Below are 60948 nucleotides of genomic sequence, written 5' to 3'. Positions count from 1 at the left end.
CAAGGTTTCTGCTTATCTATGGTACATTCACAGATTGTCCTGGCCCCCAGTTTTCTCTTTACAATAGCTCATTAAGAAGGAATGTATTCTTGCAATTATTTGCTGACCACAAGACCAGCCCTTCCTGACTGGGCGGTGGTCTACGGTCTTTATAATCCAGTGTATTTCCTTCAATAAACTAGAAGCCATTTTGATCACACTGTCTGGTCAGCATGTCTTCTCCGAGCGCTCGTTGATTGCTTATACCAATTTGGACCTAGGCAACATTAGCATCTGGTCCCCCCTGGAAGGACCCCCGACACTATGTAATCCAGGGCTGACTCCTGGTTTACATGGGCCTTTGGGCAACAGAGTCACAGAGCCCCCCTCCTAATTTATAGACTCCACTGTGCCCCCTCAGTAATGTATAGACCCTACTCTGCCCTCTCACTAATTTATAGGCCCTGTTGTGCCCTTTTTAGTAACAGGGCCGACTGTGCCCCCTAAGTCACTTATAGGCTCTATGAATAATGTGAGTGTGAGGAGGGACATGGAGGCTGGGGAGAGCGTGAGGGGAGACACGGAGGCCGGGGAGTGTGAGGAGAGACATGGAGGCTGGGGAGTGTGAGGAGAGACACGGAGGCCCGGGAGAGCGTGAGGGGAGACACGGAGGCTGGGGAGAGACGGAGGCTGGGGAGAGCGTGAGGGGAGACACGGAGGCCGGGGAGAGCGTGAGGAGAGACACGGAGGCCCGGGAGAGCGTGAGGGGAGACACGGAGGCTGGGGAGAGCGTGAGGGGAGACACGGAGGCCGGGGAGAGGGGAGACACGGAGGCCGGGGAGAGCGTGAGGAGAGACACGGAGGCTGGGGGAGCCTGAGCAGAGACACGGAGGCCGGGGGGAGCGTGAGCAGAGACACGGAGGCCGGGGGGAGCGTGAGCAGAGACACGGAGGCCGGGGGGAGCGTGAGCAGAGACACGGAGGCCGGGGGAGCGTGAGCAGAGACACGGAGGCCGGGGGAGCGTGAGCAGAGACACGGAGGCCGGGGGGAGCGTGAGCAGAGACACGGAGGCCGGGGAGAGCGTGAGGAGAGACACGGAGGCTGGGGAGAGCGTGAGGAGAGACACGGAGGCCGGGGAGAGCGTGAGGAGAGACACGGAGGCCGGGGGGAGCGTGAGCAGAGACACGGAGGCCGGGGGGAGCGTGAGCAGAGACACGGAGGCCGGGGGGAGCGTGAGCAGAGACACGGAGGCCGGGGGGAGCGTGAGCAGAGACACGGAGGCCGGGGGGAGCGTGAGCAGAGACACGGAGGCCGGGGGGAGCGTGAGCAGAGACACGGAGGCCGGGGGGGAGCGTGAGCAGAGACACGGAGGCCGGGGGGGAGCGTGAGCAGAGACACGGAGGCCGGGGGGAGCGTGAGCAGAGACACGGAGGCCGGGGAGTGTGAGGAGAGACATGGAGGCCGGGGAGAGCGTGAGCAGAGACACGGAGGCCGCCGAGTGGGTGAGGAGACACGGAGGCCGAGAAGACATGGAGGCCGGGGAGTGTGAGGAGACATGGAGGCCAAGGAGTGTGAAAAGAGACACGGAGGCCGGGGGGGAGCGTGAGCAGAGACACGGAGGCCGGGGGGGAGCGTGAGCAGAGACACGGAGGCCGGGGGGGAGCGTGAGCAGAGACACGGAGGCCGGGGGGAGCGTGAGCAGAGACACGGAGGCCGGGGAGTGTGAGGAGAGACATGGAGGCCGGGGAGAGCGTGAGCAGAGACACGGAGGCCGCCGAGTGGGTGAGGAGACACGGAGGCCGAGAAGACATGGAGGCCGGGGAGTGTGAGGAGACATGGAGGCCAAGGAGTGTGAAAAGAGACACGGAGGCCGGGGAGTGTGTGAGAGGAGACATAGATGCCGGGGAGTGTGTAAGAGGAGACACGGAGGCTGGGGAGTGTGTGAGGAGACAGGGAGGCCGAGGAGTGTGAGAAGAGACATGGAGGCCGAGGAGTGTGAGAAGAGACATGGAGGCCGGGGAGTGTGAGGAGAGACATGGAGGCCGGGGAGTGTGTGTCAGGAGACATGGAGGCCGGGGAGTGAGGAGGGAGGCGGGAAGGATAAGAAAGGAAGTGACTGTTCGCTGAGTATGGCCGGCGCGGAGGGAGGAGGGATGTGGAGCCGCTGCCTCCTCCGTGAGCTCCCTGCCAGTGTAGCTCCAGGCTGCCAGGGACAAGCTTGCTGACTGCTGCCCACACAAAGGACAGAGGAGATGGCTTCTATGGCGGCGGCTATCGCCGCAGCCCGCATCTCGGTGTCGGGGAACCGACCTCTGGACGAGAAGGAGAGGAACCGCTTCGCTTATTTCTCGTCCCTGAACTCCATGGCCAAGAAGATCATGCAGGACAAGGAGCGGGTGCGGGAGCGCTACGGCGCGCAGTGGGAGAAGATGCCGCCCAAGGAGCAGGACGAAGCCATAGACAAGAGCATGGTGGACCCGGAGCTGCAGAAGAGATATGTCCTGCACAGAGGAGCCGGCCAAGCCGAGCCCGAGCCCTGCTACCCGGTGCTCAAGACCCAGAGCGGCCAGAAGGTGGTGCACTTCGGGGAGGAGGTAAGTGCTGTGCCAGGGAGGTGAGCACCTCGTACCAGGGCTAGAAGTGGGTAGACTTCTGCTGGCTGCAGGGGACTTGTCACAATTACCTGTAGCTTCTTCATCAGCGAAGGTTGCGTTCACACAGGGAGCGCGATATCGCTACGGGAAAAACTTGTAAAGTTGGGATTCTGACTGCGAGCAAGATGCGGCTTTGCTTAAGAAAAAAGTATAGCATCTATAGACTCGTGGTTTTCACGCTTGTGACAAACTCTCAGGCGCCTTCAGTGGTAAATATCGCCTGGCACTTTTCCGCAACTAATTCCACAGCATTTTTGCATCCAAAGCGAAGTCAAAACCTGCGCCATTTCTACAGATTTTGACTTGACATCAGCTGCGCTTCCACACCCGACTTCAGATTATCCCGTGCTCCCCCCTCCCAAGTCATTGCACTCTCGTCGCTTCCTTCACCGGCCACCAGGTGGCTTCTGTTGAGTGCCGAACCGCTGGTCACCTCTGTATCACCTGACCATCTGGCGCTCTCTGTTGGCTAAAGCCAGTACTGTAAGGCTGGGTTCACACTGGGCGGATTTGCCGTGGAAATTCCGTCGGGAATTTCGCTGCGGCAAATCCACTTACGGACGCTAATCCCTGGAATAGCCAGCCATGTGGACGAGATTTCAGAAATCTTGTCCACACGGGACGGCGAATCTGCCGGGGCATAGTCGGCAGAAGCCGGCGTAGATTCGCCAGCCGCAGCATGTTCATTTTTTTTTCTTTTTTTTTTTTGCTGTGGCCGCGCTCTCCTCGCGCGGCCGCAGTGGAAGAGCGTGCGGTCAGGCCGCTTCAAAACACGCGGCTAAGTGCCGCGGGTTTTGAAGCAGCGGATTCCCAGTAGAAATCTCGCGTTTTTTTGCTGCGGCCAAACCGAGAGATCTCCGCCTAATAGGTACCCGTCAGACAGGCTCTGACAGCGGGGCAGTGGAGCAAATGCTGTTAAAAAAAACAAAAACCTGCCTGGCATCTTCTGGCATGAGAGCTATAAAGGCTGAATCATAATGTCGGAAGACGTCCAATGTTGGGTTGGAAAGAGTTCCGCTCGTATCGCTATCAGACGGAATTCACACATGAAACTCACCCAGGTGAATACACCCTAAAATGTATTGTTCTCTGTTACCAGCCAATGGGACTAGGGAGAGCATGACAGTAAAATTCTTCATTGGGGCTGGAAGCCTGGAATAAAGTCTTTTCCGTGTAACTAGCTTGATGCCACAGATTTGGGGCAGGACTGAAGGTGACAATGTCTACCGCTTCTGTTCATAATACAAATATCATGAGTCAAACAACATAATGTTTACATGGAAATATCGGGCTTTGTATTCGTGTGCCATCATTGGTTGAGGCCTGCGAAATTCTACAGTGGTGGGTTCCATACCGCTATAGGACTGGTGGGCATCAGGTGCCCTATAGAAATGAGCGACTGATGCATCCTGGTATACGTCAGTCTCATCTGAACTCAAGCAGAAACTCTCCTGTTGGTGTGAACGGAGCCTTATCTTCTCCTCCACCTCCACACTGACCGTGGTCCGTACACTTGCCATGCCGAGAATGAACAGGTCTGGGCAGCTGCCTAGCAACGCTAGGAACTGCATGTTCTAGTTCAGATCAGCGTGGTCACCTTTTCTAATACCCCTGATTAACACCAGTATAGTTAGTACGTTAATATCCAACATATTTGCTTTGTTTTCCAACTTATTTTCAATTCATTTTTGCCTTTGCACGGCAGGAGTAATCTGTTGCTACATGGAAACTACCAAGAAGCAGGATGCCCGCAGCTCTTATTATGCCTTGCGGAAATGCTCAGAAATAAACAAGACATTCAGACACAGACATGGTCCGTCCACAACATTACTCTTGTAATCATGTACTCAAAGCACTAAACAGAGCAGCGGTGGTCAATCTGCCACAACGGGAGGGCGGTATAATGCAAGAAGACTGTAAATCATAGTAACATAGTGTGTTAGGCTGAAAATAGACCTATGTCCATCCAGTTCAGCCTATTACCCACCAATGTTGATCCAGAGGAAGGCAAAAAAACTCAATAAGGTAGAAACCAATTTTCCTCATTTTAAGGGTAAAAAAAAAATCCTTCCTGACTCCAATCTGGCAATCAGAGTAATCCTTGGATCACCGACCCTTCTGAAGTAATCTGTGACTATAACGTAATATTGTGAAGCTCAAGAAAGACCTCCAGGCCCCCCTTAAACTATTAGTGAGTTCACCATCACCACATCCTCAGGCAGAGAGTTCCACAGTCTCACTGCTCTTACAGTAAAGACCCCCTCCCTCCTTCTATGTCTGTGTAGAAACATGCTTTCTTCCAGACGTAAAGGGCCACTCCTTGTTACAGTGCTGCGTATAAATAGATGATGGGAGAGAGCTCTGTATTGCCCCCTGCTATATCAATAGTTATAAGGTCGCCCCTCAGCCATCTGTTTTAGAAAATAAATAACCACAGTTTGATAATCTCTCTGGGTATTGTAGTCCATTCATCCCATTTATTAATTTAGTTTCCCCGTTTTTGAACCTGCTCAAGCTCTGATATGTCCCCCTTGAGTACACAAAACTGTACACCATATTGCACATATTCCAACTTGCTGTGGTTCGGCTCCTTCCTTGAAGCCAAACAGCAAAAACCGAAGAAGTGCCGTATCTGACATATACATGCGTAAGTACACATGTATCCTGTTGACTTTGATGGGCAATTTTAGTCTATAATACAGACCAAAATAGAATATGCTGCAATTGTTTTCGCACGCATTAAAAAAAGCATGTCTCAATACCCCTAATGCAAATAATAGGGGTTCAAGCTCTTCGTATTACATGCATAATACGGACTGCAAATATGCCCATGTGAATGAGCTCAGCCATCCCAGGAAGCTCTGTTATTGGGAGAGTAACTTGGTATGAAAACATCTGTTATAAGCGGTCGTGCGCCGCCCCCCCCCCCCCGACAAACTGTCAATTTATTCTCAAATACCTTTAACCCTTTCCAATCCAATTTCCCTGCCACCCGCACACTCCCCAACTCTTATTTATTTGGGGTGGGAAAGCACGTTATGGATTCCTTGGAATTGCACAAGAGAAACGCATAAAAATGACGCGTCAAGATTATTTAAGTAGCAATTTTTTAAAATATTAAATGTGATTTATGAGTTTCACATTGGAAAGATCATTTGTAATAATCTTGTAACTATATATATATATATATATATGTATTACATACATTTATATAATAAGCCATTATTCATTATTAATTCTCTAAAGATAGATGGATATCATTGGGTTTAGGGTCGCCTAAACAACGGCCAACAACAACATTGTGTCAGTTAGAAATAGAGTATGCAGAACAGAGCTCCGATGTCTGAGAGCTGTCCTGCATGTGACTGCACAATCTTAGGCTGCCTGCACACGAGCAGAAACACAATCCTATGCAGACGGCCTCGTGAAATCTCGCGCGGCAAACAAACCGCGGCATGTCCTATTTCTGTGCGGGGCTCTGCGAGCCCCGCACAGAAACGTCACTCACTCACCCGCCGGCTCCGGTCTGTGCTCATGGTAATTGTAAAATGTCACTGAATGACCAACGATACTTTAAATGTAAGCCTAGATCTTGAGAGTGAGTATCAGTTAAGTAACCTAGAAAGGAACTTAGGGTGGTGTCACACCTGCGTTGGGGATTCCGATTTCCTTCTTTGGGAAGCAGAAAAAGGGGAATCGCTGCAGACAAATGCTCAGTCTCTGGGCGGAACCGAACACGCCGGGTGGACCCTATTGACTATAATGGAGTCCATCTGCTTTTTGCCTGGCTGTTGGATGGAAGAAAAAGTGCTGCATGCATGTATTTTGAGCTGGATTAGTGACGGATCCTCTGGCCGGAGGCTCCAACGCAGATGGGAAACCATCCTTGCCTTGCCATGCTACAGTCATTATAGTAAAGTCATTTGTAATCGTACGATATGAAGTCGAGTACTTTCCTAGAACTGTGACAAGAAAATCAGAATTGTCTGAAGTCGACACAGTGACTGTGAATATCCCAAAACACTGGATGTAGTCACAAAAAGACAAAATATGGTACACATATGAGTCAAAGAAGTAATCTTGTCTCCAGCTGTCATTAATGATCATGGACACTATAGTCTGCCAGACTCTGAAAAGTATTGTAACTGCACTACAGGAGAGATTATATGGCTAGCCCGCATTTTCTTTGTAGACAAAGACTTGTGATTTAATTTTTTTTTCATTCATATGTGGGACCAAAACGGACCTGGTGTTTTACTGGGGCAGCTGTTGTATATTCACTGCCATCACCTCGTCATTCACTGGTGTTCTGGAACTTTTACCTTTATGCACGTACTGTTTTGTGTATGTGATGTTTTACCTCAAGGGTCCCATTGTAGTACTTTGTTTGTCTTTGTAGCAAAAACAAACAGAACAATCAAAATTGGAATTCAGTAGATGTCTTAAATGGTCATTCACTGGTCACTTCACCCAAGGACGTCAGTAAATTGTAATCTTGAGTCAAACGGTTGTCTACTTTGGACAACTGTTGTTTTTTTAGTCCCTTGCAGATAATTGGGGTGTGCTAATGCTGGAATTGCTAGCAGCCTGCTGAAATATGTAAGGAAACCCTACAGTAAGTATTTAATATCCCTGCAGTGCCGCTGTAGAGGAAATTAATGCATATTTCCAATTAGAATGAATGGGCTGCATGTGATATGCTGGGGCCTCTAGTGTGAGAGATGTTCCTTTTAGGCCGATTTCACATCCAAGTTGGAACCTTTAGCCGGAGGTTCCATCACGGATGCAGCTGAAGATACCGAAGAAGAAGCGCTGCATGCAGCACTTTTTTTCTATCCCAAAACCGGTAAGCTGAACGGAAAGCGTACGGACTCCATTACGGAGCAGGAAAGCGGATTCCCCAGTGCAGATGTGAAAGCGCCCTCAGCTGGTCTCTGATAAGAGAATGATACTGAACAGGACTCCTCATTCAGCTCAGAATGATAGTATGTAACCATTGGCTTTGTAAGCATTCAGCTCCTTTTTTGAGTTCTCTTTTATCACAATGACGTATTATTCATTCACCTACTCCTACAATGTCCTCTGTGTGCTGGAGCTTAAAATACTCTTGTCACCTTGAATCTACTTTCTAAGTATATTAACAGGGTTGGACAATGTGATGTAGAGGAGGATGTTGAAATGCCAAAGTCTTGTACTTTAATAGATTTATCCAGGATGAAGAATAGAAGCATTAGGACAATTGTATTTTTCTATCTTTCATCAGTCGGGTCAGAACCAAAGCCAGAATGATTTAAAGGGAACCGATCATCAATTCTATGGTAATTTCACCGACTACACCTGTACAACATGGCAGTATTGCTCACTCTCAAATGCATTAATACCTGTAAAGATTAATTCTAAACTTTCCCCGCGCGTGTCATGCTAACTCTGAAGGAGTAGCCCAGTAAGTGGGCCAGACCGTCCATAAGGCACCCCTCATTTGCAGCATGCCATGGATGATGTAGTTCACAGGGATATTTAATACGCATGCGCCTGAAGATCACGGTGCAGCGTTCATTTGGCCTTTTCGGGGAAGATTCTATTATTGATCTTTTAGCACATGCGTTCAATGAACTGACAGCGGGACGGACAATCAGCTGACCGATGGGGATCCTGAGCGCAGACACCACTGATCAACTATTGATGACTGTCCTGAGTATACATTATCAATAGTAAATGGCCGGAAAACCTAAGCAGATCAGTGTGTTGCTGAGAACATCAATTTGTCACATACGGTTCTCTTTAAATATCTGAGCGATTTGAAGATTATGCAGAGAGATCCTAAATGACTGCCTATTATCTTCTGTTATCTGGCAATCGTTGGACTAATTTGAATAAATGGGATGCCGTACTGAAGATTTGGAATTCCCTGAAATCTAGTAAACTTCTCAGGATGCATCGTGTATTTCAAGGCTGGATTATTGCCCGAGAGCTATCTGCTTGGGTAATTTGAAAGGCGTTACAGAACATCCAGCAATTATACAGCAGAGCTGATACATAATTTAACATCCGTTCTGCCTTTTTTTATTTTTTAACTTCTCTTTTTAGAAGACTTGTTACTGCTGATCTATTACATTGTTGTCTCGCCTAAGAGTGGAATACAGAAACGAGTTACACTCCGCGAATAAATACCGTTCATTCCTGCCAGTAGCGAGTACCTGAGGGTACTGCAGAGAGTAGTAGTCATTGCTGATGTCCTTTATGAGTGTGGAATGATGTCATTATAGGGTTGTTTTTTGTTAATAATGACAACTTTTAATACATAGAAGATTTGGGGGTTAAACGGATTTTCTCGTCAACACGATCTCTGTGGTTATGCCTTATTGAGATATATTGACCTCATAATGGTAGGTCTCTTGCTCAAGACCGTCCTCTGTCTAAAGTGGAGCGCGATTGCAAAAAGCTCATGCTCTGGCGCCAATTCGCCTGCCCATGTTATACTTAGTCCACTTTATTATATGTAAGCTAATAGAAGAATAGGTTGATGGTATGGGAGTTGTGTCAAAAAATAAATAAAATCATCGTTCTTACCTGCACACCTCCATGTGAACAGAGGATGTGCTGCCCACGCTGATGATGCTGTTTTGGAGATGAATGATCGTATTAGGAATTGTTTGCTGACATCGGACTGTGTAAAGAGACATTTAATAAGTGCTGATCTCATTGATTGGCAATTGTTTTGAATGTTGGTCTATGTGAATAAACCCTAAGATCAGGAAAACTGGCCAAACGGAAATCTTAAAGACCAAGCGTGGTAAATATACAGTGCTTGGCCCTCGGCTTTAATCCCCGCCAAGGCAAATATATGGCGCAGGAATAAAGCCTCCGCTGCTGCAATCAAGCAAGAGCAGGTCGGGGTCTCAGTTGTTAGTCACAGCTCAACAAGTGCTATATACTAAGAAGTAAAAGTGGAAGTGTTTCTTCCACTACGAGACCCAGCGATCATGTGACTGCCGGGTGTCCTTGTTGCAGCAGAGCTGCAGGGTCCTACCAGGCCCAGATAAGCTCTGCCAGTGACTAGTGTCACTTCAGGGGGATGTTTTCCCTGTAACCGGGACTCCTATGGATGCCACAGCGGTACTGGTGTATCTTGTCTCCACCATAAAGAATGGGTGGAAGCATGGGTTGTGCAGGTGGAGGGTTAGGTGACGCCCACAGCAGCGGATTGTCTGATGCTGGGCTGCCATCTCCTGTCCTGTGTCCTGGCATACTTGGCTCATGTCCCCTCCTGTCAGTAACTGTGCTGCTAACCCGTCTCCCCTCCTGCCTCCAGCGCTAAGTGTCCCCCGCACCCTCTGTCGCAATATGTCCTCCAGTCCCCCTCCTGCTCCTCAGAAGCCGGCCCCGCTGTTAGCATTAAAGCAGCGCCACTGTCAAATGCACGGCAATCTGGTCGGTCACTGTCGCTCCTGGCCCGTTCTCATGATGGCAGCGGCACGGTGATCTGCAGAAATGTCCGATCGGCCGCTGTCACTCTCTGCCAGTGGAGAAAAAAAAATAGTTAAATTGATTTTATCTTTGTGTTAAACTGACTGCCTGAGCAAACTGTGTCATGGTTTGCTCTCTAGCGATAATGGTTCGCCTGAGCTATGTGTAAAAGTACCCCAATGCCCGTGTTTGACCATTATGGGAAGTGCACTACAGCACATTGGTATCCTCTGTGGAGGTCACTGTGGTGCGCTTGGCATTACAATACAAACAACCTTCACGAACTTACTTTTGTGGTTGTCCTTGTGCTCCGTTTAAAAGTATTGTAGGGTAAGCCTATAATTATGTGTTTCCGTGTGTATGTATTTATATCTGCCATCACCAACTCTGTAATTTTACATAGAGTAAAACTTGAATATAAATTAAAGACACACGAACACAACCTATTTACACTGCATCCTTTCACTGTGTAACATTTAGAGTAATGATCGTCAGTAATGCTTAAGAAGCCATCAGTACATTAAACAGCGTAGAAATGGGGATTACAGAGAGACCAATCATAACTTGTGAAGGAGGCCAGCTCTATGTAACGTACATAGTATGTTAGGCCGAAAGGAGACAATGTCCATCTAGTTCAGCCTGTTTCCACCCCCCTGCCCCGTGTATTTATATTTCCCCAGTCCTGTGACGCTAAGCCTGATTCTGCGGATGTTTACTAGTAGGGTATCACCGGTACTAGTGGGGCACCACAGGGGGCAGTATTGGAGGGGTTACCGTTACTAGTGGGGTACCACACAAAAAAAGTGTGTGTGTGTGTGTGTGTCTTTTTTTTTTTTTTTATGACCTGGTAGAAGAATTGCACAGTAAAATATCAATATTTGCAGATAATACAAAATTGTGAGGGGCGTGGACGCCTTTCTTCAATGATACAATATTATGTTCATAATTAGAGATGTGCGAGCACGCTCGGTAAGGTGAGTTACTCGAGCGAGCCTCACTCATCTCGAGTAACTGCCTTCTCCTCCGAGCGTGCTCGAAGGGGCAGCGGCGGCGCTCTCCCTCCGCTGCCCCCCCCCCCCCCAGCACGCTCAAAGGAGAAGGCAGTTACTCGAGATGAGCGAGGCTCGCTCAAGTAACTCACCTTACCGAGCGTGCTCGCTCATCTCTAGTTATAATCATTAATAACTTCAGGACTGTTTTCAGTCAAGAATTATTTCGATTGCAAGATTGGAATTAGGAAGGAATTTTTTTTCCCCCCTGAAACGGGGAAAATTGGCTTCTACGTAAAAAAAACAAACATTTAATTTATTTTTTTCCCCCCCAACCTTGTTCTGGATCAGCAATAAGGTGGGGGGTGGGGGTAATGGGCTGAACTGGATGGAGATATGTCTTTTTTCAGCCTTGCATATGTTACTATGTATAGATGTTGCTATTGGGTCCTGTGATTTGTAACCCCCCCCCCCTCCCTCTTCTAGGGTTTTCCATTGTTTATGAAGGACATCAAGAATACTTCCTTGTGCAGCACGATTCTTGCTGCCAGGAATGGTGGCCAACTCAACCAAATCCATTGACTTGTACATTTGCTAATATGTGTTGAATTGGATCCAACATAACTGTAATGAATCAATAACTGTAAGAATAAACTTAAGCCATTAGACTAATGTGAACAGAGCCTCAAACGTAGTGAACATGTATTATTCACAGACTGTTTACATACCATGCTTTATTTATGTTTTTGCTTTGCAGGATATTACTTGGCAAGATGAACACTCTGCACCATTTTCCTGGGAAACTAGGGTAAGCTTATGTTTAGATAGATTTGATAAGTATGAGATATGTGCCCATATACAATAATCTACTTACTTTCTGCTTACACACAACTCTAACACAACAACTGTTAGGTGGATTCACAAGTGATGGTACGCAAAGAGTGGTCATAAATGGCTACACAAGCAGTTGGAAGAATGTCTCAAGTGGGGTACCACAAGGCTCTAACCTAGGCCCAGTGTTCAACATTTTTATAAATGATCTAGATGAGGGAATTGAGGGGAAACTGATAAAATTTGTCGACGACACAAGGCCAAGAGGGATAGCTATCCTGAGAGAATAGGGCCAAGAGGGATAGCTATCCTGAGAGAATAGTGGGCTGTGACTAATAGAGTGGTATTTAACAAGAAGAAATGCAAAGTCCTACATCTGGAAAAAAAGCACATACGGAATGGGAGGAATTTGGATAAGCAACCACACATGTGAAAGAGATTTGGGTATACTAATAGATCACAGATTGAACATGAGTCAACATTGTGATGCAGCAGCAAAAAAAAAAAGAAAGGCAAACAATTCTGAGCTATATTAAGATAAGCGTAGCCTTTAGATCACATTATGTAACTTACTTGTTTTTGGTCAGAGTTGATCTGGAATACTGTGCCCAGTTCTGGGCACCTCAATTTAAGAAAAAAAAAATCGACAAACTAGAATAAGTTCAGAGAAGAGCTACCAGGATGGTGAGCGGTCTGCAAATCATGTCCTATGAAGGACAGATAAAGGATCTCGGGAATGTTATTATAAGATGTACTGCCTGAGTCATAAGTACATGCTGAATTTTGCAGCAGTCTGACTTTTTAGTTACGTTTTTACATATGTAGTAATTTATATATCTTTTTTTTTTGTCAATGAGTGTAGTAGATATATATTGGGGCGCTGCTGGCTAGCTTCCATTAAGTATAATTTGGTATTCTATCTTTGCTTAGCCTGGAGCTACATAGGCCAGGATCTTTTCCATTTCTGCTGGTCTCTCCGGTTCTCGTCTCCGTTAAAGGGGTTGTCTCGCGGCAGCAAGTGGGGGTATACACTTCTGTATGGCCATATTAATGCACTTTGTAATGTACATTGTGCATTAAATATGAGCCATACAGAAGTTATTCACTTACCTGCTCCGTTGCTAGCGTCCCCGTCGCCATGGTTCCGTCTAATTTCGGTGTCTTCTTGCCTTTTTAGACGCGCTTGCGCAGATCCGTCTTCTCCCTTCTTCTCCCTTCGGCTCCGCTCGGCAGCATCGGCATTTTGGCTCCGCCCCCTTGTACGCATCATCGCGTAGCTCCGCCCCATGACGTGTGCCGGTTCCAGCCTCCTGATTGGCTGGAATCGGCACATGACGGGGGCGGAGCTACGCGATGACGCGAAAAGGGGGCGGAGCCAAAACGCCGATGCTTCCAAGACCAGCCGAAGGGAGAAGATGCATCTGCGCAAGCGCGTCTAAAAAAGCAAGAAGACACCGAAGTTAGACGGAACCATGGCAACGGGGACGCTAGCAACGGAGCAGGTAAGTGAATAACTTCTGTATGGCTCATATTTAATGCACGATGTATATTACAAAGTGCATTAATATGGCCATACAGAAGTGTATAGACCCACTTGCTTTCGTGAGACAACCCCTTTAATGTTCAGGTACAGAGTCGGAATCGGATTCGTTTCTCTCTGTTATTTAGGATCCTCCTGGCTGCCAAACTAAACAGCTTCCTCTGGTCACTAGAGGCCTTGCATGCTTGTGAAATAGTATACATTCCTACTAACTGAATAACATGTAAAAATAGATTTCTGAGCTCTCTGGCTTCCAACTGGGAAAAACTGATTTTTTTTTTTTTCCAGTCTTAGCTTTTCCTTCTTGTCACTTTTTAGGTACTTGTAGACAGAGCAATTATCATTCCAACAAGTGAAAGTGAACGATAATCGTTTGGTCTAAACGCGTGCCAATGACTAACGAGAATGGTTTGCCTTTCATTCACCGCTCATTTTATGCAGGCATAAAATCCATCGTTGACTCATTCGCTTATCATTGTTTACATACCGATCACTCGGTCCCTCTCATTCGCTTATACCGTGAATGTGAAAGACTGAACGATAATCGATGCATTTGCCTTCAATCAGAATGTTGGAAGACGTCAGACAGTGGATTGGAAAGGGTTAAAAGTGCAAATCTATACTATGAAAATGTGTAGGTAATGCTATTATATATCCCTGCTCCTCATATCACATACCTAAAGTATTAGGCTTCTTTCCCACAAGCGCATATCGGCTGGCCATTTTCGCGGCCGCCCAATATACGCTACATTGGGGGCGAAAAAACTGGTGAACGGGCGCACAAATCAAACGTTTGTCCGCCCGTTCATATGGCCTGGTGAGGCCGGCGCAAATACGCCGACCTCACCAGGCCATCGCCCATTTTTCCTTCCTCCCCATCGCAGGCTTACCTATCTTCCTCCCCGCTCGGTCTGTGCAATGGGAGGGGACAGGGGCAGAGCTAAGCACCGGTCACCCCCGCCTCCTCCCATTGATGGCTATGAACAAGGGGTGGGGACAAGGCGGGCACTTAGCTCCGCCCCTTGTCCGTAGCCATGAATGCGAGGAGCGCGGGGTGGAACGGCTTAGCTCCGCCCCCTCCTATTGCAGAGACTGAGCGGGGAGGAGAGGTAAGCCTGCACAGGGAAGGGGAGGAGAACAGTGGAAGGTAGTTTAGCAGCCACGCTGCTGAACTCCCTCCCACCTACGGCCATTGCCATGGGCTCTCATAAGAGCCCTTGCAGCTGCAACGGAACAGGTAAGTGAATAACTTCTGTATGGCTCATAATTAATGCACGATGTATATTACAAAGTGCATTAATATGGCCATACAGAAGTGCTTACCCCCACTTTGTTTCGCGGGACAACCCCTTTAATATGTATTTTACACTATACAAAAGAGAGGTCCGAACTCGGAGCTCTCCTCTGCATAGTGTTATAATAATAATAATAATCTTTATTTGTATAGCGCCAACATATTAGAAACTTGTGTCAGACCTCGCCCAACATAGGAGCTATGCAGGAAAATCTCACTGTTGGACGGGATTGGAAAAGGTTAAAGGAAATCTATCACTAGTTTCATGCTGCTCGAACCCATTTGTATATTGGGAAAGACCTATGAAGCTGGAAGCTAGCCACCCGGTTACTTTTTGCCATCTGTAATGTGGGTGCTTGTCCAAACTTCATACCGCCCATAGTTGGGGTAACAGGAAGCTTACCGGTTTCCTTTAAGAGGACATTGTCTGCAGCTTCTGAATATACCCTTGCAGTGGTGGTCCCCAACATGTGGTTCTCCAGCTGTGATAAACCTACAACCCATAGCATGCCTTGAAAATTTGAAGTCCGCAGGCTTACAACATACTAACGTTTTCTCCATCTTCATCTAAGTTCTGTCAGCCAGATGCTTAAGTTTCTGCTTTACGCGCAACTTTTATGTAATTATGTGTAAAAAGATCAGAGAAGTCCTTTATTAGAGCGCCTGCATTCCCTGCCTCCCTCTTATGGTCTGAAGACAACAAAAATAACAACCATTACAGACTGAAAGAGATCAGCCCAGCAAGCACTTCATGAGGTCTCATAACTATCACGACAACAGGTTTTACCCTCCTAAGGCGGGGGTGTCCAACTCATTTTCACCAAGGGCCACATCAGCCTTATGCCTCCTTCACATGGGTGACACGGCATCACCACGAGAAAATTGCAACATGGTCCGTGCGATATGGCTGCTTCTTCTCGCAGCAATACTGCAATTTTGTAGCGCTGCAAAATCACATGTGGCACTACAAAGTTGCGCGACTTTGTAGCACCACATGCAAGGATTTTTGCGGGCGGCCTTGAAATATAAGCCCTAACTGCAGAAGTTTAAAAGAAAAAGAAAAAAAGTATACTTCACCAGAAGCGCTGCCCGGCGTTCTGCTGCAGCTTCTTCCTGGTCCCCGACACTGCTCTTCTGGCCGGGGATTAAAAAATCCCTGCCTCCTGGAAGAGCTGGCTGTGATTGGCTGACGCCTAGCTAATCAGAACCAGTACTTGATGAATGGCTGACGCTAAGCCAATCACAGCCAATCAGAGGCAGTGCTTCCAGGAGGCGGGAATTTTTCAATTCTCGGCCAGAAGAGATGAAGGAGAATAGTGCCCAGGGACCCAGGGAGAATATGCGGCCTTTTAAGGTGATGCATACTGTTTTTGTTTTTTCCTGCAGCCAGGATTTAGATTATAGCTTTAGACGGTAGGATTTCCTACAAAGTTGCATCGCAGGAAAAAACTTAACGAGTCGCAGGCATATCGCGGGACCCACAAGGTTTCTGTGTCAGGATGTTGCATGCTACAAAACATCGCATGTGTGAATTAACCTATAGGAAAGCATGGGCTTCACATACATGCGATTTGTAGCAACGCTGCTTTGTCGTCCGTGTGATGGAGGCCTTATGGTTGCCTTCAGAGGGCCGATTGTCAAAATACTAATGACCACCTGTCTGTGAGTGACCGTGTGATTTACATGTGGTGATGTCACTGTCCTGTGATCAGACATTGGGGCTCTGAGCTCCACCCCTGATCAAAAGATGGTGACGTCATCACAGGTCCTAAAACATGCAGAGACGTGCTACACTATTGTACATGTAATTTTTACGTGAGTAACACATATTGAATAGAACCCATTCATTTTCTGAGTTCGTTCACATGAGCATATTTTTTCATGAGATCTGCGATTGTGTGAAAAAATGTGGCATGACTTATTTTGGTGCATATCACTCACCACAATAGGCCGATGAATTGAATTAGCATTGCAAATATGCACTGGAAATGCAGGAAACCTGCGTATTAGAGCACCATTTCAATGGGATTGTCTCCGTTTTTTTTGTGGTGCGCAAACATGCAATGTATTTGCGCACCTAATGCTGGAGTGACCGAAAACCGTAGCCGTCAGCGGGGTTTTTTTTGTGTGTGTATTTGCACAACACGCCTGTGTGAATAAGCCATAACAGTGACGATAGTGGCCCCAGTAATAATTGTGTTGTTTCTACTGGCCCCAAGAAGTAATAGTGACCCCTCACCCCCTTGTTGGCCTCTGGCTGGGCAGAAAGTCATACAAGCTTTCCACTTGCCCAGCCTATAGCCCCAGTTTGGTGGCAGTTGCTGTGGAGTCTCACTGTTGACCTCTCACCTCAGCGTCTGCGCCTCGTACAGGATAGGTCAGCGGTCACCAACTCTGGTATGGTCATTGCTGGACAGGAGCTGAGGGCAGGGTGAGTAGACTTGGGTTTGATGCACAGCCGGCGGGCCTTGTGTTTGACTAGTGCTCTTAAGTATCTTACTGAAGCCTTGTGTTCTCAGTGAATGGGCAATGATTATTGGGATGGAGGTGGCAGTGTTAAAATGCTGAGGGTCACTGGCCTTGAAAAATTATTTTTTCAGAATGTTCATTAACTATTGGACTCTGCAAATGTTGGTATGCGGAAGTTTATATCTCCACATTCCAATCTAGTGTCTGTCGTGGGTTTGGAAAATTCTTGCTCTTCAGCAGATAATTCTATTAATAAACTTTAAAGGGGTTGTCCTCTTTCAGTAGGACCCCATGTGTGAAAATATTAAATACAGCTATGCTTGTGCCTCAGCAGCGCTGCAGCCTTTTATTTGCAGTGACACTGCAACATCTCATCGGCTCCAATGGTCACCTGATTTCCTGTGACCGTATCTGTCACAGGAATCACCGGGACTGCAACAAGCGGCAGCGCTAGATCCTGGTGACCATGGAGGGGTAATTATATCGGTTATTTTCACATAGGGGGTCCTATTGAAAAGGGCTTGACCAGTAACCGGACAGCGACTTTAATATGTTTGGCTTTTGGCAATGCGGCTGAGCTCCGTGTGTGTGAGCCAGCCGTGCTAGCTCCAGTATGGGAGCACCGGTATACAGGGACGAGTGTCGGGCATTGTTTGCCCGACATTTGTCCAGTGTAAATGGACCTTTAATCCCGGTACCAAGTGCTAGGCCGGACAACGGTCAAGGCAGAGCGACCCAAAGCAATGCAAAAAATGTAATCTGTGTGTCCGGGTCTAGAAACTTCCTGACCGTGTGCCGTGTGTTTAGTCTGGCTACTTTCTGTTGTTTAGATATAAAGTTTCTAGACTTTTGTGTGGTGTATGTGGTGCTAGTTGAGTGTATTTATGGCTTTCTCAGTGTATGTATCGTGCATGATGTGGTTGTGGTATGTCTGTCCATGAGTGTGATGTCCGGTCTGTTGTGCTGGATTGTGTTGTCTGTGCTTATGGCTCTGGCCTAGTACAATCTGTGTGTTGCCTGTAGAGTGTATTAGTAGTACAGTATGGAACATGAGTGTCTGATACTTTGTTCTGGTCTGCGGGTTCTTGGTGGATTATATTTGCTATTTGATTATGTCTGTGTAAATATCAGGCTGTGCCAAGATCAGCCGGAGGTGATGATGTCTTGTATGGTTCCTGCCACCATGTGGCATTTTCTGCACGTGTCATCAGTATGTGTGGTGTTTTTTAGGATGTGTTTTATGTAGGGTTTTTGTGTTTTAGGACTTGATCCTGTATGGCAATCTTGAACCGCTCTTTCTTCAAAGAGACTACCCCCAACCAGCCAGCAGTTTGACGCAGTTTGTTACCATGTCCCCTACCGTGGAGTTCCTTCTTGGCCTGTGATCGCTTAAAGGGGTTATCCAGGCACTGGTTGCTGGGATATACCGGCGTCAGAGTGGAAGCTCTGCTCCAACCCCTGTGTAGCGGCCGGCACTGGTAATTGCAGGCGCAGCTCTCACTGAAATCAATGGGAGCTGCGCTTGTAACTGCAGGCTGGGGTCCCATTGATTTCATTGAGATCTGTTTGTGTGTGCAGAGAATAACTCCAAAGCAGTAAGTGGGCACCGTATAAGATGGCATCTGTAGTTGTAGCTTTGGTTGTGCGTTTGGCATTTAGAATAGTTTAATCTGTCATATGCCTCAGGTTGTTTTATTTGTGCTTGTTCTGTAAGTTTGGCCTGCTGGAATCCTAAATACTTGTAGATCTCCCCATCTTCCACGGATTCATTACTTTCTCCATTTGGAAGCGTAAAGTCTTCCGTCTTCAGAAATCCTTTTTCTATGTGTAGTGTTTTACGTTTGTCCCGGTCACACGCCATGTGTATGTAAAATGTGTGTAATATGTAAAAGGTGACTTAGTTGAGCTTGTGTGGAAGTGTAGAGTTTTATGTGGTCCATGTACATGAGGTGTGATCATGTAAATTGTGATGTTTTGTTGTGCTTGATATTGTATCCATAATTTTTCTATTGTTTAATCTGTTGGATAATGGGGTTAAGCGCATAGTGGTAAAACGCTACATGTATAAAGTGCGAATGGATCAATGAGAAACAATGAACTTTCATTGCCTCTATTCACAACGTATTGGTGCACGCCTAATGCGCCATTAAATGACGCTAGTGTGAGCCTGCCCTATGTGTGACTAGTTCATGTCTGAGCAGTGTGCACCCTATATGTAAGTCTATGGTAATGCAGAAGTAGAAGCTTGTTTGTCCTAAAAGATGAGGAACACAGGGTAACAAGAACAGATAGAGAATATTGCCTAGTAGGTCGCTGTTCAAAGTGATTCTTCTTGCATTATGTGCTTTTGCTATTTGGCATCTCTTGCATTTAGTTGTTGCTGGCAATAAGGATCTATATTGATCTGAGATGCATGAGAGAGGACTTCTTATATGGAGACGCACCTTTTATGCTTATAAAGGGGTTGTCTCGCGGCAAGCATCAAAATTTTACTTTACCCCATTCCCCCTGTCACCCCCCTGGCATAAAATAGCAAATTAAAACGGTTTTTAAACCGCTTGCTACTCACCGATCCGACGAAATAAGGAGTTTAAAAAATCTTCTCCCAAGATGGCCGCCGGTCCTTTCCCAGGGATGCACTGCGGTTTTCTCCCATGGTGCACCGCGGGTCTTCTCCCATGGTGCACCATGGGCTCTGTGCGTTCCATTGCCGATTCCAGCCTCCTGATTGGCTGGAATCGGCACATGTGACGGGGTGGAGCTACGATGACGCAGTGACAAGCTCTCCGGCACGAGCGGCCCCATTCACCAGGCAGAAGACCGCACAGCGCAAGCGCGTCTAAAAAAAGCAAGAAGCCAGCGAAATTAGACAGCACCATGGCGACGGGGACGCTAGCAACGGAGCAGGTAAGTGAATAACTTCTGTATGGCTCATATTTAATGCACGATGTATATTACAAAGTGCATTAATATGGCCATACAGAAGTGCTTAACCCCACTTGATTTCGCGAGACAACCCCTTTAACCCTAAACTACAGTAAAGATTGAATGTTTTGATCTACATGGTGCCGGAGTTCTGCTTTGGAAGTTTGTCTTGCAGATCTGCATAACCTGCTGGAGTTGTTGGACTGTAGATCCTCACCAACCAGTTCCCAGCTCAGAGCTGGGGTGACCTTGTGCAGGTGCCACAGGACCCGAGTGTGTTGTGGGCACAAGTTACCATTCACTTGTTTTACTCCTACACACATTCTCACAGGTCTCTTGGGGTCTTCTCTTTCAAATGGCTACCGTAGTTTTAAAATGTGGTCTTGTGCAGTTTAATAACCTTTTTTTTTTATGGAAACAGCAGCGAAGCCAAGAATACTGACAGATTTTCCAAAGAAAGGAAAGTTTGAAATGTGCATTTTTTTTCTCTCTTCCGCAGTACCGTCAGTAAGCACTATATAGCTTGTCGTAACTTGCTGTTTTTTAAGTAAACCGTTTTTGATGCCAAAAGCAATGGTGACTTTCCGCCTGTTGAACCTACAAAAATATATATATATTTTTTTTTTTGTTTTTTGTTTTTTTAATTGCAGTTTCGCAAATAATCTTAAGATCTAAATGACTTCCCTTAGTAGTGGGAGCTGACCTGCTGGACTTCACATAATTCTGTCCTCTTAAAGGTACCTTTTACATGGGGTGATTATATCCCGTATAATCGCTGGAAACTGTAAATTTGGGCGATAGTTTTCCCATGTGCATACAGCTGCCGACAGCTGAGCTAAAACCATGCGACTATCGGCCTGTGTTTACAGGCGGCTGTTTATCTATGAACGCTTTTTTACAGTAAACGGAGGTGGGCAGCTGGACGAGATCTCCAGCCACTCCTCAATTCTCTGAACGACTATTACTTGTGTGAAAGCATAGGAGCGCTAGTCCGTGGGACAGCTGTTAGGTGCTTATTAGAGATGAGCGAGCATGCTCGGATACAACAGTTACTCGAGCGAGCATCGCTCTTCTCGAGTAACTGCTTACTGGTCTCTCTCTCTCGGAGCAGTAAGCAGTTACTCGAGAAGAGCGATGCTCACTCGAGTAACTGCTGTATCCGAGCGTGCTCGCTCATCTCTAGTGCTTATGTGTCTGACCGTCATCCCGTGTAAAAGGACCTTTTGGATTTGGTTGAGAAGCCCTCACAGCACCGATACGGTTACTGTTTCTCAAGGTCCAATGTGATCGTTCATAATCACCTATGATCGTTTTTAGAAACCTAGGAACTTGGCGTCCGAAAAAGACCACATGGTCCATCTAGTCTGCTCTTATATTATTTCTCTCTTAGTATAGATGTATTCTTAAGCCAGGCAACTTGAGTTCATTTATTGTTGATTTTCCAACCATGTGTGTTGGAAGTTTGTTCCTTGCAGCTACTACCCTTTCATTAAAAACGATTTCCTGACGTTGCTTCACACTTTATATGCAACAATATGTCCCTGATAACGAGCACCAATCAATGAGATTGACGCTTCTCTGCTAGGCCTTCACGTAAACCAGTCCAGACTATTGGGGGACAAACCTTAATTCATACTATCATTTGTCCTCATACAATCATCGTCAGCAGCACATCCTTGGCTTACACAGAGGAAAGTGCTACCGACAATGATACTGACTGATGGCACATGCGGATGGGCTGATTATTGGCTCATCAAAGATCTGTCTGAACACTCTTGCCTGAATTGGTCCATTTAAAAGGTCCTTGGAGGGGTTTCATCAAGTTTTAAATGTGGATAGGGGGATTCCTTTATGATCAGTGGGTGTTTCACTGCTGGGACCGCCACTGATTTCGGTAACAGAAGTCCAGTCAGTCCCCAAGTGAATGGAGTAGAGGTAGTGCAGTCGCGCCACTGCTCCATTTTACAGGGATTCAAGCGCTTTGGCAATCTCTGGCATGGTCATTGAAGTGGATGGAGCAGCAGTACGCCTGCACAACCTCCGCTTCACTCACTCAGGGACTGAACAGATTCCCGTTCATAGGATCATTGAAGGTCCCAGTGGTTGGACCCCCTACCAATACTAAAATTATCCTCTGTTGTGTGAATATGGAATAACTTTATAACTTTGCACAACCCCTTTAAGTCCATCTCTGTCATTTATCATCCGAAATTGTAAGACCTTGTCAAGAAACAAACTTTTTGTGTGTTCTGCTGGACTGACAAACACCTCGGGTATGCTTCTTTCTGGTTTCCTTTATTTTTTTATTTCTAGCTTTAATGTACCTTTTAGATAACAAGACTACTAAACAACCTGTTGGTTAGCATTAGGATGCCCACACACAGTGCATCCCAGCCTCGGGTAGTTCTCGTGGCTGTACCTAAATTTACCGTTTCATGTTGCAAGTCCAGGTGCAGCCTGGTATCTTTAGGTAAAATGTGTATATCCGTGGCCACCAACAATCATTTTCCAGCACCCTTAGTGAGGTCGGCATAGCAAGCAAATCCAAAACCTATTCAAATTATTAAATGGTGACAAACTTTTTTGCTATTAATTTTCTTTGTAATCTTTTTCTCTTTAGAGCCAGATGGAATTCAGCATTGCCTCAGTGTCTACACAAGAACCAGCAAACACTATTGTACAGAGTGAGCAGAAACAAACCCCCAAATCTGCCAATCAAAGCAACCAAATTAAGACTCCCCTTGGAAATTCAGCTGCCAAGCAACCTCAGGGAATGAGGACACCTAATTGTGACGGGTCAACACCAATCCGAAAAGAAGAAGAATCGGCCTTTTGGAAAATAAGCATGGAACGGTCTAGAGTTGAAGGCTCACAATTAGGGTTTCAATCTTTAACACCCAGTCAGATAAAGTCATTAGAAAAGGGAGAGAAACCACTTCCTAGCTATTGTAGACAAGATTCTTTCCAGAAGGAGAAGGAAGTTACAAAGCTGGAGAAGGAAGTTACAAAGCTGGAGAAGGAAGTTACAAAGCTGGAGAAACCCGAGAAGTCTCTTGTATCTGAGAAGCCACTTGTGGTCACTAAGCAGCCAAAGACCACAAATCCAAGTAGTGTTTCTTTAGCTTTGGAGACTCCTAGACCAAGCCAGTCTTCTGTCAGCACTTTAAATGATGTATTTGTTTCCGAACCACCAGCACTAATGCCACTGGTAAAAGAAACCAATAAGGAGCATGGAAATGATGAGGCTTTGTCAACAGGACCTCAGCTGTTTACACAGGTTGGTGTAACATGTAGAAAATTGTCATACTTTTTGACAGTTTAACAACTGTTCTTTTGGAGTTTATTTTGATCAGCTAAGTGAATATAATTTCTGCTAATCAACTAGACAAAACGGTGAGAGACAGATCTTCTGCTACAACCAGAATGAGCTTCAGCCTCAACTTTTCGTAACGATACAATTGAAAAATCACACAGTTGTATCGCAAGTATAGATATCTATAGCAATCTGGTATGGGTTTGGAGCCTCTTGTTGTAACCCGAGCAGACAGATAGCGTGGTAGGTATCTGTTGCAGTACATTGGATCAGACAGGTAGCGTAGGCGGGGGAGGCCTGAAGTCAGCAACTGGTACGTATCTGTTGCAGTACATTGGATCGGGCAGGTAGCGTAGTCAGGGGAAGCCAGAGGTCAGTAACTGCTAGGTATCTGTTGCAGTACAGAGGAGCAGGTAGCATAGTTGGGGTAAGCCGTCGGTACACGGTAGTAGCAGTTCGGCTCAAAGAAGCAGGCAGGTGGAGGAGCTTTTTACAATAAGTTGGGAGCTCAGTAATTGCGCAAAGAGGGTGGTACAAGGCCAAGCTTAAATAGTGTGCCTAATCAAAGGAACAAGGCAGAGCCAGACAGGGAAACAGGAACTGGGTTGCAGGGACAGGGAACATGAAGCCAGGTTTATGTAGGGGACCTATCCAAAAAAGGCTGGATAGCTCAATGGGAAGAGCCACCACTTGGAGCACAGGAGCTCCTGGGTTTGAGCCCTGATAATATTGAAATATGAAGGTTACTTCAGTCATTGGATACTTAGTTCTCTTAATCTTGAAATGTTTTAAATATCCATAGACATTTACTATGTTTTTAGATGCTATTGCATACATGAATCAACACTAGTTAAAGTGGTTTTCTTCTCAAAGACCCCTCTTCTCAAATTGTGGCCAGCATGGTAATCAGCTGATCGCTGTGGGTCCTACTCTGGGCAGCTCTGACAATTTATTTTACATGGTGGTCCTTTAAGTAATTGGTCATCCAGGTTAATACAAGCACATCTTGTGTCCACCAGAACCGGATGGGGTGGGTCTCCATTCATAGTCTAGGCTGAATTTTGAGTTAGGCAGAAGAGAGCAATCATCCTTGGGCCTCTATCACTTAAAAATCCACACCACCCTGCCCCTACCGCAGTCTCTAAACTTGCATCATAGTGCGAGAAATAATGTTATTTGGGTATTATATAATATAATTATTTGATCACTGTATTAGTAATTGTTTTATTTTGGCATTCTACATGTAATGCGTCTATTGTATTTACACTATATAGTAGTAGTATGTGTCCATTGTATATACATTTATAGTAGTAGTATGTGTTTACTTTATGGCACTATGTGGCAGAATTATGTAGGCAAAGTTCTGTTATCGAAGCACTAATATGGCAGTATTATATGAGCAAGGTATGGTGATATTAGGCCCCCCTGTCCACGTGCGAGGCGGAATATCGCTAGCAACATTCTGCCGCCGGGGAGCAGGGGAGAGAACTGACAGTTTTCTGAGGTGAGCCTATCTGACAGATCACAGCATGCCGCAATTTGAGTTCCGTGAGCGGAGAATCGCTATGATTCTCCACTCGTGGACGGGGGGGGCTGCACTTTTCATAGTTAAGTCTATGAAAAAAAGCGTGCACTGCGTTACTCGCAGCCGGATTATTGCCGCAGGTAAAGCAGTGCACTGTCGTCCGTGCACAGGAACCCTTATTTAGACATTACATGTTATAAATCTTGGAAATGTAGTATTTTATTCCATCTTCCTCCTTCATCAAAAACGGGAGGAGAGGGGTCAGCAACAAAGATGTTTTTATTACTTTTATTACTTTGTTGGGACAGATTTGTGAATGCATTTGCCTTCTTTGATAACTTTGCCACAAAGTGGCTAAAATTACAGCATTTTTGTTCCAGAGACACTGGAGAGAAAGAGATTTACTTTTTTCTAATTGTAGGGACTTAAAAAAAGATTCTACTTTCATGAATAAGCTTAAATCTTGGCAGACAATAAGTCAAACATGATTTTTACTGCAAATTGATGAGTATGGCCCAATTTGCTCTAAACTCTGGCACAAATGGTTAAAAAATAAAGACTGCATAGCAAGTCAAACAATAGTCTGGAATAGAAAGCACCAAGAATCAGGTGTGTGTATGTATATGTATGTGTGTGTATATATAATATGTATATGTATGTGTGTATGTATATGTGTATTTTTTTTTTTGAGCAATTCCTCTTGCATGTTGTATGATCCGCCTATCATAGCAGATGAGTGATTTGCTAGTCTGACATCTGTTGGGTATGAGTGTCATTGTGCTGCCACAACCGCCAAGGTTCTTCAAATCTAATTTTCTTAAGGTTTGTTATCCAATAAATAAATAAATACAAAGACAAATAGAATTGTCTGGGATAATTGGCAAACACGTCTGTTGGAAGGAAATGACAATTCATAATTGGCAGATATAACGCTAAACACTGGGGACGTAGTGATTGTAATCTCCTGCCAATGCCGATTTAGCAATCCAGTCTTGTTAACTGTGCAGTAAATGAAATGTTACGTCAGTCCAAATATTCCTCTTCTCCCAAGATTTCATTTGTGTTTATCATTATCTTGTGCGCGGACTTCATGTATCCAACTAACTACTGCTTTACTTGAATCCCTGCAAATAAGAGCGATGGAACAATACCTCTGCAGCGCCACCTATTGGATGGCAGCCTTCCTGCAAATCAATGTCCAACCCTTTATGCAGGTCTTTAGAACAATCATTGGGAATAGGAAACCAAACCAGAATCCATACACAGGCAGCTGTTTCAGGGTTTTTGCCCCCATCAGTGTTCAGTCCTACTGCAGACCCTTTACGTTTACAAGATCCATATTTTGGTTTGTATTCCCCCCCCCCCCCCCCCCCCATATTCCGAAATGTATTTATTTATTTTTTGCATGAAATCTTGCTTTTTTTGGTGGGACTTATAGTTTAGTTATTTTTTTTAGCAACCATTTTGTAGTTCTAATTAGCATTTAATTCACATATTTTATAATGGAAGAATGCATAGAAAAAGCTATTCCACTATTGTTTTTCTTATCCTTTTTATTTTTCACTATTGACCAATTTTAGTTTGAATTGAAAGTTAAAAAAAAAGAAAAAAGACAAACTGTAATACCTGTAAGTCACATTGCACAAATGCTCCGGCCATGTCACATAGCTTAAGGGCTTATTTGCATCGGATTTTTTTTTTATCCAGATGAAGGGTCCTTTTTTTCCCTAAGATTAGAAAGAAAGCGGTGCAACAGGAGGTCTATACTACTGCATCCTGTTCTTAAACGGGACAGGAAAAAAACCTTCTTTTTGGGTCCTGTTGCATGCTGTTTTGATGGTAAATTTGTTCAAAGAGGACCTTCTGACAAGATGAAAAACCTGGCATAGACACAGCGTTATACATGGGCGGCTTGAGATTGCCAGAACAGTAGAACATTCTGGCTCATAGACCTCGCTTAAACATCAATTGTCTTGGGAAGACCATCAACCCTGATGATCATAAAGCTAAGGATGATGGGGTTGAAACAAATGGTGTCCCATCTTATTTACTCTCCTTAGATGTTGTGAATGTTATACATGCCCCTTCTTTAAGTACCAAATCAACTGCTATTTAATGAGGACAGATGTGTTCTATAGACCTCGTATGTCCCCATCAAAATTCGATCTTCCAGAAACTCTTCTGTTGTCAGATCTTCTCACTGAGCTGCTGGTGATCCTGACCCGCTCCTTTGGTGAACCTTCATTACTTCCTTGTCTCTTGGGATTGTTTTGATTACTTAATTATCGCTACCTCTGGGCTTTCTATATAAGCTTGGCTCTAGCACTTCCTCCTTGCCAGAATATTGTGCCTTCTGCTTCTAGTCTAGTTTATTGCTGCTTTAAGCTGAAATTGAGCGACAAGCAAAAAGCAAACAAATAATGCATAGTGACTTTGTGTTTATACGTAATGATTATCATGCACCTTCGTTCGTTTCAACAGATTTTTAGCAACATTTGCTACGTGTAAATTGGTCTTTACAAATTGCTGCTTATCAGTATACCAAACCCGAACTGTTAAGTCCCTTTGAGATTATCGCTCAAAATTCATTAAAACAGACTAAAGTGAGCGATAATCATTACGTGTAAACGCGGGCAGTCTGCACTATTCATTCACTTGTCATTAGCCGCAGGTTTTTAGCCGGCATAAAAACCTCACTGTTTGGTCTCTCCAAAAGATGTTTCATTTGAATGCGATTCATCTAGTCTTGTGATTGGCTGCATGGTTTTTGTTTTCCTTCATATACAATGAATACACTGGTTACTCATGCCATGAGAAGACAATGGAATCTGCCAGCCAGGTAATCCCTAGCATAAACACACATCCACCTGAGCAAACAGCAGCTACTAAATTTACTTTAGCTAATGAGAGAAAATAGATGATTAGGTGCGAGTAATTTTATGCAAAAATGTTGTCTGTTTGTTCAGTCGTTCAGCCGTTTAAGCCCTAATATTTGCGTGTAAAAGGGCCTACACTTGTTTTCTAGATATTTCTCAAAATCAAGTCTAGTAGGTGGAGTTCATCCTCCCTATTACACATCGCTCTCCTGCTGGGGCTTAATTATAGACTTTTCAGCACCACCTCCAGCCCCCTGTAATACTGCACATCTGCTCACTTACTTTTCTGATATAACGTGTAGAGTGCTGGAACGGGGTTTAAGTTTATGGAAGAACAGATTTTGGGATCATTTTTCGCACACTACTGTTTGATGTCTAGACCATATAAAAGATGGCCCTACATTCCTCCTATAATCTTAAAAGAGCTGCATCTGACACCTGCAGCAAACAACCGATTGTACCAGGGAAAATTACAGGTAAAATGTAGTGTTATATGGTGGTCCATTGGTGAGGAAGAATATTCTCTCACCTAAAAGGGGTGTGAGGAGACATCTAGAGCTTATAAGTCCATGCATGCTCCTCTGGGAAATATGCACATAAGGAAGATGGAACAGTACTGCTGCAGCGCCACTTATTGGAAGGCGGCATTCATGCAAGTCAATGTCAGACTATACAAGTCTTTTATAACCAAAAGCCAGAAAGCCATACACATGCAGTTGTTTTGGGGGTTTTGATGAAGGGCAAAAATTAAAGGGGTTGTCCCACGCCGAAACGGGTTTTTTTTTTTAATTCAATAGGCCCCCCGTTTGGCGCGAGACAAAACCAATGCATGGGTTAAAAAAAAAACCGTTTAGTACTTACCCGAATCCCCGCGCTGCGGCGACTTCTTACTTACCTTACCAAGATGGCCGCCGGGATCTTCACCCACGATGCACCGCGGATCTTCTCCCATGGTGCACCGTGGGCTCTGTGCGGTCCATTGCCGATTCCAGCCTCCTGATTGGCTGGAATCGGCACACGTGACGGGGCGGAGCTACAAGGACCAGCTCTCCGGCACGAGCGGCCCCATTCACCAGGGAGAAGACCGGACTGCGCAAGCACGTCTAATCGGGCGATTAGACGCTGAAATTAGACGGCACCATGGAGACGAGGACGCCAGCAACGGAACAGGTAAGTGAATAACTTCTGTATGGCTCATAATTAATGCACGATGTACATTACAAAGTGCATTAATATGGCCATACAGAAGTATATAACCCCACTTGCTTTCGCGGGACAACCCCTTTAATTTAAAAAAATGGTGGTCTTGCTGTATTCGCCAACGTGTCCCATGTCCTAAGCGTTTTTAGGCCTGGCATAGCTTTTGAGAACATATAAAACCAGCTGTTTAAGTGTGAGTGAATACGTTTAATCTGGCACCATTCTAACACTATTCTTCTTTCCTTCCAGATAAACACTAGCAATGTACTTTTGAAGACTGGATTTGATTTTCTTGACAACTGGTAACAAGGCGCATCCTTGCTGTTGGAATCTGTTGATGGATACGTGCTAATTGTTTAATCAGATGGTTTTGATGTTCACTACAAACTCTTCTTAGATGGCTTTTTGTAATACTGTACTCTTTATTTTCTATACTTTTTGTGATGCATTTGCTAGATGAACCTTTTATATGTACCGTTTTGGTGAAATCAAGGTGTTTTGTTTGTTTTTTGTTTTATTTTTAAAGGTGCCTATATTATGCTTGTATCACATTTCCTACGTTTAAGAAAGTCCTTTTAATACTCTTATTATTAATGACACTACAACCAAAAATGCCTAAATACTTAGATCAAAAGTGTGCTACCTGATATTAGTATTGTTGGATTCGTATCTGTAGTAGAAGTCATTTCACAGCATTTCTAAATTCAGAATTCTAAACCAAAAAAAAAAACTATATTGGAAGGTCAATTTGAAATATTCTCTAATCTGGAGAATTGTTTGTTCATGTTCAGGCAAATTAACCACAAATCTGAATTGGGCTTGAATCCAAACTCGTAGTATATTTTCTGAGGTGTTTTTTTTTTTTTTTTTTTTTTTAAAATAGAGTAGGACATCATGATTTAGAGGAACTATATTATAGTAAATATTTATGGAAATCTCATGGCCTCCGTTCACTCTTGTGTTAATGAGGTTTATTGGGATTTTTTTGGCAACATGAATAATGCAGTCTACAGTACTTTCTTTGTCTTCAAAAATACCAGAACCTAGGCAAATCCCATTAAAGACAATTGGATCTATTAGAATTCATCAGTTTAGCTGTCATGGATCGGGTTTTAAATAGATACCATGATACTAGTGTAAACAGAGTTTACCTTGCAGGAAGATCATATGCTACAACAAAGGTACAATTTGGGGTCAAGCCAGATTAGAAGAGCCCTGTTTTTTGTAGCAGATTGATGATTTGTGTATTGTCTGTTTTCTGAATCCAGTGGGGGAAAAACCTTCTATCATAGACACCAAGGTTTGACAACATTCCTATGCTCCTGGTCACCAGAGGACAAAGCCACAATTGCGTGTCATTTAGTATATGTTCATACCACTCATGACAAATGAAACTATTAGAGGATCTGGTGTCTGGTGCACAGGAACACCACTGAATATTAAAGGCTATGGAAACCTTTATGCATGCAGAATCAATGCATACCTATATCTTAATAAGTCCTTGCAGAAAAAAAATGATGCACTTTATTATATTTTTCTTCTCATGCATTTAGAAAGCCTAATACTTGGGTTGCAGGGTCTCCTACTTTTCAAGTTTCTGGCTCGGGGGCGTTCCCAGCACTGATCAGCTGGTCTCTCTCAGGAAGGTGCACAAAACTCAGCTCCCCTCTTTCAGATGCTGTGTAGCATAACCACACCCACTCAATACTACACAGCTATCTTTCTATTCTCTCTCTGAGTAGCTGCTGGTCCAGTTTCCCCTCCCTATTGATAAGAGCAGAAAATGTACCCAATGTGAATTACAGTCCTCTGTAATAGTAGCTTGCTTTCTCTGCTCTGCGTTCTCCTCAATCATTCTCTGGCATTGTTATAAAGCCGTCTGTAATGGCTCAGTGGAAATGCAGTGAATGCATGCTCACCATAGAGGAGCAGGTTGCAGGAGGAGATAAGAAACAACTGACTGAAATTACGATTATAAGATTTTGATCCTCCAGTCTGCAGTGCCTTAGGAATCTAGACAAGCATATAAATCAAACAATCAGAAATTTTTAATGAAACCCAATTAGAAAAAGTCTTAATTTCCAATTACACATTGAAAAAAAATTAGTTGTTCATATTATAACCATGAAGAAACCTGTTCTCAGGGGTCTAAAAGTCCTATTTATAAATGGGTGATACTGGACAGGAAAGCAAACTTTGTCACACAAAGGCTCTGTAACCTGTTTAAATTTGGGTGGAATTTGTTTCATTTGTATTTCCTACATTTTTTATTAACTAGAAAATTATATATTGAACAAAAAAAGTATTCTTTCATAGTCCTTCATCATCTGTACTTTACTAAACTTTTTTTTTTTTTTTCTTTAAAGGATAGGAGTATTAATTACCAATGTAGCACATGCCCTTGAAGGGGATTCTGTCTCTCTTGCCCATGGATTATATCGAACGTGACTACAGTATAACATGGGTTGGGCAAAGTTGACAGATTTCATGAGAGATTTTCAGTGGCTAAGCGGATGGCATGGTGCTGCGACACTTGTAAACAGTGCATGACCTTATTAAAATCGTCCATTTGACATTCTGGCAGAAAAAGAACTGTTACGTTGGCGTGCGCTATATGCAAAGACTGAGCTGAAGTCTTGCACAGTCATGGAGTCACAGCTCTTTTCATAACCATTCCTCCTTGTTTGACACCATCTTGCATGATTGGATCCAAATACGGACAAACATAAATAACAAATATGATGCAGATCAGTAACGCTTTACATGCTTTTTGGTGCATTATTAGTATTTTTTTTCTCTTAATGTCGACCTATCCTTTCAAGAGCTTTCTCTATTAGACAGGGCAAAAAGCTCCTGGAGGATCCAGCACATATACCCATTACATAGGCAGTCCATTGCTTTAAATTGGAACTGTGTAATGTTTTATTTCCTCTGTGATGACGTAACGGGGGAACTGAACACTTGCTATTTTATTACATCTGATCACTGGAGTGACTAAGAGTGGGACATCCTGTGATCAGCTCGTCACCATGGGACTCCTAGTAAAAAGGGACTCTCAAAGTGGATGTCCTTTTTAATTCTTTAAAAATTTCCAATAAAAATAGAAAAAAAAACTTTACTGCAAACAGGGAATTGCATCGGCTAATGTCATACATGTGAGATTAGGAGTTAGCTATAATTTAAACATAATCTGTCACCTACGTTTATCCCTATGAGCTAAACTGACCTGCTGAGTCCGGGGGTAGGGGGGGGGGTATAAGTGTAAGGCTTCATGTCCACGGGGAAAATCAGGCCCGCTACGGATTCTCCATGGAGAATCTGTAGTGGGTTCCTCCTGCCCCGCGGACATGAGCGCTGAAAATAAGAATAAATCAGAATAAACTTACCTCCCGCCCGCTCCGAATCCTTCCTTCGCTGCGGCGTCATCTTCTCTGCGCCGGATCTTCTTTCTTTGGCCTGGCGGATGCGCAGGATGACGTCGGTGACGTGCCCCGCGCATGCGCCGGCTCGAAGAAAAAAGATCCGGCCGCGACGGAGAGAAGATGGCGCCGCGGCGAAGAAAAGAACCGGAGCGGGTGAGTAAATTCCGAATTTTTTGGTCTCCCGCGGATCCGGACGGCTTCCACTGCGGATTTTAATTCTTCTTTTGCCCGTGGACATGATGCCTTTATACTTGCCTCCCTTGGTGTGAGCACTGAAAGCTGACGCTCGGCTTGGCTCATAGGCTAAAAGTAGGTGACAGTCTCTTTAAAGTAGACAGTGGTCAGTTATTACATTCTCCTATATATACACAATGTAGTATTTTCCTTTATTATAGAGTTTCCACTTTTAAATCCCAACCCTATATATGTTCTTATTTGGCATACACTATATTTAATCTAGTATTTGAGTTTACTCTGTTATGCATGTCACTTTTTACATTTCCATATCATAGTAGATAGGCCACAGTTGGGATTACATCCGGTTTGTAATATTTTTATATTTACTGGTTCTGTTTGTATTCTTACCTGTGCCTGTTTTTGCTCTAGAAATCTACATCTTAATACAATTTGGTCTCAGGTCTTCATGTGTTACCTGATTAACAATTTGCACATACTGAATGCATCCTGTGCTCTGCAGGGATTACTCCCACCATAGTGATGCTTTAACCCCCTTGTGGTGTGCTGCAGAGAGTATATGAGATCCTGCTCTCATTTTAGATCTGCACACTTTTTGTATATCTTTAAGCTGTTTTATATTCTTGGTTTATGCAGGGACTTTAATATTTAGTGGCATATAACCCCCACTGAACTGTTTATCGTTACCTTTTAGAGGGTTTCTAGGTATTTCTTTTAAATCTACGCCTTATGTACATATTTGCCTTAAATCATGAGAAGATATTTGTCAAGATTCATTTTTTTTTATCTGCTACAATTATCATGATTTATAATACACCTTTTACTTCTATTTAAACCTACAAGCATCGGCTGTGTAAATGATATATTAAATGTTACATACACTTTAATGTTGTTTAGTGACCAGCAGGAAGATTTATAGTTGCTGGTTGTGTATTTATTGGGGTGAGTCTGTTACCAATCCATGTATTTAAAATGAATGGAGTGGCAACAGTTAGATGCGTATTATTCCTAATGTGGTCAAAGTAATATAGTAAGCAGTTTTGTACATTGTGACAGATGCCGCAGTATCTGGTTAACCGCACAACATGGTCGAGAGTGCATGGTCCCAAGCTACCTTCATGAACAGTTCCTTAGAAGATGGCCATTAATGCCATTAACCCTTTCCAATCCACTGTCTGATGTCTGAAGACCTTCTGATTGAAGGCTGTACAGCTCCGATGTCGGAAGACGTCCGGCAGGGTATTCTTACTGTATATTACTGGCCGCTCTGTTGTCGGAGGCCTCTCCAGCATGTTCTCTACCGCAGTACTGGCTCTAGCCAGCAGATGGCGCCATTGTATAATGTCAGAAAGAGAGAGCCCCCTAAGAAACCCTGAATCCAAAATTGGATTGCAAAGGGTTAAAGGCCGATTTATTGTGTAATGTGTACAGTCATGGAACAGCTAAATCATTGAAGTTGTAGGCAACACTGACTGTCATATTAACACTTTTTTGCCATTCCTAATATTAAAAAAAACCTACATTTTTGAGCATCTCATTATTATGCATGAAGAACATTGTTAAGACCATGCACTATTGTCAGACCAATTACACAGTCGCTAACCTCCATTTCTGCTAAACAAGATGTTTTAGAGTAGGATTTGTAAGCTTCGGCCTATATGATGATGAAGCATGATATACGAAGAACTATTCAACCATATCCAAAATCTAAATATCAATGGAACGTTACATTTTGAAATGTAAGGTCTATGTGCACTGTAGTGAGTGCTATTTAATGCTTCAAGGCATTTAAGATAAAAAGTGAAACAACTGTCAATAGTCTTAAACTTTTGTATACGGCTAAGGACTCGTGTTACAGAATACAGACAGCCCCTCTGTTTCTGGATCCTGCAGTTGTGTTGGGGTGTTTTCACAGCTGCGCTTGGGATTCCGCTATCCTGCTGTGTTCCAGGAGCAAGAAAGGGGAATCCCCGCATCCGACCGGCTCTGTCTTTGGACTGAACCGAACAGCATCGGGTGGACCCCATTGACTATAAAGGAGTCTGTCTTCTTTCTGCCCAGCTGGACGGAAGCAAAAGTGCTGCACGCAACACTTTTCCTTCTTGTATTTCCAGCCGTATCTATGATGGAACCTCCGGCCGGAGCTCCCGATGTGGATGTACAACTGACCTTAATCTTCTTTCACCTCTTCTTGATCACTTAGAAACGGTCACAATCGGATAACGTGAGGTTTGTACACATAGATCTACAATAGGAGCTGTGGATTAATATTTAGAATCAAGACTGTTTTTTACACAGTTTTTTCATTTTGCATACAATGGAACAGAGCAAACATGTTGGGAAAAGTGTAGATGGCGTTTTAAGGTTTTGCTTAACAGGCCTATACTTTGCAAGAAAAACTGTATTCTCTGGTCAGTTAATATGTTGTTTTGCCAGTGCAAAGTGCCGGGAGCCGAAATGATGTTACATAGTTTGATATTAACTAGAACTCCTCTGCTGCATCTTGTTTTCTGTTACTGTAGGGGGTAGACAATGTACTGTCTGTTTTGCTCCTTGTCTCCATGTTGTTTTGGTTTAAAATTTATGGCATTCTTGACATATTTTATATTGTAAACATTAAAGTTTTAATAAAGTCTGTGGAATATTAAGAATTATCGTGGACTTTGTGTTTTTTATACAACTAACTTTTGTGAAAAAGATGACTAATACACAACAGCTTTTCACCATTTTTAACAAATGTACATTAAAACAGGGTGGGCCATGAAAAAGTATCGTGGCACCACACTTTTATGAAACTGTCTAAAAGATAATCTTGGTTGCCCATAACAACCAATCACAGCACAGCTTTAATTTCTTACACTGCTGAGGAAAAGTGAAAGCTGTGCTCTGATTGGATGCTATGGACAACAGAGATTTTCTTTCGGCACCTTTCATGAGAGTGTGGTATCGGGGATAATTTCCATGGCTCATTCTGTACAACAAACTTCAACGAAATGTTGTTGTTCTTGAAATATCTTTAATTACAAAAAATAAAAGCGCGCTGAGGCTTTTGAAAAATTCCGCCAGTGTCTACAGAAGTGGAACCAGTATACAAGGGAGTAGTCTGTAGTGCAATCACCAAACAAGGCAATGACAACAGAAAAACTATACAACATACCAGTGAGGAACGTTCAATGAGCTGCTGGTGGAAAGCATAATAGATTACATAAACCGAGGTGGAGACCAGGCAGATCTATGATGCATCAAATGCATAGTCACACATGCCAAGGTCAGGTAACAAAGGCAGGCAGACAAAAGCATAATTAGCTATTCAAGATCAATACAGGTATCAGGCAGTACAATACAAAACTAAGAACTCATGCACACAGGTGGATTTTTGCTGCAGAATACGGAGCAGGCATATGCCTCCTGGGTTCCGCAGCAATAACCCTCCATAGCATGCTGACTGAGAGGGTGTGAACGAGCGCTGATTAAACTGAACGAGCCAGCAATGTTTTTTATGCCTGCATTACATGAATGACCAAAGAAAAGTGAATGATTCTTGTTCGGCCGTTGGCTCATGTTTGGACTGAACAATTATCAATCACTTTCGATTGTTGAATGCTTTTTTTTTTTTTTTTTTTCTTTTGAACAATAATCATTTCGTCTAAAAACACCCTAAGGCTAATTTCACACCGGTGAGCACAATATCTCACAATTTGAGCCCAAAAGTTTTTCGTGACCTGCTCTGAAGGCTGCTATATCAGACTAATAGCTGATATACCTGACTTCGTCCGAGTTAATTTGGTACTGGTGTTTACCTGTTGTTCGCACAGAAAATTTTATGAAGTCGTGGTTACTGAATCCACAATGCAATTATGTTGATTCGCAGCACACCTCAGGACTTTGTATCAGCTGTTCCAGATCAATAAATCTGCTTCATTCATGCCAATTGTAATGGAGTCAGAGCCAGAAAACTCCAAACGTAACAGTCCAGTATCAAAAAGAAACAATGGCAGCATTCCAGGCGTACTAAATAACTTGTATTTTTATTCCTCCATAAAACCGTGACGTTTCGACCCGCACGGGGTCTTTGTCAAGCAGCTTGACAAAGACCCCGTGCGGGTCGAAACGTTGCGGTTTTATGGAGGAATAAAAATACAAGTTATTTAGTACGCCTGGAATGCTGCCATTGTTTCTTTTTGATACTGGATGGTTACTGAAGAGCAGTGCTGAGCTCACTAGAGGCCACCGATTGCCCAGGGAAGGCAGCACCAAAAGCGCAAAGACTTCACTGGTGAGAGGGAATGTGGCATCTTCTGAAATAGGCTGCGGAAGTGCAGCTGATTTCGAGCCAAAATCCACACCAATGTGTCTTTTGAGTAAATACTGGGAATTTTGCAGCGAAATTTTCTGCTGTGGTAAATACGCAGCATCTCCGCTCTGTGTAAATATACCCCAAGTCTGGGTTCACATTGGGATGATTTGCTGCAGAATATCCTGAGTGGACATTCTGCAGCAGATCAGCAGCGGAAAGGCTGCCTCAAAACCCACACCATTTGGTGAGGGTTTTGACACAGGCTTTATTGTATATTTTTGAGTTGAATTCACCCCCTCATTGATGGGAGGTGAATTCCGCAGCGGAAATAGCGATAAAATTCACATTCCGTGGAATTAAATTCTGCACCACATGTCAAAAACCACACAGGTTATGTGCAGATTTTTTCCACAACTTGTGGATGAGGTTTTCAAAATCTCATCCACTTTGCTTCTACAGTAGCAGCATTTCCACATCCAATGCAATGCAGGAAACAAATCGCGGTAGGATCTTTACTTCACTGAAATAATGCATCCACATGTTCGCGGGTGGGACATCGGGCTGTGATTCACAGCCTAATATCACGCTCACCTGTGAGAGGTTAGCCTTACTGTATCTCTCAAACTGTGTCCTTAGTGGAGCAGTCAGCGGGATCACATACTCGGTGGCCAAATACAGATTTTCCCTAGCAACAGACATCAGCTCAATAGGAGGGGTTCATCAGTTCAAGAGAGATTTTCTAATAAAAGCAGCTTGATTCTGTTAATTAAATTTATTAGAAAAAGTCTAAAAATTACCTATTCTTTAGTTAAAAAAGAGTTAAAAAAATTAAATGAGTCACACTTTAATGGTTTATAAATATCAGGCACAGGTGCCATTGTGATATTGAAGACAAGAGCCTCAAGGACGACTCCTCAAACAAATAATTTGGGAACCAAAGATCAATCATCACTCTTCCTTTTGTAAATTGTTTCTGTTTATATCTCAGAAGATGAACCTGATACTCCTAGTGCAATGCAAAGCACTTGATGTTTCAGACAGAGCTAATTGCAAGGTCACTGTAATCTAAGTTCATTATACTAAAAGTTTCCAACTAGTTCATAACAAATGTTAAATGGATTTATTTTGAAAGAATTTTACCCTAATTATTTATAATAATGAATGAACTTGATATATTGGAGAACTTCAGTGTAAGCGATAACAATCTGTACAGCACCGCAGAATACAATTGTACTATATGAATGACAAAAATAAATAAATGCACTCCATGTTCAGGCTTATGCCAGTGGAAATACGTTGATAGACACTGAAAGGCAGATAAATATGCGTTATACTATGAACGTAATACTGATAGTGGAGCATGCAACAGAAGCAGATGCATCTGACTTGGGTTCTACATATCAATTCTCTTTTTTTTGACTGTTTTACCTATTCAAAATGGGCAAAAAATGAAATATAGAAGTCTTAGACAGATCCTCTCTCACATGCGCCTTCCAGTTTTGATGTGTTCCTGGAGCCCAATGCCGATCACAAGTGGTCCACGGCGGACGATGAGACCTACTTCCCACGGGTGCTATCTTTGCTGACGTTGGCTATGGTGCCTCACGCAGACCCAGTCCTCTTTTCCCATCTCACAACCACCACTCAGAACTACAGGCATCTCCCAAGCCACAAGAAATGCTTCAGGGAACAGAGGATCTCATACCTCTTATCGAAACTCTGGTGTCCTCTCTGGCACCACCTCGGTCTCCAAACATCCCACATGTTTCAGCCTATTTAGTAGATATAGCAGAAGGCTCTCCTGACTCTCACTCATAATAGGGCTAATCAGGAGCTGAGGAAAACTTACACACATTTGCTGCTACTCCCTGTATGGCACATTGCCAACTAAACCCACTGTTCTTCGAATTTGCAACATCGCAGCCTTCCTCCACTGACCATGGGGAAGAGGATCACTTTTTCCGAAAATTAATGTTAGTACTCCCCTCTATTGGTGATCTAGAATTGCTGGCCAAATATATGACTCACTCATGGACTGATTACACAGGATTGTTAAAATAGTCTTTTTTAGACTATTTTTCTTTTGAAGAAAACAAATCTTTAAGAGTCCATCTATTATTTTGTATCTGTTTGTGTCTAGCTTATTTTTATTTTAAAGATGTTTCATGACTTTTTCAGAAAAATTACAATGAAAAATGAATGAGCAGATTGCTGACAGGATTATATTAAATTAGGTTACAACATTCGCCAGCTGGTATTTCAGTGCTACATGAATATATTGCATTATGTAACAGAGTATCTTTTCTGTTACACCAATCTTCAGTGTGGTTCATGGAGGTTCTCACTGTGATGTTTAACATTTATCCATGCAACTGAAAATATATGAAACCGCATATGGTATTTCAAATTATATAGCGCTTTTACACATAAATTCACCCTCTTTTTAGGAAAAATTACCTTCAACTGAAATGTAATTATATTTATCACTTGACATGTATTATACATTCTAGAAAAAACATGAATTTAAAATAAGAGGATTAAAAGGCTCAAACTGTATTTAACCCTGACTCTATTTGAATGTTAGTTTATAAACATATGCTTCATGTGCTTGGATATGTTTGATTAAAGTGGTGAGTATAAAAAATATACAGTAACTGAAATAGCTTACTGTGCACCCTTACATTTGCCTTATAGGGGTATTCTAGAGGAAAACATTTATCATTTATACCCCTTTAATAAGAAAGTCATTTCTTGGTGATTTCTGATATACAATAATTCAGTAGCACCTAAATGAGTTTATCATCAGTTTTTTATACTTTGTGAGCCGCCAGTGCTGTATAGACTAGGACAGATGAGCTGAGTCATCTCACCATTAGAAGGAGGGTGAGGTAATGACAGCTCTATTGTATTGTTGGAAACCTAGATATGGCAGAATAGCAGTACTATACACCAGGGCTGCTTTAACCATAGGGATAATGGTGCATCTGCACTCAACCCCCTTGCAGCGGCACCACTTTCAGCTGTATCTGCATCTTTAGGATCAGATACAGTTTAAAAACATTAAAGATCATAAAAAATGATATTACAAATTATACTCATCTCTTGCATGCCTCCACAACTCCAGTCTCCATGGTCTCTACTCATTTCCGAATCAGGTCTAAGCTTATGACCACTGTGGCCAATTAAAGGTTTCAGCAGCCATTGAGGCAGTGAATAGCTGCAATGGGCAAGTAAGCGCTAGACCCAGAAGGCAAGCCACACAGAAAAGGGCAGCTTACTGGATTTGCTGACTATTAGTGTTTATTTCTTTTATTTTTCCAGAAAAAAGTTTGGTAACTGTAGGGGGCATGGTAGGACGGAGGACATTTTAATACCCATGCATTAGGCCCACTTGGGTATTAAAACATGCCTACTATACACTATATACCATCAGCACTCCTTGGTCTTTGGGGGAGGAATCCTGCACTGTCTGTTATTTGACGCTTATTCATTTCCGGTGCCATAAAGCACGCACTACCTGCTGTAAGGTATACCTCCAATATATCCACCACCATAAATGAAAAAAATAAATAGCTACAAAAAACAACAAAGATATTTCTCTTCTACGGACTTACATCTAAGTAATGAATCTAAAAAGAATGAATCATTTTTGTTTTCATCTCCTATTCTCTATGCAGCTTCCAAAACCATTTGTACATCCCCAATTCCAAAAAAAGTCGAGATACTGTGTAAAATATCATTATTAGAGATGAGCGAGCACCAAAATGCTTGGGTGCTCGTTACTCGGGACGAAATTTTCGCGATGCTCGAGGGTTCGTTTTGAGTAACGAACCCCATTGAAGTCAATGGGTGACCCGAGCATTTTTGTATATCGCCGATGCTCGCTAAGGTTTTCATTTGTGAAAATCTGGGCAATTCAAGAAAGTGATGGGAACGACACAGCAACGGATAGGGCAGGCGAGGGGTTACATGTTGGGCTGCATCTCAAGTTCCCAGGTCCCACTATTAAGCCACAATAGCGGCAAGTGTGGGCCCCCCCCTCCCAACAATTTTTACTTCTGAAAAGCCCTCATTAGCAATGCATACCTTAGCTAAGCACCACACTACCTCCAACAAAGCACAATCACTGCCTGCATGACACTCCGCTGCCACTTCTCCTGGGTTACATGCTGCCCAACCCCCCCCCCCTTGCACGACCCAGTGTCCACAGCGCACACCAAATTGTCCCTGCGCAGCCTTCAGCTGCCCTCATGCCACGCCACACTCATGTCTATTTATAAGTGCGTCTGCCATGAGGAGGAACCGCAGGCACACACTGCAGAGGGTTGGCATGGCTAGGCAGCGACCCTCTTTAAAAGGGGCGGGGCGATAGCCCACAATGCTGTACAGAAGCAATGAGAAATATAATCCTGTGCCACCGCCATCAGGAGCTGCACACGTGGGCATAGCAATGGGGAACCTATGTGCCACACACTATTCATTCTGTCAAGGTGTCTGCATGCCCCAGTCAGACCGCGGTTTTTTATAAATAGTCACAGGCAGGTACAACTCCGCAATGGGAATTCCGTGTGCACCCACAGCATGGGTGGCTCCCTGGAACCCACCCGCTGTACATAAATGTATCCCATTGCAGTGCTCTGGACAGCAGAGCTAACGTCAGATTAAATGCAGGTGTCAGGACAGTGTCCGGGATATGGGGGTCCCTGAGATATCCCGCAACCCCTGTCCCTGCCTACTTGCCCCCCTGGGCTACCCCCCAGGGCGACAACTGGGCGACGGTCCCTACCCTCACTAGGGAAGCGGGACACGGGAGACAAACAGACACTGAGACAAGCAACGGTAGAATGGTCAGACAATCCGGGTAGGCAACAAGAGGGTACGCAGTACGGAGGGGTCAGGCAAAAACGTGGTCAAGTCCAAAAGCAGGTGTCAGAAAAGCCGAGGTCACAAGAGCAGTCAGGATAAACGCGGGTGCAGCTGGAGAACCAAACTAACACTGGCAAGGCCTGAGAGGAAAACACACCTATTTAAATGCTGTCAGCGCTCCCGCCCCAGAAGCTGATTGGGGCGGGGAGCCTGACAGCAGCAGGGCTAATCAGGGCGGTGCTGGGGGCACGCCCCCAGTCTCACTGCACAGACAGTTACCAGGGAAGCCAGCCTGGTAGTCAAGCGACTAGAAGCACCAGCTGCCTCCCTAGCAACCCGGCGGCGACCAGTCTTACAGCGGCCCGGGGAGATCACAAGAACCGGGGTACCTCTGCGCCGTGCTCCTGTACCCCGGGTGGCCGGACCGGTGGTGCGGGCCCGGCGGCCCCGAGAGTTGCCGGTTCTGACAGTACCCCCCCTTCTACGGGGGGACACCGGACCCCCATGGCCAGGTGCGGGCTTAAGCGGGAAAGCCCTGTGGAATGCCTGGACTAGGCGTGGCGCATGCACGTCCCTGGCAGGGACCCACGTCCTATCCTCAGGGCCAAATCCTCTCCAGTGGACCAGGTACTGCAGCCCACCTCTAACCCGTCGGGCATCCACAAGCCTTTCTACTTCATACTCCAGTTCCCCCTGTACCAGAGAGGGAGGAGGCGGGTTCTGGGTGGGGAGAACTGGAGTCACATACTTCTTAAGCAAGTTCTTGTGAAAAACCTTGTGGACCTTCCAGGGGTCAGGAAGTGCCAACTTATATGACACCGGGTTGATAACCTGAGAAACCGTAAATGGGCCAATGAACCGAGGAGCAAGTTTCAGGGAGGGAACCTTAAGTCTCAGATTCTTAGATGATAATAAAACCTGCTCCCCGACCACAAAAGGTGCAGAGATAGTACGTCTTTTATTTGCGTATTTACGCAGTTTCTCTTGGGAACCCTGAAGGTTCTTACGAACCTGGGCCCAAACTGTGCACAGTTCTTCGGCGGATATGTCGGCGGCCGGATTGTTCGAGACCAAAGGAGTAGAAAGCGAGAACCGGGGATGGAACCCATAGTTACAAAAAAAAGGTGACAGTTGGGTCGACGAGTTACCATGGTTGTTAATAGCAAATTCGGCGAGAGGTAAGTAGTTGGCCCACTGATGCTGGTTATCAGAGACAAACAGTCGCAGATACTGGATAAGTTCTTGGTTCATCCGTTCCGTTTGTCCGTTACTCTCGGGATGGAAAGCGGAGGAAAAGGACAAATTAACGTTTAGATTTTTACAGAAGGCTCGCCAGAAGCGAGCGACGAACTGAACCCCTCTATCAGACACAATATCCTCGGGGATCCCATGTAACCGAACAATCTCCTTGATGAACATCTCAGACAAAAGTTTGGCGTTAGGCAACTTGCCAAGTGGAACAAAATGAGACATTTTGGAGAAACGGTCAACTATTACCCAAATGACCGTATTCCCCAGCGAGGATGGCAGATCAGTAATAAAATCCATGGACAAATGGGACCATGGCCTGGACGGAATGGGCAAGGGCAGAAGAGGCCCCTCAGGACGTCTCCTGAGGTTCTTCCCCCTTGCGCAAACCGGGCACGCGGACACAAATACCCGTACATCCTTGGCCATGTGCGGCCACCAATAGAGTCTGGCCGCTAACTCCAGAGTACCCCTGATACCGGGGTGTCCAGCTAGGACTGAAGCATGTGTCTCCTCTAACACTTTCAATCTCAGTGACAACGGGACAAATAATTTGCCTTCCGGAAGGGCTTCAGGAGCAGATTGTTGAGCGGCGTGAATGAGAGGTGAAAGGTCGGAGGAGACAGCAGCGAGGACCACCCCAGGGGAGAGAATGCTCTCAGGCTCCGGCTCGGAAGGTTCCGGAGAACCAAAACTCCTAGACAGGGCATCAGCCTTGACATTCTTAGAACCGGGTCTATAGGTAACAACAAAATTGAACCGAGAGAAAAACAAGGCCCAGCGGGCTTGCCGAGCATTTAACCTCTTAGCGGAATCTAGATAAGTGAGGTTTTTATGGTCAGTGAGTACCGTAATCTGGTGATGGGCTCCTTCCAAAAAATGCCTCCACTCTTCGAAAGCCCACTTAATCGCCAGCAATTCCCGGTTGCCTATATCATAGTTCCGTTCGGTGGACGAAAACTTCCTAGAAAAATAGGCACACGGTCTAAGGTTGGTGAGAGTGGAGGGACCTTGGGACAGTACCGCTCCCACACCAAACTCAGAGGCATCTACCTCCACCACAAAAGGACTGGACAGATCCGGTTGTACTAGGACAGGTGCAGACGAGAACGCCGCCTTTAGGGTATTGAAGGCCCTCAGAGCCTCAGAAGACCAGGTCCTCACATCTGCCCCCTTTCTGGTGAGGTCCGTTAGAGGTTTAGCCACCACGGAGAAGTCTTTAATGAATTTGCGATAGTAGTTGGCGAAGCCGAGGAAGCGTTGAAGGGCTTTCAACGACCCTGGCTGGGCCCACTCCGTGATGGCCTTCACCTTTTCAGGATCCATCTGGAAGTCGCATGGCGTGATGATATACCCCAAAAATGATATCTTTTGTACCCCGAAAACACATTTCTCGAGTTTAGCAAACAGCTTGTTATGTCTGAGTCGAGCTAGCACAGTCTGAACGTGAGTATGGTGACTCGGCAAGTCGGAGGAAAAAATCAAAATGTCGTCTAGATATACAACCACGAACACCCCCATGATATCCTGAAACACTGAGTTCATGTACCCCTGAAAAATGGCGGGGGCGTTACACAATCCAAAAGGCATAACTAGGTATTCAAAATGCCCGAGGGGCGTATTGAAGGCGGTTTTCCACTCATCCCCCTCCCGAATGCGGATGAGGTTGTATGCTCCCCTGAGATCAAGTTTAGAAAACCATCGGGCACCAGCGACCTGGTTGAGGAGGTCAGGAATGAGTGGAAGAGCATACTGGTTTCGGACTGTGATTTTATTTAGCTCTCTATAGTCAATACAGGGCCGGAGACCCCCATCCTTCTTCTCAACGAAGAAAAACCCGGCACCCACCGGGGATTCTGAGGGCCGGATGTGCCCCTTGGCCAGGCTGTCCTGGATGTAGTCCCTCATGGATTCTCTCTCTGGAACCGTAACGTTATAAATGCGGCCCTTAGGAAGTTTGGCCCCAGGAATCAAGTCTATTTTACAGTCCCATTCCCTATGAGGGGGCAGAGCTTCAGATAATTGTTTGGAGAACACGTCAGAAAACTCGGAGAGGTATTCTGGTAGGGGGCTCCCCTCGCAGGTGGAGATTCCCACCTTCACCGCACAAAGGTGGTTGGCACAGCGGGGACCCCACTTTACCAGTTCCAACGTGTCCCAATTTACTACCGGGTTGTGCTCCCGGAGCCAGGGGAGGCCTAGGACGACGTCCACAGACAAATCTCTCATCACTAGAAAGGTGCAGGTTTCCACGTGTAAGGCTCCTATAGTAAACCTTACTTCAGGGGTCACCAGATTAACCACCCCTGCTTGCAAAGGAGTGGAGTCCACTCCTGAAACCAGAATCGGAGTTTCTAAACGTAACAAAACCCCGGACAGTTGAGCAACGAAATTAAAGTTAACGAAATTAGCCGCAGCCCCCGAATCAACAAAGGCTTGCCCAGTACGGTGGAAAGCATGAAATTCTAGGGTGCAAGGCACTAACATTTTGGACAACACAGGGAGTACCTTGGCTCCTAGACAGTCCCCCCGATAACTGCCTAGGAGCGGGAGTTCTTCCTGCCGTGGCTTCTTAGCGCAGGTAGCAATGCGGTGACCCGGCTCCCCACAGTAGAAGCAGAGGTTCTTCTTCAGGCGGTGTTCCCGTCGTTGCTCGGGGTTCACGGCTCCCAGCTCCATGGCCTCGGTGGTGGGAGGGTAAAAGGTCGGGTCAGTCGAAGAAGTAGACGTGGGGAGTGGGGTGGTCCGAGCGGCGTGTCTGGCCCTCAAACGTCGGTCGGCTCGAATAGCCAGCGACATGGCTTGCTCCAGGGTTTTAGGCTCTGGGTGGGCCACAAGTAGGTCCTTGAGACCCTCAGACAGACCGGTCAAAAATAAGTCTTTTAGGGCGGCATCGTTCCACCGGGATTCCGTACAATGTTGACGGAATTGGGAACAGTAGTCCTCCGCCATCTTACAACCCTGGCGCAGGGCCAGAAGTTTGGAGACTGCGTAGCCCGCCCGGTCGGGTTCGTCATAAATTTGACCCAGGGCGAAAAAAAAGGCGTCAAGGGATAGTCGGGCTGGAGAGCCAGCTGGTAGCGAGAAAGCCCAATTCTGGGGCTCTCCCCTCAGGCGGGTAATTACGATTCCCACTTTCTGGTATTCAGTACCAGAGGAGTGGGGGCGGAGATCAAAGTAGAGCTTGCAGCTCTCTCTAAATGCAAAAAACTGATCTCTCTCTCCGGAGAAGCAATCCGGAAGCGTGGCTCGAGGTTCTGACATCGTTCCTGGAGCGGACGAGGGCTGCATGGGGCCTGCAGCTGCCACTTGTTCCCGTGGCTGCAAGCGGGCTGTTAGGTCCTGGGCAAGGGTCGTAAGGACCTGGACCTGGTTCGCTACAGCCGCCACGGCCTCCATCGAGGGGCTCAAAGTTGCCGGGCGGATGCAAGGGTCTGACCTTAGTTCGGCCAGTGTTACTGTCAGGACAGTGTCCGGGATATGGGGGTCCCTGAGATATCCCGCAACCCCTGTCCCTGCCTACTTGCCCCCCTGGGCTACCCCCCAGGGCGACAACTGGGCGACGGTCCCTACCCTCACTAGGGAAGCGGGACACGGGAGACAAACAGACACTGAGACAAGCAACGGTAGAATGGTCAGACAATCCGGGTAGGCAACAAGAGGGTACGCAGTACGGAGGGGTCAGGCAAAAACGTGGTCAAGTCCAAAAGCAGGTGTCAGAAAAGCCGAGGTCACAAGAGCAGTCAGGATAAACGCGGGTGCAGCTGGAGAACCAAACTAACACTGGCAAGGCCTGAGAGGAAAACACACCTATTTAAATGCTGTCAGCGCTCCCGCCCCAGAAGCTGATTGGGGCGGGGAGCCTGACAGCAGCAGGGCTAATCAGGGCGGTGCTGGGGGCACGCCCCCAGTCTCACTGCACAGACAGTTACCAGGGAAGCCAGCCTGGTAGTCAAGCGACTAGAAGCACCAGCTGCCTCCCTAGCAACCCGGCGGCGACCAGTCTTACAGCGGCCCGGGGAGATCACAAGAACCGGGGTACCTCTGCGCCGTGCTCCTGTACCCCGGGTGGCCGGACCGGTGGTGCGGGCCCGGCGGCCCCGAGAGTTGCCGGTTCTGACAGCAGGTGGGCTTCGGCCCAAACTGCATGCCCCAGTCAGACTGGGGTTCTTTAGAAGTGGACACATGTAGTTACAACTCCGTGTGGACCGACAGCATGGATGGCTCCCTGGAACCCACCGGCGGTACATAAATATATCCCATTGCAGTGCCCAGCACAGCTGATGTAACGTCAGCTTTAATGCAGGTGGGCAAAAAATTAATTGGATTACACTGTAGACGAGGGCCCCAAAAAATTGGTGTACCAACAGTACTAATGTACGTCAGAAAAATTGCCCATGCCCAACCAAGAGGGCAGGTGAAACCCATTAATCGCTTTGGTTAATGTGGCTTAATTTGTAACTAGGCCTGGAGGCAGCCCAGTTAAAATAAAAATTGGTTCAGGTGAAAGTTTTAACGCTTTAATGAGCATTGAAACGTATAAAAATTGTTTACAAAAATTATATGACTGAGCCTTGTGGGCCTAATAAAATTGCCCGTTCGGCGTGATTACGTCAGGTTTCAGGAGGAGGAGCAGGAGGAGGAGGATGAATATTATACACAGATTGATGAAGCTAAAAGGTCCACGTTTTTGATGGTGATAGAGAACAATGCTTCCATCCGCGGGTGCAGCTTACGTATTGTTTAGGTATCGCTGCTGTCCGCTGGTGGAGAAGAGAAGTCTGGGGAAATCCAGGCTTTGTTCATCTTGATGAGTGTAAGCCTGTCGGCACTGTCGGTTGACAGGCGGGTACGCTTATCCGTGATGATTCCCCCAGCCGCACTAAACACCCTCTCTGACAAGACGCTAGCCGCAGGACAAGCAAGCACCTCCAGGGCATACAGCGCTAGTTCAGGCCACGTGTCCAGCTTCGACACCCAGTAGTTGTAGGGGGCAGAGGCGTCACGGAGGACGGTCGTGCGATCGGCTACGTACTCCCTCACCATCCTTTTACAGTGCTCCCGCTGACTCAGCCTTGACTAGGGAGCGGTGACACAGTCTTGCTGGGGAGCCAGAAAGCTGTCAAAGGCCTTAGAAAGTGTTCCCCTGCCTGTGCTGTACATGCTGCCTGATCTCTGCGCCTCCCCTGCTACCTGGCCCTCGGAACTGCGCCTTCGGCCACTAGCGCTGTCGGATGGGAATTTTACCATCAGTTTGTCCGCCAGGGTCCTGTGGTATAGCATCACTCTCGAACCCCTTTCCTCTTCAGGTATGAGAGTGGAAAGGTTCTCCTTATACCGTGGGTCGAGCAGTGTGTACACCCAGTAATTCGTAGTGGCCAGAATGCGTGTAACGCGAGGGTCACGAGAAAGGCATCCTAACATGAAGTCAGCCATGTGTGCCAGGGTACCTGTACGCAACACATGGCTGTCCTCACTAGGAAGATCACTTTCAGGATCCTCCTCCTCCTCCTCAGGCCATACACACTGAAAGGATGACAGGCAAGCAGCATGGGTACCCTCAGCAGTGGGCCAAGCTGTCTCTTCCCCCTCCTCCTCATCCTCCTCATGCTCCTCCTCCTCCTCAACGCGCTGAGATATAGACAGGAGGGTGCTCTGACTATCCAGCGACATACTGTCTTCCCCCGGCTCTGTTTCCGAGCGCAAAGCGTCTGCCTTTATGCTTTGCAGGGAACTTCTCAAGAGCCATAGCAGAGGAATGGTGACGCTAATGATTGCAGCATCGCCGCACACCATCTGGGTAGACTCCTCAAAGTTTCCAAGGACCTGGCAGATGTCTGCCAACCAGGCCCACTCTTCTGTAAAGAATTGAGGAGGCTGACTCCCACTGCGCCGCCCATGTTGGAGTTGGTATTCCACTATAGCTCTACGCTGCTCATAGAGCCTGTCCAACATGTGGAGCGTAGAGTTCCACCGTGTGGGCACGTCGCACAGCAGTCGGTGCACTGGCAGATGAAACCGATGTTGCAGGGTGCGCAGGGTGGCAGCGTCCGTGTGGGACTTGCGGAAATATGCGCAGAGCCGGCGCACCTTTCCGAGCAGGTCTGACAAGCGTGGGTAGCTTTTCAGAAAGCGCTGAACCACCAAATTAAAGACGTGGGCCAGGCATGGCACGTGCGTGAGGCTGCCGAGCTGCAGACCGCCACCAGGTTACGGCCGTTGTCACACACGACCATGCCCGGTTGGAGGCTCAGCGGCGCAAGCCAACGGTCGGTCTGCTCTGTCAGACCCTGCAGCAGTTTGTGGGCCGTGTGCCTCTTATCTCCTAAGCTGAGTAGTTTCAGCACGGCCTGCTGACGCTTGCCCACCGCTGTGCTGCCGTGCCGCGCGACACCGACTGCTGGCGACGTGCTGCTGCTGACACATCTTGATTGCGAGGCAGAGGTTGCGTAGGAGGAGGAGGGTGGCTTAGTGGAGGAAGCATACACCGCCGCAGATACCACCACCGAGCTGGGGCCCGCAATTCTGGGGGTGGGTAGGACGTGAGCGGTCCCAGGCTCTGACTCTGTCCGAGCCTCCACTAAATTCACCCAATGTGCTGTCAGGGAGATATAGTGGCCCTGCCCGCCTGTGCTTGTCCACGTGTCCGTTGTTAAGTGGACCTTGGCAGTAACCGCGTTGGTGAGGGCGCGTACAATGTTGCGGGAGACGTGGTCATGCAGGGCTGGGACGGCACATCGGGAAAAGTAGTGGCGACTGGGAACTGAGTAGCGCGGGGCCGCCGCCGCCATCATACTTTTGAAAGCCTCCGTTTCCACAACCCTATACGGCAGCATCTCAAGGCTGATCAATTTGGCAATGTGCACGTTTAACGCTTGAGCGTGCGGGGGCGTGGCGGCGTACTTGCGCTCGCGCTCAAACAGTGGCGCTAGCGACGTCTGGACGCTGCGCTGAGAGACATTGCTGATCAATTTGGCTATGTGCACGTTTAACGCTTGAGCGTGCGGGTGCGTGGCGGCGTACTTGCGCTTGCGCTCCAACACTTGCGCTAGCGACGGCTGGACGGTGCGCTGACAGACATTGGTGGATGGGGCCGAGGACAGCGGAGGTGAGGGTGTGGGTGCAGGCCAGGAGACGGTAGTGCCTGTGCCCTGAGAGGGGGGTTGGATCTCAGTGGCAGGTTGGGGCACAGGGGTAGAGGCAGCGGTGCAAACCGGAGGTGGTGAACGGCCTTCGTCCCACCTTGTGGGGTGCTTGGCCATTATATGTCTGCGCATGCTGGTGGTGGTGAGGCTGCTGGTGGTGGCTCCCCGGCTGATCTTGGCGCGACACAGGTTGCACACCACTGTTCGTCGGTCGTCTGCACTCTCAGTGAAAAACTGCCAGACCTTTGAGCACCTCGGCCTCTACAGGGTGGCATGGCGTGAGGGGGCGCTTTGGGAAACAGTTGGTGGATTATTCGGTCTGGCCCTGCCTCTACCCCTGGACACCGCACTGCCTCTTGCAACCTGCCCTGCTGCTGCCCTTGCCTCCCCCTCTGAAGACCTGTCCTCAGTAGGCGTAGCAAACCAGGTGGGGTCAGTCACCTCATCGTCCTGCTGCTCTTCCTCCGAATCCTCTGTGCGCTCCTCCCTCGGACTTACTGCCCTTACTACTACCTCACTGATAGACAACTGTGTCTCATCGTCATCGTCCTCCTCACCCACTGAAAGGTCTTGAGACAGTTGCCGGAAGTCGCCAGCCTCATCCCCCGGACCCCGGGAACTTTCAAAAGGTTGGGCATCGGTCACGACAAACTCCTCCAGTGGGAGAGGATTCGGAACCCTTGCTGCCCATTCTGGGCAGGGGCCCGGGAACAGTTCCTGGGAGTCTGCCTGCTCCTCAGAATGTGTCATTTTCATGGAGTGAGGAGGCTGGGAGGAAGGAGGAGCAGCAGCCAGAGGATTCAGAGTTGCAGCAGTGGACGGCGCAGAACTCTGGGTGTTTGATAGATTGCTGGATGCACTTTCTGCCATCCACGACAGGACCTGCTCACACTGCTCATTTTCTATTAAAGGTCTACCGCGTGGACCCATTAATTGTGAGATGAATGTGGGGACGCCAGAAACGTGCCTCTCTCCTAATCCCGCAGCAGTCGGCTGCGATACACCTGGATCAGGAGCTCGGCCTGTGCCCACACCCTGACTTGGGCCTCCGCGTCCTCGCCCGCGTCCACGTCCTCTAGGCCTACCCCTACCCCTCAGCATGGTGTATTACCAGTAGTGCAGAAACAGAACGCTGTAATTAAATGTGCCGCTTATTGGTCTGTGGTTGGAGGCTGACTTTGCTTACAGAACACACAGCAGAGCCAGGAAATAATTTTGCGCAAGCCTGCTGTAACACTTAGCTGGCTGCGTATGAATTAGGAGGACAACTACCCCCAGCACAGACCCAGTACACTGAGGACAGTCACAGGCAGCCCAAATAGATTTTTTTTTCCAAATGTTTTTGGAAAGGCCCACTGCCTATATTCAATAAATATGTCTTCTGTCCCTGCCTCACCACTACTACTGGCCCTGGACTATGTATAATTACTGCAGGGCGCAATGCTCTGCACGGCCGATATACAAAAAAAAAAAATGTGCAACACTGCAAAAAGCAGCCTCCACACTACTGCACATGGTTAGATGTGGCCCTAAAAAGGACCGTTGGGGTTCTTGAAGCCTAAAATACTCCTAACGCTCTCCCTATAGCAGCTCCGGCACCAGCAGCACTGTCCCTGATCTCTGTCAGAACGCATCTGTGGCGAGCCGCGGGAGGGGCCGATTTATATACTCGGGTGACGCCTGATCTCGCCAGCCACTCACCGCAGGGGGGTGGTATAGGGCTTGAACGTCGCAGGGGGAAGTTGTAATGCCTTCCCTGTCTTTCTATTGGCCAGAAAAGCGCGCTAACGTCTCAGAGATGAAAGTGAAAGTAACTCGAACATCGCGTGGTACTCGTCACGAGTAACGAGCATCTCGAACACGCTAATACTCGAACGAGTATCAAGCTCGGACGAGTACGTTCGCTCATTTCTAATCATTATATGTAAAGAGAAAAAGAATGCAATGATTCTGCAATCTCCTATAACCATATATTATTCACAATAGAACATAGAACACATATCAGAAATGGAAAGTAAGACCCTTTTCATTTTTTAAAATGAAATGGAACTCTTTAGAAATACAAGGCAGCAACATATTTCAAAAACGTTGTGCCAGGACCTTGACTACCATTGTTTAGCATCTCCTTTTCTTTTTACAAAAGTCAGTAAACATTGCGAAGTGAGGAGACCAATTGTTGGAGTTTTGGAAGAAGAATGTTGTCCCACTCTTGTCTGATGTAGGATTGTGAAATTTCCAAATCATTCCTTTTTTCTTAACATTTACACAGCGTTCCAACTTTTTTGAAATGGGCGTTGTATTTATCCACTTGCCTTTACAACATGTATTGAGAACTTGGACAAATTTTGTAGTCTAATTTTGATCATCAAACACAGATGTTCATCTATAATTAGAGATGAGCAAGTATACTCGCTAAGGCACATTACTTGAGTGAGTAGTGCCTTAGCCAAATATCTCCCCGCTCATCTCTAAAGATTCGGGGGCCGGCGCGGGTGACAGGTGAGTTGCGGCGGGGAGCGGGGGGGAGAGAGGGAGAGAGAGATCTCCCCTCCGTTCCTCCCCGCTCTCCTCCGCCGCTCCCTGCCCCCTGCCGGCACCTGAATCTTTAGAGACGAGCAGGGAGATACTTGGCTAAGGCACTACTCACTCGAGTAATGTGTCTTGGCCAGTATATTCGCTCATCTCTATCTATAATATAGACATTTAAATACGGGTGCAATATGCCCTCATGTGAAAGTTGTAATCCTGCTTTTCCTTCTTACAGGTCTTCCTTACAGGAACTTCCAGACAGCATTAGGACCTTGTAATTAATCTGAGTAAATATTCATGAAATGCCAGATTTAAAGTGCATGCCCATTTTAATTCTGTGTTTTAGATTTTTATCTATTCTTGCACTGCATAAAAAACGACTTCTGTCAAGAAGATATGAGCAGCCTGGTCTGGTGTATTCAGTGCAAATAATGTTAACTGCCTCTTCCTGCAACTCCGATACCGACACATTAAACATCCAAAATTCAAGACATATTCAATTTCAAGTTGAAAGTGGCAACGTTTTTTCACAGATATGTTGCTACTGGAATATTTTACCCATTATTATAGACTACAGAAAATTGACTGCATTTCCTTTATAGCAACTAGATTTACGTGTGTGTGAGCCAAACTCCATGGGAGGATTTTTCATATTCTGATACAGCAGAACATTTTGTCCCTGTTCATTTTCTGTGGTAACAATTTAGGAATCTAGTATTTATTGTAGAATAAACATTGTCAAAGCATTTATACAGTTAGATGCTTGATATCAAACACCTTGTAATTCTCAGCTGAAAGCATTCCTAAGCCTTGAGGAATGTATCCCTCTCTGATGTGTTCTTTCAGTTTAATTCTAAACAGTATTTTGAAACTATTGTACAGCGCTAAATAAGGAATACAAAACTTTAAAATATGTTAATTGCTAGATAAGCTATGGGCATGATAAGTCAAGTCCAGCAAACTGAGACTGTGAAAGAAGATGTATTGGCAATGGTATAAATCTTCATGGACAGAGCACATGCTTACATGTTGTAGTCTTGTATGGCTCTTATAGCATTCAGGTATTAAACTGGCCCTATACATTAGATCGGTTTGCAAATGTAGCTCTACATATTTTAGTCCATATTGTCCATTACAGCAAAGCGTGTTTATAATGAACCAGTCAGAACCTTTGAGTTGCATAAACTATGTTGTGGGGCTCAAAGGTGAGGGAATGGGGGGTCCAGGAAACTGTGACTCAAACTCACTGGCTCTCTTCCTATGGCACTGTATCCCCAAGAAATCAGCATGTATACACAGCGTGACACTTTTCAGAGGGTTGTGTGCAGTGCTCTCCTATAGAGATAAATTGGTGAGTGCAGTTATGTTGTGTGCGCACACTGATTTCTTGGGGGCACAGCACTGGAATGGGGAACCCAGTGAGTATGAGACACAGCTCCTTGGATGCCACTATTCCCTCACCTTTGAGTCCCATACCATAGTTTATATGGTGATGATAGAATACCTTTAATGACACTGGGCGGAAAATGAACAGTCAAAGAAGGATTGTTAATAGACAAAAGATTCTCAGCGAGAATAGAAAATCTTTTTGCCAACTATCTCAGCCAGCTTTTTTTTTACAATGATGGTGTGGCATCGATGGTCTTTTATTGAAATCATCAATTTCCATCAACTTTAGTCTGATGTGTATGGGCACTTTTAAGAAAGTCGAAAATTAGAAAAAAAATATCTAAGTCGTGATACAAACAAAACATCTCATCATAAGATCAAATCCATATGTGAGATATAATCTTAAATAAGTCTGCTCCGAACAATGCTATAAGACAAAATACACAAAATAGTATAAGTGTGTATATATATATATATATATATGTATATGTATATGTATGTATATATATATATATATATATATATAGTGAGACACTGAAGGGGTAATTCTGGACCATCGCTATGTTTCGCCTGGGTTTAGACATTACGTCCAGTAGGAGTAAAGGGAGTTTGTGCCTCACTACATGAGACGGGAAAACCAGGGAATGTAATGTGATCTCCAGCAAAGGTAGTTGCTGGAGATGTTTTGGTAAACCGTGTATAGGGCCTTGGTTTTTTGCATGGATAGCAAGTTTGGCAGTGGGGCTGTCCATTCTACTCCCTCCACTCCAGGTCTTATTGTGTGGAGGCAAGCTGCTCAGGTGCAGAGGCTGGACAATTAGCTTGTCCATAAAGTCTGAAAAGTTGCAAACAGAAGGGGGCCGCGTGCGGCTAAGTATGCTGGAGGCTACTGGCCTCAAGGGACGTTTTATTCCAGACAAAAGTAAAAAACTGGACTTTGTGCAAAGGTTCTGTGTTCGTGTGGCTGCAGCTAGCCGTAATCGTATAGTCAGGGAAAGACTTTGTTTAGTAAGTGCTGGAGAAGCAGGATTTTGTTTGTGCCTAAAGCTAAGGCTGTGTTTGGTTTACTTTTGAACTTTTTAATAAACGCTGTGTTGGGCACATGAATGGTGTGTGATCAACCTAGCCATTCATGCAGTAGGGTTTTAGTACTGCGTATCACCCATTGAAAAGTGGGTGGGATAAAAAGTCCAGAGAAGCTGGGTTGTTAATAATTGGTGGAATTCTTTAAGAGAGATATGAGTTCTTCCTACAATGCTTTCTGTCTGGAGAAGAATCAGGCTGTGCAAAAAGCCCATGGGAGCAATTATGATGCTATGGACAAACTGCCTTATGTTTGAGCTGCTGGGTTTTAGACCATGTATGTTAGAGGGTGGATGGCTAAGATTTGAGATTTTGTTCTGCACTATGCTGTAAAGCTATGTGGCATGTGTACACAATAAACTGAACCCACTGTGTTGGACTAGAATTTCTTAATGTTCCAACTTTTTTGACTTAAGAGCTAATTGACCCCCAAGTTGCCACAGGAATTGAATAATGAAGAATTACCATATTGTTGTCTAGATGCAACTCTCCTACAGGAGAAAAGTTCTGTAATACTGGAATAGTAATGAGACATAATACTGTTTTTATTTTCTATGCACAGATATACAGTATAGATTCATAGGTTTCTAAGGGTGCTGTATCATGGATCCATACAGTTACATCAGGGTTGCATGGGTTTAAAGCCTGCCAGTAAAAGCAGACGAACAAATGATTGCAAATTCAATTTCTCTACGGGGACTAAAAAATAAGAAAAATAAGTTTAATTAAAAAAACTTTTAAATATTACAAAAAAATTTAAGTCTTAAGAAAATTCACATAAAAAATTAAAGCAATAAAATAATTGTTATCGCTGCATCCATAACAGTCCAGAATATCAAAGCATAACATATTTATCATGACAATGAAGGCTGTAAAAAAAAGACATCCCTGTTTTATTCGGTAAACCTGCCACTCAAAAAAAAATTGAACAAAAAGTGATCAAAAGGTCATATGTATCCTGTAATAATGTCAATAAAATCTACAGGTCACCCCTTAAAAAACAAGCCCTCCCATAACCCCATAAATGGAAAATGAAAATATTATTGGGGTCAGAATATCGCAACAATATTTTTTTAAGTTTTATATTTCTGAAAAGTAGCAAAATATTATAAAGACTACATAAATTTGGTTTCACCGTAATCATACTGACCATACAATAAACTTAACATTTCATTTTTACTGCATCATCAATGGCATAAAACAAAGGTGCAATAAAAAAATGGTGCAATTGATTTTTGTTTTCAGCTTCATCCTATTCAGATTTTTTTTTTAAAGTCTTTCATCGAATTACATGGTATATTAAATAACACTAAAAAAATGAATCCTGTACCACAAAAAACTGCCCTCATACAGCTTTGTAAAAAAAAATAAAAGCTATAACTTTTGGAACACTGGGATGAAAAAGTGAGAGCAAAAAAAAATGAAAAATGTCTGATCATTGAAGGGTTAGGAAACAATTAAAAAAAGCTTTTTCAGATCACATAATGTAAGTGGCTCTTACACCTATTTTTCCTCTTTGGTTTGCACAATCTGTGCTACAATTGCTGAGACACTCCAGACATCAAGTGTTTTATCAGTCGCTACTGTAGACTTGGATAAGTCTTCCACATTCTTTATACTCTTTTTTTCTGGAAGCCAAACAAGTGGAGAAGAACGAATCTTTATTCCTATAAGAATCTTGGAGAAAACATTTCTGTTTTATAAAACTGATATCCTTATGATACTGTTAACCCTTTCCAATCCACTGTCTTACCTCTGAAGACATTATGATTTAAGGCTGTACAGCTCTGATTTTGGAAGAGGCCCGTCTGGGTTCGCTTACTGTATATTGCCAGCCTCTCTGCTGTCGGAGCCTATCCAACATGTTGTATAACGGCAGAAAAAGAGTAAGCCCCCTAAGAAAACCAGGATACAATTTTGGATTGGAAAGGGTTAAAATATGTTTAATCACTAGATTGACTCAATGTTCGCTATGCGAACATAAAATGTTTTTAAAAATGGTTGTTGTGAACTTCTAAATTTGCTTGGTTAAGAGATTATTTAGAGTGTCACTTTGTATTTGGAGCAGATATCTAATATGAAAAAGCCCACAGGTCTCTGTCTGTCTGTCTCTCTGTTTGTCTCTCTCTCTCTGTTTTTTTCAGTCTCTCTCTCTCTCTTTTTCTGTCTTCTCTGTCTCTTTCGTTGTCTGTCTGTCTCTCTCTGTCTGTTTCTGTCTGTCTGTCTCTCTCTGTCAAACTGACATTTGATGATTTTACGGCGCTGATGAGCATGCGTATCATCTAATGACCCCAACATCATACACCAAAGTTAAAGCAAAGGGGTCAAAGTGTGGTGCAAGAAAATGCATGTAGGCTTATTTATATTAGATGTGGTTCTGAAACTGGTATCTGAATATTTTCATGTGGTCAGAAAGTTAAATAGGAAATCATTTGTTGCAGAAGTAAACAGATATAAGAATGGCATCCATGTCAAGAAATAATATTTATTAATAGTGATGAGAGATTAGTGGAATAATCTTTTTTGTGTCAGTATCGGGATGATTTCATGAAAATCATCATGAATTGGGATGATCAATACTAACTCCCATTTAAGTCAATGAGAGTAAAAATTGAATTCACTAATTTGCCCTCCAAAAGGTCTCCAATTCATCCCCCCAAGTGACATGGGAATACAGCCATGCATGTGGGGCACACTGTGCTGTCCCAAAATTTGGTCAAAATTGTGTACAGTGGTCAATCATAGTATAGAACTGTCACAAAAAACAAAAGAAGGCCCACATAGGGTCTCCTCGATCAAAAATTGCACTAAGACAAACAGCAGGTATGTTGCTTGCTTTAAAAGCAATGTCATAAATTTTACAAGGAGAAATTCTGACAGGTAAACACAACACGCAGGCAAGGAACTGCTCAAAGGAATAGCTGTAGAGCTACCAAAGATTTCACTATGTAAGAGAGCAGGTGTGCTGCTTGTTTTAAAAGCAATGTCATAAAGTTTGCAAAGGGTAAATTCTACCAGGTGAACAGAACAGCTGAGCATGGACCTTCTCCAAGGAAAAGCTGTAGAGCTGTAGAGTGGAAAGGCAGATCCACCTGTCAGTTATCACAAACCCCTGCTGTGCTAACCAAGCTTACTGATAGCACCCTGGCAACAGGGCAGCCAAGCACTTTAAAGCATATTGTGCAAGCTCCAGCTCAGACACCCAGAAGTCAAAGGGGGCAACGTCATGTCTGAGTACATCCATGCAGGAGCTAATATACTCTTGGACGATCATAGATAGGAGCTGCCTGTGACTGTGAGTCCTACCGTGTGATTTTGCTGCAGTCTGATAAAACTATACCACACCTCTGTTACCGGTGGTAATGCTGCTATGACAGTGTCCTGCTTCTCCACCATGAGCCACAGAGCTGTGATCCATTGCGGATGCATACCTGCGCCCATGGGGAAATGCTGCACTTAAGCTGCTTAACAGTCTGTCCTGATAGTGCTGAATTTTGGGGTCCCTCTCCCCTACCAGAATGAGATTTGTCATTTTGGCCTTGTAGCAAGGATCAAGGAAGATAGGCACTTAGTTATGATGTGGTGTTTTGATGTAGGCTATGCGATGGTCCTTCTGCAAGCACTGCAGCATAAAAGCACTCATGTGCCTCAAAGTGCCTAAGAGTGATAGCCCACATTCCTTGTGGTTAGGCTTAAAAGTGTCCTCTGACTGGTACTGCCATCCACATAGAATAGCTGGGGTTAGAGATGGATGGAAAGAACATTGCATAGTCCCCTCCCATGCCTCTCATTGTATATTGTCCCCCTCCTCTTCCTATACTTCTCTCTATATTTATCCTATGGGTGGAGAAATATATTGGAGAAGATGCCCCCCTTCTCTTTCCAAAGCCACCCTCCCTGTGATGTTGAATAATGGTGGTGTTAGGTTGTGCTCCTGGGACCTGTAGTTCTATGGGTTTGCAGGACACACTGCCACAGGTGTGGAATGTTTGAGCCGGCTGGGTGTGGCTTGAAGGTGTTGGTTTCCTCAGTTCCCTCCCAATACTCTTGTATTTACATTCATGCATGTTGTTCTGTATGTGTGAACAGCGACCTGTTCTGTCTGTATGTGCAGGTGGCTGGATGTGAGGTGTAAACAGTCATGTTCCATGTGGTATGCATTCCCTTGTGTGTTTGTTTGAACTGTGCTCTGTTATGTTTGGATCATTTTCCATCTAGGTCGAGCCAGGTAGTTGTCTTGTTAGAGGAGGGACCCACGAGTCAATGAGGACCCTTGTTGTGAGCTTAAGTATATTGGTCAAAATATGAACCTGTTACCATGCGTCGTGTGCCGGGGGCGTGGGGCGCTGATCGGCGCGGTGCGTGCGCTCGTGGATTCGGGTGGCGACATGCACGCGTGCCTGTGAGTGCAGCTCTATGCACGGACCCATGGTTATAGGATTCTGCTGGGAGGCAGTCGCCTCCCTCTCTCTGCCCCTAGGCGGAGGCTTCTGTTTATAAGGCTGGCAGTGAGGTCCATTCACTGCCAGTTATTTGTTTCTGTTCAGTTTGCTAGCATCCTGCCTCTGTCAGTCTCCTGTGTGTCAGCTTTTGCTTTATCTGCCAGGTTATCCCATTTGCCTCAGTCTGCGTGTATTTCCTGTTGGTTTTCGTCATCTGCCTTTCCTGTCAGTATTCTACCCTGTTCCATCTTGGTACGCCAGTCCCTCCTCTCGGTCCCTAGTGAGAGCAGGGACTGCCACCCAGTTGCCCGCCTGGGGTTAGCCAGGAGTGGAGGCAAGTAGGCAGGGACAAGGGTTGCGGGTAAGTTCTAGGCCAACCCAGGCTGGCGTATCATTGGGTAGGATACCGTAACATAATAACTGGCCCTTAAAATTAGCTTGTGGGTTTTTGTTTGCTCTCCAATGGAGACTATGAGTGTCCTTGCTAGTCAGTTGCAGGACGTGATCCAAGACCTATCCGGTTGTATGGTGGCCCAGGAGCAGCGGGTGTTGGCGCAGGTTCCTGCCGCCCCGTCTATCCCTGAGCACGAGTGTCCTCTCCCTGAGGTGTTTTCCGGGGGGAGAAGGAAGTTTTTTGTTTTTCAGCAGGCATGTAGACTATATTTCTGGATGCGGCCTGGATCCTCTCTCAGAGTCCCAGAAGGTGGGATTGATTATGTCCCTACTGCGGGGTCCCCCCCAGACATGGGCCTACTCCTTACTCGAGAGTTCGGCTTACCTGCAGTCTGATGTTTTTTCGGGAACTAGTAGGTATTTTTGATGAGCCAGACCGGGCGGGGTTAGCAGTGTCTCACCTCATGGCTTTGCGTCAGGGGCAGCAGTGTGCTGAAGACTATTGCTCTAAGTTTAGACAGTATGCCAGTAAAACGTCCTGGAACAAAGGTGCCCTCAAAGATGTGTTTTTGTTGGGTCTTTCTGATGCTGTCAAGGATCTAATTATTTCCCATCCCGCTCCCGCAACACTTAATAAGGCGATGGAATTGGCAGTAAAGGCTGACAGGAGACTGAGATCTAGAGAAAAGCATCGTCAGGCCTGTAAAACTAGGGAGTCCTGCAGACCCACTCCCACTTCTCCCATGCCAACTCCTGGGGTCAAGCCTATGGAAGTGGACCAGCTAAGCCCCAGGGACCCGCAACAGTTCCAGATGACTCACCGTCTTTGCCTCTGCTGTAGGGAAGCCGGACATCGGGTAGCAACCTGTCCACAGAA

At 45.5% G+C, this 60948-nt stretch overlaps 1 protein-coding gene across 1 annotated transcript; it reads left to right on the top strand.

The window, feature by feature from the left end:
* The first annotated feature begins 2101 nt into the window (after positions 1-2101).
* Positions 2102-35330, top strand: C3H1orf198 (chromosome 3 C1orf198 homolog). Its single transcript, XM_066595909.1, has 4 exons — positions 2102-2573; positions 11847-11897; positions 22769-23425; positions 29312-35330. Exons 1-4 carry the CDS (start codon positions 2232-2234, stop codon positions 29366-29368), a joined length of 1107 nt encoding a protein of 368 aa, XP_066452006.1. The 5' UTR covers positions 2102-2231; the 3' UTR covers positions 29369-35330.
* Positions 35331-60948: the final 25618 nt, after the last annotated feature.

This window comes from Eleutherodactylus coqui, chromosome 3 (assembly GCF_035609145.1).
Source record: "Eleutherodactylus coqui strain aEleCoq1 chromosome 3, aEleCoq1.hap1, whole genome shotgun sequence".
Taxonomy (NCBI): domain Eukaryota; kingdom Metazoa; phylum Chordata; class Amphibia; order Anura; family Eleutherodactylidae; genus Eleutherodactylus; species Eleutherodactylus coqui.
This window is presented reverse-complemented; position numbering and strand designations above follow the sequence as displayed.

What these genes read in the sequence shown, in the direction of transcription:
- C3H1orf198 (XM_066595909.1), top strand. Translation starts at nt 2,232, where the DNA reads ATGGCTTCTATGGCGGCGGCTATCGCCGCAGCCCGCATCTCGGTGTCG. An exon ending in CATTTTCCTGGGAAACTAGG is followed by an intron (nt 11,898 to 22,768) that starts GTAAGCTTATGT and finishes TTTTCTCTTTAG; the next exon opens with AGCCAGATGGAATTCAGCAT. An exon ending in GACCTCAGCTGTTTACACAG is followed by an intron (nt 23,426 to 29,311) that starts GTTGGTGTAACA and finishes CTTTCCTTCCAG; the next exon opens with ATAAACACTAGCAATGTACT.